This window comes from Rhamphochromis longiceps, linkage group LG12, assembly GCF_057381845.1.
Source record: "Rhamphochromis longiceps isolate RC_006_pf linkage group LG12, R_longiceps_female_GT1.1, whole genome shotgun sequence".
NCBI lineage: Eukaryota > Metazoa > Chordata > Actinopteri > Cichliformes > Cichlidae > Rhamphochromis > Rhamphochromis longiceps.
Window position 1 is genome coordinate 29,499,246 of NC_140568.1, and position 58,821 is coordinate 29,558,066.

The following is a 58,821-nucleotide window of genomic DNA, read 5'->3' on the forward strand; positions in this document are numbered from 1 at the left end:
ACAGTGGGGCAAAAAAGTATTTAGTCAGCCACCGATTGCGCAAGTTCCCCCACTTAAAATGATGACAGATGTCAGTAATTTGCACCAGAGGTACACTTCAACTGTGAGAGACAGAATGTGAAAAAAAATCCATGAATCCACATGGTAGGATTTGTAAAGAATTTATTCGTAAATCAGGGTGGAAAATAAGTATTTGGTCACCTCAAACATGGAAAATCTCTGGCTCTCACAGACCTGTAACGTCTTCTGTAAGAAGCGTTTCTGTCCCCCACTCGTTACCTGTATGAATGGCACCTGTTTGAACTCATCATCTGTATAAAAGACACCTGTCCACAGCCTCAAACAGTCAGACTCCAAACTCCGCCATGGCCAAGACCAAAGAGCTTTCGAAGGACACCAGGAAAAGTATTGTAGACCTGCACCAGACTGGGAAGAGTGAATCTACAATAGGCAAGCAGCTTGGTGTGAAAAAATCAACTGTGGGAGCAATCATCAGAAAATGGAAGACATACAAGACCACTGATAATCTCCCTCGATCTGGGGCTCCACGCAAGATCTCATCCCGTGGGGTCAAAATGATCATGAGAACGGTGAGCAAAGATCCCAGAACCACACGGGGGGACCTGGTGAATGACCTGCAGAGAGCTGGGACCAAAGTAACAAAGGTCACCATCAGTAACACACTACAACGGCAGGGAATCAAATCCCGCAGTGCCAGACGTGTTCCGCTGCTGAAGCCAGTGCATGTCCAGGCCCGTCTGAAGTTTGCCAGAGAGCACATGGATGATACAGCAGAGGATTGGGAGAATGTCATGTGGTCAGATGAAACCAAAGTAGAACTTTTTGGCATAAACTCAACTCGTCGTGTTTGGAGGAAGAAGAATACTGAGTTGCATCCCAAGAACACCATACCTACTGTGAAGCATGGGGGTGGAAGCATCATGCTATGGGGCTGTTTTTCTGCCAAGGGGACAGGACGACTGATCCGTGTTAAGGACAGAATGAATGGGGCCATGTATCGTGAGATTTTGAGCCAAAACCTCCTTCCATCAGTGAGAACTTTGAAGATGAAACGAGGCTGGGTCTTCCAACATGACAATGATCCAAAACACACCGCCCGGGCAACAAAGGAGTGGCTCCGTAAGAAGCATTTGAAAGTCCTGGAGTGGCCTAGCCAGTCTCCAGACCTCAACCCCATAGAAAATCTGTGGCGGGAGTTGAAAGTCCTTGTTGCTCGGCGACAGCCCCAAAACATCACTGCTCTCGAGAAGATCTGCATGGAGGAATGGGCCAAAATACCAGCTACTGTGTGTGCAAACCTGGTAAAGACCTATAGTAAACGTTTGACCTCTGTTATTGCCAACAAAGGTTATGTTATAAAGTATTGAGTTGTATTTTTGTTATTGACCAAATACTTATTTTCCACCCTGATTTACGAATAAATTCTTTACAAATCCTACCATGTGGATTCATGGATTTTTTTTTTTTCACATTCTGTCTCTCACAGTTGAAGTGTACCTCTGGTGCAAATTACTGACCTCTGTCATCATTTTAAGTGGGGGAACTTGCACAATCGGTAGCTGACTAAATACTTTTTTGCCCCACTGTACCATGAAGGTTGGTGGAGTGACCACATCCCAAACAATCTTGCACTCGCTCAATAAACCTAAAAATGTATTGATTTCTTCTTCTATTGATATTGATTTCGTAACCCCTGCCCCCACCTGTGCATGGGGACAGTACGCTGTACTGTAAAAGTGTAAGTTGAGGATAACTGGATGACTGGCGCTTTGAATTTGTATGGCGTATCCACAAATTTAATTATTATGCATATACCGTAATATGGTATATTTTCATTCTTGGTGGTTGGACTTTTCTTTTTTTTTTTTTTTTAACTTTGTAAACTTTTGCTGTACCTGTAGCTGAGGGCATGTACGGTTACATGAAACCCAACTGTGGGTGTGTTACGCCCTCTAGTGGTGTAATTGTGCATTGGAATGCCGTGCTGAATGCTTATAATAATAATAATAATAATAATAATGGATTGGATTTATATAGCGCTTTTCAAGGCACCCAAAGCGCTTTATAACAGGTCAGCTCTCTGACCCACGAGGTTGTGTTCTGTTAACATTTAAAGAAAGCACTCACTAAAGTCTTTTCCCATTTACTATAAACAAACAAACCAAAAAGAATTCTCAACGTCTCACAGAATTTCAACTCCTATCTTTTTCAGCTTATCTCTTTAGAGATCACCACAAGGGAATTATCTGCCTCCAGCTCATCCTATCCATAACATCTTCTTCCTTTGCACCAATCTTCTGCATGTCCTTCTTGACTACATCCATGAATTTCCTCTGTGGTCTTCTGTTTTTCCAAGTGCCTAGCAGCTCCATCATTAACATGATTCATCCACTATCCCTCCTCCACACATGTCCAAACCTTGCCTCTCTAACTTTGTCTCTAAAACGTTTGACCCGAGCTGTTCCTCTGATGTACTTAATTAACAGAACAACATGTTAGTAATTAGGGTTGATAAACTATTATTAGCCTAAATAAATTACAGAAATAAATAATCTGATACTTTTGTCTTTGTACGTGTGACAGAGTAGGCTGTATGAGCTGACCAGTTGAGCAGTAGTAGAGTAAATGAAATATAGGAGTTTCAGCTGGAGCCTCATAGAAGGTCCCTACAAGAGACAGCTGAGGTGAGCTGAGCACACCTGCAGCCAACACAAGGTGCACACAAACACAGTGAGTGAGAAAAAACAGGTGAACTAAAACTGTGTCAGCTGCAGCCACAAGGACGATTGGGCACAGGACATGTCTGACTTCCTCGCTCTATTGGTTCACATTAAACAACCACATGATCAGATCAAATTTCAACATAAAGTGTAAAGTAGGTGTGAATCTTGATATCGGGTGTGTCTCTGTATCTTGGGCAGCACTGCAGCACAACGCTTTCTGTAGTTCAAACATTACACAGAGCTCAACAGAAACTGTTAATGTTTAACCTCTTCATTTGTTTGAAATATTGCAGTAGTTTAACAGCTATCAGAGCTGTGTGTGTGTGTGTTCAAGTGACTCTTTCAGTCATTGATCAATGGTCTTTGATCAGTGGTTATTGATAAATGGCCATGACAATTTGCATGTCAATGATCAAGAAACTGACCTCACAGCCCATTGTTTGTCAGTGGTGCTAATTTCAGTCATTATGCAAATGTACTCTAAACCTGCAACCCTGAATAAAACAATTATATCAAAATATATGGGATGTATGGATGTTTTTAACTGTGAAGCATTAAAGTTATTCCGGTGGTCTTAAATTAAAAAGATGAAATTTGATGTGATAGCAGGTGCCCTTTAAGAAGTTTTCCAAAATTATAACTCTCCAAAATGGTCACAGGTCCAGCTGGTATGCAAAACCCCGCTACCCTGTATTTTAGTACACTCCTTCCCATTTCTCCTATCTTCTTAACTCCCACCTAACAGTACATGTAACTGCCATGTTAGGCATCTCACACCACTTGGCTCATGCTATAAAAAAGATGCAGGATCAGACCTGAAGTGACCCACATCCAGAGGGACCAGGATGATGCTTTCCTTTGTCTTTGTTTTTGCGCTGGTGAGTTGTTTTCCTTCATATTCTTGTCTACGTTCACGCTTTTGTTGAGTCACTTCACCAATGAGAGGGAATGGTGTTTAAAGCTAGTGTGTCATCAGGAGCACGAAGTGAAGGTGAAGTGAAAATCAAAGATAAAACAGAGTTACTAAATTTTTAAGCTGTTCAGTAATATTGTTGTTATTATATTATGTGCTCAAATAAGCTTATCTCTCCTTTTTCTATTCTTTTCTTTTTTTTTTTGCAGGATGGTCAAAGTGAAGATTGGCTTAAATAACCAAGTACCATTTTTGAAACAAGTTAAAGTTTTTTTAAAACAATTTTTTAGGATCCCCCCAAAATCTTGAACGGGATATTGATCCTAAACAACAGTTTACCTTCAAAGAAGGTGATCAACCCCATGATATTATGCTGATAAAACTGAATAGGGTTTGTGAGCACAACTCCAGATTTTAGTATGCTCTAGAATAGCCCCAACATACCAGATGATTGAGACTATGCTGTAGAATTTGGGTTTAACTGTCATTTCTTTCTGTTTTCCATAAAAAAAAAGTTTCACATTTCAGCCACACTCCCACTTCATAGAGCACATAGTGTGATATCAAGCTGACCCATTGTTAAATGAGCACTGACAAATCTGTAGAACAAGGCACCTTCATTTATGTGAACTAAGTAAAACTCAAGATCATAGTATGTGCTAGAATTCTGTTTTGTCGGATCACGTTCAGTTTTGATGATACACTTGCAGAGACATTGTTTCAGCAACCTTAGTGTGTAGGGTCTTGACATTTATTTCCATCCAGATTTACACTGATTTTTCTCCCAGTTGTGTATCTCGATAGTGAGTCTGTGTGTTTTCACACAAAGCACATCCCAAGATTCTCAGTGAGGTTAACGCCTGGGTCATGTGCTCCCTTAACTGCTCATTTACAATTCAGTTAAGGGCAGTCAAACACTTCACTGTCCAGTCTTAAATAATTTTTACTATGAGCCTAAACAAAAGTGGTAAATAATCCAATACTTATGTCTTTGTACATGTCACAGAGTAGGCTGTATGAGCCGACCAGCTGCAGAGTAAAAGAGATAAAATAGTTTCAGCTGCAGCCACAAGGAAGATTGGGGGCACAGGATGTGTCTGACTTCCTCGCTCTAGTGTCTTACATCATACAACCACATTATCAGGTCAAAATTTAATATAACTGTGAGGGTTAATATTGGCTGTGTTTTTTGTATCTGCAGAAAACTGACTAGATTGCTGTTAACAATGTAACACTGTCAAAAGTGTTCATTAAAAACTGTTTACTACATACTCAAGTAAAGTACAGATACCTGAATGGTCTACTTAAGTACTGTAACAAAATATTTTTACTTCATTGTAAAGCAAGTAAATCTGGTGATGATTTGTTGGCTAAAACACTTCAGCCATTCTAAATCTTTCTGAAAGTGACGAGGGCACAGGTGACGTGAGAGGAGGTGGAGAAGGAAAGTTAATGCTGCCACCTCTGACACACTGAGCCACAGCTTCACACACTTCTCACACTCAGTCACACATCCATTAATTTTCTCATGTAGGCTGAAACAACAAACAAATTCATCACTCATAACAAAGTTATTGAGAACATCAGGGGGGTAGAGAGAAATAATTACAGCTCTGCGATGGTGTAAACATAAAATCACACAGCTGCTCAGAGCCGACCTCATGATGCCCAGTAAAAGATCTGAGGTTATTATGTCCGTGCGATATCAAACTGTAATCTAGTAAAAGAAATACACTGTATATGTATGCAGTGCATATTACTGTTGTAACATTAACAATAGGTGAATTCATCATTCCATACACAATAATGTGAGGACTGTGCCGCTAATGTTATTTCATAAATATGAACCCATCTCTTGAGTGCATTTTCTGTAATTTCTCTGGTTACAATTTGTTGCTCTTGTGCCACAATAAGAGGAAAATGATAGAGGTTCATGTATTGTGTTGTGTTTCATGTTCAATGAAATCCAGTTTACATTTGAAAACGCACAGAATAGTTTGTAGGAAAGAGTAAGTCAGTGTCGATGAATACAGTGAAATCCCAAAAATGGTGTAAAAGAAAAGTAATTATTAAAATACTCAAAAAACAAAGTACTGCAAAAATGAAAACAGAAATTAAAAAAATAATAAATAACTTATTTTTATAAAAAGGTGCTTTTAACACTTTAAATCCAAAAAAATTCAGACATCCAAGCAACGTCCCTGATATATGGTATGTACATTTATATATGAATTCCTCACTTGCCCTTTTGGTGGTCTTTATCCTTCAAGCTCGGGTCCTCAACCAGAGGCCTGGGAGTTAAAAGATCCTACACAGTATTTCAGCTGTTCCTAGGCCTGCTATTACCAGTTTTCTTTTACCTTGAATAGTGGTTCTGATGCTCACAGTCCTCAGCCTCCTTCCTTCTGCTTAGCTTACAGTCTCAGGATGCTGGATTTGGGGTGAAACCCTCCATGCAAAGTAAGGAGCTTTCTTGTCTTGATGTCAGCGGGTTCTGTCTGCTCCCAGATATTTGACAATCTTCACATCATAGGTGTTAATCAACTTAATCAACCTGTTCGTCCCTTTCAGCTGACTCCTCTGGACTTGCCTTACTCTCATCTGGAGGCGCACCTGCAGGTAGTTGACAAGGAGCAGAGGACTGTAGTTGCGATAGATATGGCGCTTCCAGTAGGCAGCTGGAAGATGTGGTCCCAGTGGTAATGGGAGCATTAGGAGCGGTAACCAAATTGGAAGAGTGGCTCCAGCAGATTCCAGTTTGAACATCAGGTCCCTGTCCAGAAGAATGCAATCCTAGGAACAGCCAAGATACTGACAGGACCCTCAGGCTCTGTTAGAGCTCTAGTATCACACACATACTACTCCCCACTGGGTGAAAATAAGATATATATAAATATAATAATAAAATAATTTTGTTTATCAAATGACCATAGATAAACAGAAAGTACATAACAGAGTCAGGATCTTAACAGTGGTACTGGGATGTAGGGATTTCCCAGTATTGTAAACCTTTATATGTTGTGTTGCACATCTATTCCTGGGTTTAAGGTTTATGCTTATATCACATTAAGGTTTTTAATGAAGGCGAAATCATCAGTTGTTTCACGGTGTGGTGGCATGCAGAGAGGATAGGTTGACACCTTATCTTCCCCTTCTGTTTGTGTGTGCATGTTAAATGCTTTGCTTCGTGCTCGGGTTGTTTAAACTGATTACTGAACTATGCAATTAAATTAAATGACATTTTCGCTCTTCATGTGCAATGACTAAAGCACCGAGTGGAGGGACTATTTGACCTGTCCACTGGGGGCGCTGTCTGCCCTTGTAATATCTATGTTGTCTGAGCAATGACGTATGATTTCTAGTGTTAACGATGGATTCCGAAATAACTGATTGGTGGAGAAATGCATACTGACTGTTTTTTGGCTGTGTCTGCTGCAAACGCTGCTACTGAACTGCCTAATTTCCACAAAGGAAGTTTGAATGAAATAAATGTGACAACAGAAACTAAGAATGATGAAGCTGCGATTGCAACATGAGGCTTTAGAAAAAGAAAGTGGAAGGTTGTAAAAGGAGCTTAAAATGCAAATGAATGCAATCAAATATCTGATACCTGCAATGCTTATGCAACAAAGTGAAAAAAGTCAGTAGTTGAAAACTGTCATCCAGCTGTCTGATACTGCCTTAATGATTTTGCTGTGCAGATTCAGTCTCTGCTTTAGCGGCTCTGGAGTGTATTGTTTACATATTCACCCAGCAAGTGAAAGATCCCCCGACACACTTTTAAATGGAAAGCTTAAATGAAAATTAATTTGATAAAAGTCAACTAACAGAATAAGTAATAATATTATGGTGAATGATGAAACGTTTCTCCATCCAGATGAACAGAATCAACATTTTGGGAATATTATGAATCGTATGTGGCCTTTTGTTTTGTGCAGATGTTCTGCTCTGTGTAGAAACTTACTATATAGCTATATTAGCTCGTGATGTTAGATGTGTTATCACTGTAATTTTCATAATGCTACAGTCACCATTCCAAGTATTCCTGAAACACCATGGCCTTCAGCTTCTGTGCTCCTGGCTGGTTCAAAGGTTCAGGAGTGGATTAAAGAACTGAAACATAAAACCTGGAAACTGTCATTTATTATATATATAATAATTCCCCACTCGCCCCTGTGGGCGGTCTATCCTTCAAGCTCGGGTCCTCGGGACCTGTTCAGTATCTTAGCTGTATACTGTATATTCAAAAGGCTACTGAGTAGTCTTCACTTTATCATCAAACATTAAGTTCACAAGTTTTCTCGTTACAACAATTACTGTTTTTGAATAGACTGGGTTTTAAAAACATGTTTTACACATTTTAACTATAACTTTTGCACGTAGTTCAACAGAAAGTCCAATAAGAAGCAATACACAATAACGGAAAACAGTATCAGCTTGATCGCATTTGGTTACAAAGGATTTGGTTAAGCATATGTATAAGTATCTCTTCATGATTCTGAATATACAAAATACTATGGATATGTTGATATGGGTTCCAAAGCAACTAAAGGAATATTGTATATACATTCTCATACATTGGGCTATTAAGCTGTTTAAGCAGCTCCATTTAACTTTGACCTAAAATACAATATAAAACTATAGCAGGCAACTCCAATATAAAATAAAAGGTAAGCCTATAATTTGGGCTTACCTCTACTAAAGTAATTGTACATGTGGAGGATACTATGACACATATAGTAAAATAATTGAACTAACACTAATAGAAATGAATAAATAAACAGCTAAAAGAAATACATACATGAGCAAAAGCAGTCTATAGAACATTTATAGAGCTCATGTTGGAAAACCCGAGTGTGTTTGGCTCAACACTATTCAGATCAGAATTTTGACTGTAAAAGCTGCCAGACAGTACAGCATTAAAAAATTAATTAACAAATAATTACATTTGGAGGATGACTTCAGTAGCATGTTGTCATATATACCATAATTCTAAGTGTTTTATTTTTATATAAGTGGATAGTGTTTAATTGACCCAGATCTCTAGCAGGATTTTCCAGGGAGACAGTGGGAAACTAAGTTTCTCCACCCAATGTGATATAAAGAACTAACTTTTAATTTAAGCCCAAATCAAATCATCATTCATCATATATTGCAATAAATATACTCTAAGTTACATGGAAAAAGCACAAGGCTGCTAAACTATTTTATTTTGAAGTGCAGAGTTTAAGGTGATATAAATTTAAAAAGGCCTGTCTTAAAAGTTTGAAAAATTCTTTAAAAAATGAAACGAATCCCACAAGTTTAGTTTGAGGTAAAAAGGGGCTCCAAACTGGTTCTTCTAGTTCAGGAGGTCAGAGGTGCAGCTGGTATGCAAAAACCTGTTCAGTATTTTAAATACACTCCTTCCCATTTCTCCAATCCTCTGCATGTCCCACCCTAACGGTACATTTGACTGCCATATTAGGCATCTCACACCACTTGGTTCATGCTATAAAAAAGACACAGGATCAGACTTTTGGTCACCTGAAGTGATCCACATCCAGAGGGACCAGGATGATGCTTTCCTTTGTCTTTGTTTTTGTGCTCGCTGGTGAGTTGTTTTCCTTCATATTCTTGTCTACGTTCACGTTTTTAAAAGGAAGAAATTATTTAGCACGAGTGCACTTTTCACCCTTCTCTCCCTCCTCGTGTCAGGTTGTGCATCAGGAGACATTGAGAAGAGGATTGTTGGGGGAGTATCCTGTAATGAGGACAGGCAGTATCATGTCCAGATAGACTCTGTTCAGGGGGGCATGACCTGCGGAGGCGCTCTGATTAACACCCGCTGGGTCATCACGGCTTCTCATTGTGCCGAATGGTAAGAAACTGCAGCTTTTGTTGAGTCACTTCACCAATGAGAGGGAATGGTGTTTAAAGCTAGTGTGTCATCAGGAGCACGAAGTGAAGGTGAAGTGAAAATCAAAGATAAAACAGAGTGACTAAATTTTTAAGCTGTTCAGTAATATTGTTGTTATTATATTATGTACTGAAATAAACAAAGCAATTTCTTTTTTTTTGCAGGTTGGTCAAAGTGAAGATTGGCTTAAACAACCAAGTACCATTATTGAAAAAAATGACAGGTTTTTTTAAGAAGCTTTTTAAAGGATCCCCCAAAAATCTTGAGCAGAACATTGATCCTAAACAACAGTTTACCTTCAAAGACGGTGATCAACCCCATGATATTATGCTGATAAAACTGAATGAGGATGTGAATCCTAAACTTCCCACTATCAGGCTTCCTCCTGCTGAAGGGTGTCAAAAACCAAATATGAATGATCCTGTTCAGATTGGAGGATGGGGTTTCAAGACAGCTGATGTGAAAAGTAAGGAAACCCTCAGACACTAGATCCAGTTTTTGGAAATAGAAATAAGTTTAATAATGCTTTATCTTATTTCCTCAGAGACCAACAACCCCAAGAATTTAAAGTGCACTATGACTGAGATAGTTCAGTGTGGAGAGAATGATAAACCTGATAGTAAATACTTTAGTGATGAGTCTACCACCATGTGTGCTCATAAACCTGGCGTGGAGTCCTGTTTTGTAAGCAAACTGTTTGATATATTAACCCCGAGTTGGTTTTAATATTAAACTTTAAACACTGACATTTAAAACGATCTAACCTCTGAACTCTGTCTGAATGTCTTCCAGGGTGATGCTGGTACAGCTGTGGAGTACAACAGCATTTTACATGGAATAATTGTCAGTAACCCTGTTGATAAGTGTGCAAATCCTATTGTAATGCTGAATATTTGTCGCTACAGACAGTGGATTGCTGACACCATGCTGAACAATCCATGAGTAAACCACAGAGGAAATACGTTTCCCTTAAAAATGTCATTTCTCATTTTTCCTAATTTATTCTGAGAGTTTAAAATAAACTGGAAAAGATCAGAGACCTGAGAAGCTGAAGCCAAGTATGGTTGCAATATAAACAGCTTGGCACTGTTTTCATCTATGAATAAAAATGATGTGGTTACCTGAAGTTCATGTCTTATCTGATGTCTGTTTGAGGCATTTGAATATCAGATGTTTGTTTTCCATAAAAATGTGATCACTTTCAAATTTCATGCACCCTTTTACTTCATATGAGACGTTCTGTAATGTCAGGCTGACCCACGGTTGATTGAGTGCCGGCAGAATAAATCATCTCCTTCATTTATGTTAAATGAGCACAACTCCAGATTATAGTATGTGCCAGAATACCCCCAACATACAAGATGATTGAGACTATGCTGTAGAATTTGGGTTTAACTGTAGTTTCTATTAAAAATACACTTTCTCATTTTAGAATATAAAGTACCTGAAGTGTAACACAATAAAAATATTTCTGCACAAAACCGAACATTACAATAAAGCCTGATTCTCCGTTTGAATAAGATTTATCAATTTAAATTCAATCAATTTATTTATAAGCACATTTAAAAACACAGGTTGACCAAAGTGCTGTACACAGTAAAAAACGTAAAAAGTAGAACAAACACAGACAGAGAATAAAACACGAACTCAGTCGCAATTAAAAGCTAAAAAGTAAAAATGTGTTTTCAGATGTGTTTTAAAAATGTCGAGTGTCGGAGAGATCCTAATATGAAGGGGCAGACTGTTCCAAAGTTTGGCCCAACAATCACAAAGGCCCGGTCTCCTCTGTTTTTTAGCCTAGAAGCAACATCAGCTGACCTGAGGGTTTTATTTGGAGTATTTTTAGTTAAAAGGTCAGAGAGGTATGACGGAGCTAATCCATTCAGAGACTTAAACACAAGCAATAACATCTTAAAATCAATTCTACAACGTTCTGGAAGCCAGTGCCACTTAGTGGCCATCTGTCTTTGAGACATGTTTTATTTTTTCAAGGACTGGATATGCAGTCAGCTCACCCTGGATACTGATTACAAAGCTTGAGAGGAAATCATCTGTCAACAAGCTTCCTCAATTTACTGAGACGGTACAATGATCATTTTTTATTTATTTTCCAAAAAATAATTAAATTACAGACAGACTGAAAGTCCATGCTGCTTAAAAATTTACAGTTCAAGGTGAACCCCACAAAGGTTCGTCTCACATCTGCTAAAAAAACATCACGATGATCCCTGAGACTTTTGGGAAACTATTCTGCGGACTGACGAAGAAAGCTGAACTTTTTGGAAGGTTTGAGCCCTGTTAGTTAGTGTAAAACTGGCACTGCATAAAACTGAGATCATATTAACAGTCAAACGCGGTGGTGGTAGTGTGATAGTCTGGGTCTGCTTTGCTGCTTCAGGATGACCTGCTGTGATTGATGGCACCATGAATGTTGATCTCTACTAGAAAATCCTGAAGGAGAATGTCCGGCCATCAGTTTGTCACTTGAAGCTCAAGCACTCTTAGGTTACGCAGCAAGTCCACCTCTGAATGGCTTAAAAAATAAATAAAAGGAAGGTTTCAGAGTGGCCTAATCAAAGTCCGGAGTTAAATCAGATTTAGATGTTTTGGCATGATTTTAAAAGGGCCGCTCATGGTTGAAAACCCTCCAGTGTGGCTGAGGCAATTTTCCAAAGAAGAGCGGGCCACAATTCCTCCCTCTCCCCCAGAGACGAGAAAGACTCATAGTCAGTTAAACCAAATGCTTGATTGCTTTACTCAGGCAATCTTTGTCTTGTCCTGAAATTTCTTTGATGATCTAAAACATATGAGTATGACAAATGTGCAAAAAAATAAAAATAAAAATAAAAATCAATCAATCGTGAAGCAGGTAAATACTTTGTTGCAGCACTGTATTAATATATTTTGGTCTTCTTGTGATGTGTGATGATGGCTGTGGTGTTCTCGTGTTAAATAAAAGGGGTAGGCCTTGATGGTTCCTGGCCTGTAAAATAGGAGTACCATTACTTTTCAAACAGAGGGATAGATCTTCAAAATATTTAAGCTTGAGAAAATTAAATTTTCTCAATTGTAAGAAATATATGTTTAAAATGACGGAAAGCTCTGGTATCTCATTGCCCAGATTGTTCTGAAAATAGAAAAATAAAAAAAAAATTAACTGACAGAATGTCTTTTGTTTTCTGTGAAAACACTGTAAAGCAAATTTAAAGGGGAGATTTAGTGGAATGTTCATCGCAGGGTGTTTAGCCAATGTAAAAATGTAGTTTGATCTCTTGGTTTGTGAGTCTTTTCCACAGCATGTCTTCTATCCTGTCTTCCTTCTCTCACCCCAACCGGTTGCAGCAGATGGCCCCGCCTCTCCCTGAGCCTGGTTCTGCTGGAGGTTTCTTCCTGTTAAAAGGGAGTTTTTCCTTCCCACTGTTGCCAAAGTGGTTGCTCATAGGGAGTCATATGATTGTTGGGTTTTTTCTCTGTATATATTATTGTAGGGTCTACCTTACAATATAGAGCGCCTTGAGGCGACTGTTGTTGTGATTTGGCGCTGGATAAATAAAATTGAACTGAATTGAGCTTCAGTTGTTTTGTGTGTATATTGTATGAGTGTAGACATGTTCATAGATAAACATTCATATTTTGGGATTATATGTTGAACTCTGAACACTGATTTACAAGTTATGGAATCTGAAATAAGGGAGTAGGAACAAGTCAGTGTAAACTTCATCCTACTCCTTTTCGAGCATAAACATTGTGTAGAGATACTGTGACAACTTGATGTCTATACTTTTGTCTGTTCTTTTTTCTCTTATTTTAGTTATCTTGACATCCTCAAAATAAAACTATTCTATTCGAAAAAAAACCCCAAAACATAAATTAAATAGTAGAGAGTAAAAAACCCAGCAACTTTCTGTCATTAAATTGTTTATTAAATTGTTATTTACGTTGGTGCAGTATGCATGGCTGTGGGGAGGATCCTTCCCAAAACTGCAAAACCTATGAAAATACAGCTAAAACACCCCAATTATTTTTTTCTTCCAGATTGTCAGATCTTGGGCCTTATGCTTCACACCTGTTTTACAGAGACTGCACATTGTATTGTCAAGTTTTCGATCTGACTTAGTCCAGTAATCACATAAAGTCAGGGACAATAAGCTCTAACAAGACATCATTTATAGATTCAACGCTGTTCCTCAGATAAACATGCAGACACATACAAAAAAGTTTCATATGATTTAATGATATGAACCTATTATCATTACAGCACTCTTTATAAGCATTTGCAAGACTTGTTCTTCAGGCAGCATCCATCTGCCAGGTCTTTGCACAAAAGCACATCGGCTCTTCTGTAACACACACACAGAAATACAAATGTGCATACTGTCACTCATTGAGGTCCAGTGGTGAGTTCTCTGGTTTCATCTCTCAGAAAGGTGAGAAAAGAGTCAAGTGCAGACACTCCTGTGCATGGCGTTACAGTTAAATGTGTCACACAAACTGTTGGACGAGGTCTGGGTCAGGGCCGCTGCACACCCGTTCAGGTGAGGAACGCTGTCACCCTGTGGCTCGGGGCGGGATCAAATAATCTTCACTATGGGGAAGTACTTATGAGCTGAGAAGTCAAACTCTGGGAGCACCTGAGGATAAAGAAATGTATAGCTGCATTAAGAGAAGCACAATGCAACCAATATGTACACAGTTAGTACTTTTTAAAAAATCAACTACTCCTATTTAAATTATCAAATGCATTTGTTTGATTCTTTTGGTTTGTAGCTTAAAAGATCTACGTTGTATTAACTGTAAATGCAGACACAAACACAAACAATAATACAAGTAATGTGAGTAATGTGTTACCTTGGTTTCCTTCTTATGACCTCCAGCCAGTAGTTTCATAACTACAATATTAGGTTTGGCCACCTTCAGTATACGGTTCACCTGTTATCAAAGAGTAATGAGTGGTTATAGAACAAGACAAGAAAAAGTGCAGATAAGATATCATTGTATAAAATTGAAAACCACCCCAAGATAATTACATACACCATTGCTTTTATGCATCGCAGCCACATTATAGAGCAGTGTGTTCAATCCAAGGGACAGTCACTGGAGCTAATGATGCTAACGTGTCGATATTCGGACACAGGCAGCTGGAGCAGATCAGTATCTTTAAGGCCTCACCGTCACTACTTTGAATCTATAAACTGGCCTTCTGCACTGTGTGTGTGCTGCTGGTGCCTTTTGGAGCATCTGTGATGAATTATGTGACTAAAATTATGGCTTACTGGGTGATAAAATCCATCTAGGAAGCTTGTGTTTCAGTTTTGTTGATTGACAGAGCAGTATTTTATCAATTTACTCATTTGTTCATATGGGCATCTATCTAGCTAGTAATAGCTAAACGTAGGGCTTCATGCATGCATCCAAATAAGGTTTGGCTCGAATGCAAGATTAGTGCTACACATCTGGGCTCAGCACTCTCTTGTAAAAGAGAGTCTTAATCTCAAGAGTTTTACTTCCTAACTAAACAAATGCTAATGAACATAAACCGCTGTATTTATTTCACAGTATTTTGACTTTCTGACCTCCGGATCGGGACTGGGCACATTTTCAAGGATGAGCTTCGCCTGCTGAAAGTGTTTGCTAGCTGCCAGATAGAGGTCTGCAGAGCCTGGTGGAGGATTGTATTTCTTCAGATCAGACATCTCCTGAAATAGGCAAGAAGAGGAGAAACATTTTAAAAAGAAAGTGGAATATTTAAAAAAAGAAAAGATGAATTAGGCCCATAAAAAGACACAGTACCTTGAACTGGATGTAGTGCACAGGTGGAGGGGTGACCACACTGTTGAAGGGGGCGAAGCGATGCTCATAGCGAACCTGCTCGCTGTCCAGTTCAAACTGAGGCTTACGCACCTTCCCATCCATATCCAGAGCTACCATCGTCTGAAGAGAAAGGCCGGGAAGGGGCATGTTACACTTTGTTGTGCCAAAAGTGGCCTAATAAAGGCCATTATTTTTATGCCTACCTTGTACATGCCAGCACACATGTTCTGGTATGCTTGACTCATGGTAATCTCCTTGCTGAGAGGGCGAACTGAAGAAAATCAGAAACAATAACTTCAGTGCTCTTTGAAGAAATATCGACAGGATGATGCCACTTCTACAATGAAGTGGTCATTTCTGATCAGACTTCAGTTTGTATGTTGTGGTTATCCGCTTCACATAAAAGCAACACAACAAAATGTACCTTTCTTCTTCTTCTTGGTCTTTTTGCTGCTGCGCCCTTTCAGCTGCTCCTCTAGAATCCGCTCTTCTGCCATCTGAGAGGAGTCAGCTCTGCTTAGAGTGGACATCAGCCATGCATAAAGGAACTCTGACAGGTACCTACAACCAAAACAAACACATGCTCATTTACAGCAAACCTGCACCCAGGTTATGTGGGAGAGAGAGTTCAGCTTCTACCAGTAATTCACAGAGGCATGCAATCTTACCAGTAAATGTAATAGTATTCATGCATGCTGTAAAGCTCCAGCTCAAAGCCACTCAGCAGGTACTGAATCATGATCCTCAGGTTATGATAGAGGATCCAGGTCCCAAGACAGGCTAGATGCTGTCGTTGAGGCTCCAGTTTCATCAGTAAGCTATGCAGAGCTGCATCCACCTTCTCAGCCTGTACAGCACAAAGAAAGAGTTCTGAGGTTGCTTGATGAATTTAGAGAAACTGCCTGTAGCACGAACTGCAAAGACAGCTAATTTGGATGAACGTAGCTGCAGCTCACTTCATCTTGCAGTGTGGCAAACTCTTCAAGAATGTGTCCCAGCTTGTCTCTCTGTCGAGCACGGTTGTGTCCGTGGATCTGGATGAGGCTGCAGAAAGGCTATGGGGAAAACACTCAGTTCAGTTCATATTACGCCAGTTCAGTCAAAAACAGTCAGCTCAAAGCCCTTCATATTGTAAAGACTCGATAATATTAGAAAGAAACCCTAACAATCAGACGACTCGTTATGAGCAACCACTTGGCAACAGTGGGAAGGAAAAACTCCCTTTTAACAGGAAGAAACCTCCAGCAGAACCATGCTCAGGGAGAGGGCAGCTATCTCCTGCAGCAGGTTGGGGGTGAGTGGCAAGAGAAAATGAATACATGCAACAGTCATAAACATAATCCATTATAGGGATGAACGTTTGTGATGTTTATATTTTATTACACATAAGTCTATGTCTACTTTCATACGATTTACCTCTAAGTCAGCTACTGGGAGTCAAATATAATAAACGATGACTTAGATATAGAGACTTTGAGCCACAGCAATAACATACCCTGGAGCAGTGTGTAACAAAAGAGTCAATGTAGTCCTTCGCTTGGTGATTGTTGAAGAGACAACACCTGGACAGACAGAGGCACATCAACACATGTGACAAGGTCAATCTGAGCCAAACAAAGGGACATTTGTTCTGTAGCTTAGCTTCTGAATTGTCTATTTGAGGTTTACAACCAGAACTCACACACTGCAGTGCGTTCAGAGTAAGTGTATCCAGTAGCTTAACTGCAGGCCAAGGGGTTTTTAAAATGATCACTGTTGATATCTAATCACTTGTTATCATTTATTATACAATATCAGTGTGTTCAATGTTTCCACTGATGATCAGATGTTAAATACGTGGTTACGATATTTGACTAGTTTATAAAGGATATTGTTATTAAGTGTTTTAAATCCGATCATATCTCATTTCTCACTGTGTTTCATTTCAGCCTACAGTAATATCATTATTGTGTCATATATATCCTGATATTTTTCTGTTGCACCAACTATCCTCTGACAGTAGAAAGGTTAAAGTAATCAATACAGGTAAAAGCATATTGTAAACCTCAAATCACAGCTAAGCTAGTGACAAAACAACAGACCGACTAATCTCATTTAGTATTTAAAATAAACACAACTTACTTGTATGAGAGGACTGGTGGGCTGACAAAGTACCTCAGAGCATCTTTAATCATGTCTTGCATCAGGTGGGTGCCAAACACTTTTTTATTATCTATCAGGAATGTAGTCTGGATTGATGGGAAAAAAAATGAAATGTAGTTTCATTTTACTTTTTTATTAAATACTCCATAGTATCTATGGAGTATTTATATCTATCCAAGTATTTTTCATATTTGCATAGGTCGTATCTACACGGATCACCAAAATAAAACCACAGGTACATTTGAAAGATTTAGGAAAGCAAGTACTCATCTACCTGAAGAAGAGATCTGGAGAGCACACAGGGAGACTGCTCACTGAATTCACAGAAGAAGTCCTGGTAAAAACATCAGCAACAACAAAACACAATCCTTAAGTTATCATAGGAGAAACTTTATAATTAGAGCCCGAGCACGAAACGTGCGAAGGCTGTTTGTTATTATTATTTTGTCCAATGAATTGCCTTTTTGAAAGTCTTAACATAGTCATAAATTCATGAAATTTGGCAAACGGTGAAAAATAAGATATTTTATTGGTTTGGAACAGCTGTAGACATGAAACTTGGTACACACGTGTAACATACAAAGATGGACAAAAATGTCCAGGGGCCCATCACCCCAAACCCAACAGGAAGGGGTGATGTCGTGGCGACATGCCACATTTTGATCATTCGCCACGAAACTGCTGTAACTCAAAAACGGATTGAACAAACTCTACCAGACTTGACAGGCATGATGATAGTTTGGCTCTGAACAGATTGATATACCATTTGTCAGCGATAGTTTGAGCGCTGCCTAGTTGGAACAGGAAATGCGCAGTAGCTTATAATCATTATCAAATCTAGATTAAATTTTAATAGGTGGTTCCAGTGTGACATACTGTTAACTAGGATACTTCGTCGCCACCTAGTGGGCACAGGAGGTGTTGGGCATGGCTCGATGGTGCCAGAGTGCGCGGGCTCTCTCAGTGCTGCTTGCAGCTTTAATTTCAATTCATATTTCCAACTGGACACACAAATCCCCTTTGGGGTTGTCTCAGGGAGGGCATCTGGTGCATAACTGAAACAGCCTAGTTTTTTAGAAGAAACTTTCTAATGTCCTGAAAAGCTTGTTTATAATAAAACTTAATAAAAAACGAATGCATCAAGACAAACCTCAGGAAATGTATTTACCAGTATGCCATGTAGGTTGGTAGTGTTGATCACGTCACAAACAGTCTTAATGCGCTCTATAAGCTTGCTGAAATACGCCACCATGTCCTCCCTCTTAATGATTTTGGCGTAGCGAGGAAAGGTGGGTGGCAGCAATCTCTGGTTGACTAAAGGCTCAAATCCCATCATGATGGGGTGGTCTGCAGCAATCACAGGGAACAAAACTAATCACAACATAAATTAGAGACATGAACACAGGTCACATATGAAAAAAAAATGTAACTGAATCATCTTTAAGGACTTGCCAAACCAAAGTAAATGAAAAGAAGTTGATTTTTTCAGTTCTGTGTGAGGAAAACTGTTAGTGTAGACAAGTTACATCCAGTGTGGACTTTAGGTTGCCATTACGATGACTTAACTGGACAACTGGAGCCTCAGAATGATTATTTTATGCTCAAATTCTTTAATTACCCATTTTTGAACATATCTTTTGCAGCTGTAGCTGAGCTGTTGGCTTGCAAATTGCAAAAAAAGGCTTAACTTGTACTCCTCCACTTAACAGATTAAACGTGAATGTGCGTGCTACCTCCTTTAGTGGTGTCATTTTGTGACTGGATGCCATGCTGAATGCTGGAATGAATGGGGGATAACAGGTCAGCTGCCTGTGCCACGAGCTTCTGGGCCTCGCTCACTGAGCTGGTCTGATAAAGACACAAAACAAAACACTTACTAACAAGCCCCCTTATCAACAAAAGTATATATAGTTTGTAAATATCACAGTTATATATCTAAACATCAGGGTTTTTCTAACACATCAAAATTTCATCCTCAGAAGAAAATCATCAGGATTGTTAAAAAACAAACTTCCTCCATTAGTCTTTGTTTTGTTTTTAAGATATTTTGCTTCATCTACTCATATTTTTGTTCAGAAATAAAGGAAAAATGTTAGATAAGGTAACTCATTACCTCAGCTACATGTGTAGTCACAAGAAAAACTCTGTTTATATGTAATGCATACAGTAAACAGAATCAGTCTCTATCTGCTGCTGGGCTTTTGTCGATATGTGCATTACCTCTTTCTTGGTAAAGGCGATCAGTGCAGTCAGTAGAAGGCGTGTGAACTTTATTCTATTGAATAGTGCCAGACACTGTTGATGCTGAAAAAAACAAAGCATGGGAGAACATTGCAGAGCTATTAATACACCTGTTTTTTTTTTAAAGACTGCTCAGAAAAGTCCATTTTTGGGTCTCCTTGTTTTTTCCCTTCCTTTCTTTATATAACTATATAACTGAAAGAGCTGGAAATTCCAGAGCTGAGTCTTTAAAAGGTCATGTGAGTCCCACACTCTTTATTGACAGAGAGATATAGCCGGTAGTGAGATATGACTCAAAAGGTATAAATTACAAAGAAACAGCTAAACAGAGATAATTTGTTCCTGGAGTTAAAGAAAATGCCTCTAGAAAAAAAACTGTTGCAAAAACTCAACAAAAATGCGTGAATGATTTCACTTACCTCCCGCTCAACCTCCGGGTTTCGCTGCTCACCTTGTCGACTGCGCGTACTCTGACGGAGCACAAAATAACCCAGAAACATCGCATGTCAGAAAAGCTTTTGCATTATCAGTGCTTCATTGAAATGGCAATGGCCTTTACTTAAAGCAACAAGAATAATTACCTTAACTTTCCTCTGTAATTCATCTTCTACATCTTTCAGCATACCTGAAGGGATTAATACGTCATGAGAGATGAATGATTACAGTGTCTGCCTGTAATTGCTTTAGCTGTCTACACTGTAGTTGGTGCTGCAGACTAAAGCCCAAACCCAATGTGTACACACTGCTTCATAAACTTGGATGTGTGTTTATGCTAAAACCACGAGGGCCTACTGTCAAAGTATCAAGTGTTCTTTGGCAGAGATTTTTAAACCTTGTTGCACGTCTACATTTCTGCAGATGCTGCCTGAGGGCATTACCCACAAAAAGTCCCAAACACACAATCCTAGGCCTCAAACTGACTTACTCAACGTGTGATCCTGTGCACTCGAATGGTATCATTTAGGTTGTTAAGAGTTTCATTTTTATGCTTTAGGTTGGAGTTTGATATTGAGCCTTACTCAGTTATGACTGGAAGTCTTCATACCTGTCACCCGCAGATCTGTGACATTATTAGCCATCTTAAAGCCATAGGTCATGGCCTGGAAATCCTCCTGCATAAAGAAATATAAGATAAAAATCACCATTCAGACATATGACAGTTTTATAAATGGGCTACTACGAGAACAACTTTTCAAACAAATAGATTTAAACAACACACATTTGCAATCAAACTAAAGCTCTTTGGGTCCTGAAATGCTACACTGAGCTCCATCTTTCAGATATCTCAATTTTTACACACAACTTACTCACAGCTTTTTCTTTCCCACCTGGGTTTTTTTGTGTTGGTCCATGATTTTAACCTGCTATCTGTTCTGACTTTATGTCCACATTGAAACGTGCAGTACCACAGTAACCAAACATTTACTGACTGACAGCAGAAAACTGCTCACCTCTTCAAACACAGCAGCCTTGTTGACCTTTTCCCGGGAAATGTCACACACCTTCAGCAAGCCCAGGGCAAAAGCTTTGAGGGCTGGCTCCTCAATCAGGTCAGGGTTGTGAACATAGAGGCAGGTAAACACAGTCTGAGCCAGTGAGTGGCCCTCCAACCATGTTATCTATATATACACACACATTAGAAAACACAAACATGCATACATAAATATGTCTTGATCAGTGAGTCCGCAGTTTGAGTCATCGCTGGCTCGACCTGTATCAGTAATCTCGCCAAAGCTTATTGTGTTTCTCAAATTTTACAATCTACTAAAGACAAAAATGGCATAAAAACATTAAAACAGCTACAAATACAGAATATAGATTAAGCTTTTCCAATCCAGTCACATTTCAGAAAATCTGCAGTACAAAGGAATTACAGGGAGCAGCACATTACTTGAACATAACTTTCAAAATTTTGCCTTATAATAAGCAAAAGCTAATTCACCAAACAGCAGAAACAGGTGTCGATGATCCCGATGAGTTCAGGAAGACTGAGGTCTTTGACCTTGATGGCACCCTCCTGGAACAAAGAAAGAGCAAAATAAGGTGGTTAAATGTGTTTTATATACACAAACAAATGAAACTAAGCTCTGAAAAATTACATCTAGGATTACATTACATCTCTGTCTGTATACTGTTTTCATTCCATGAAAAAGAGATCAGTACCTTAATAGCTTGCTCAAAGTTGAGCACTTTCCTGTTGACCTGGTTTCCGATCATTCCCGCATCCATCTTAGGATCCATCATCTCTATAGCTGACATGGCTTCAAACAAGCCAAACCTGCAGCAGAAGTAAAACATTTTTGACCTCTGTAACATTTTGCTGTGTTCACTACATAAAAACATAAAAGCACTGACAATATTTATGGACCGATCCAAAAATGAATGCAAATATCAACCCAATTAAATTCAAAGTCACTTGTGGCAAAAACATTAGAAGCTTTCATTATAATTACTCCGCGCAGTCAATGTTTTGAACTATGACTTTGGGACATGAAAACTATTTTAATTGAGGATCTGTGCAGCAGTAAGATGAAAAGGTCGTTTCTAATTTGAGGGACTCAAAAAAGCACTTTGGTGTACTCACAGCTTGTCATGAAGCAACTCTCCAAGGTTCAAATCTGCATGAATAAAGGATGACAACAAGGAAGGAGGAACACGTCAGTCCCTTTTTTTTAACTGCACACACACACACACACACACACACACACACACACACACACACACACACACACACACACACACAGTCCTTACCTTTGCAGGCGCTTTTGAATTCATGTGTAATATCAACCCAGTTGGCGTTGTTCTTCATCTTTTCTGGGATACCCAGCCCCCAGCCAGTGTCATCATCATCAACTGCTGATTTCATCACCATGGTGACAGCTTAAGGCACATAGATAAACATTACATTAAATTAACCATTACATGCCAATGTAAAGCATTTTGCTAAGTCATCCATCCAACTGCCTAGCCAACTTAAAAGTTCAGGGAGGCAGTGAGGGGGCCAGCAGCCTCTGTGTTTCTGTGTCTCTGTGTTGGCATCACAGCGCTAACACAGAGATGCAAACAACCATGAACTCTACTTGCACAACTACACTTAATGCCAATTTAGAATCAGCAATTAACATACGGTTTGTGGGAGGACACCAGAGCACCCACAGGAACCCCACAAAGACACATGGAGGATATGAAAAAACAAACAAACAAACACACACACACACACATAAAGCTCCAAATCTGCAATGTCTCCACACTTTCCTTTACTGAAAAGAAAGATTTATTTTCCTATATAAAAACATTTTTTCTCATTTTTGTATTTATTTATTATTTTAATAAGAGATATAGCCATGCTTGCACCTGATGAATTCTAGCTCAAAGTTAGTACTAGGTCCTTGTTATAATTAGCTCAGCTAATGGCATAAGAGTTACACTTGATTAAGAGGTTTCTTATCTTATTAGGTTTTCCTTGCTGAAGTGAAATCATATTTTCCTCAGGTCATAGGCTAACAAAATTCTAATTCTTGAGACAATGTAACTTCAATATCCCTAGGATTAGTGGGGTTAGGTTAGCTGGTGTTTGGTGTTTAGTGTGATTGTGAGTGTGAATGGCTGTCCATCTCTCTGTGACAACCCTGCAACAGACTGGTGAGCTGTCCAGGGTGTACTCTGCCTCTTACCCTATGGTAGCTGGGATGGGTTCCAGCCCCCCACAACCATGATAAGGAGGGGAAGCAAACGGATGGATGGATCGTCAGGACGTATTTCCACTAACTACATGAGCAAAATCATCCACGTAAAGGATTCAGGTTCATGAGACACAGCCTAGGGCATGTCATTAATATAGATGGAAAAAAGTAATGAACCTAAAATAGATCGTGTTATACCATAAATAACATTTCCAAGGGGTGACCTTTAAGAATCATTATTTAATTCTACATAATATTTTCTTTCCAATAAAAGTCTTGAACCACCTCAGATATTTACATAGATTTCCTGTGTGGATTAGAGAAAATCCGAAGTAAATTAAAAATTGTTTTAAAGTCATTAAATATGTACACTGTACAATCATTCCACAGTGGAAAAAGAAGAGTTCAAAGAAGTCATCAAAAGCCCAAAATTACCATGACATTCATGCCCATAACGAATGTATGTAAACTTCTGACCAAAACTATATTGGCTCTATATTGCTTGTAGAGTAGAATAATCTACAGTTTCAAAAGACTTCTGAAGATAGTGTATATTATACTGTATATTAAATATAATTTTATTACTGAGCTATGAAAGGTTAGTATGAGTAAAGTACCTTGGCCTAATAATAAAAAACATAAACATTTAAAACGTCATCATGCAGTGTAACAGTTGTAACACAGCTCAAAGTTAACGTACAGTAAGAAAGTGAATGTGATCCAACGTAATAATATAATTCATTGATCAGTCATAAAGCTTGTTTTTTGCTTCTCAGCATTAAAACCGCAATGCATTATTATTTTTCAACTGGAAATGTGTCAATTTATGTATGTTCTTAAAAGCTTTCACGCATTTTTGTTTACATTAGATCTTGACTCACTGAAGTTTGACGAGGCTGATCTAAGCTAACAACAGAAGATTAACATGTGAGCTGACTTGAGAAGCTTGTTATGGCCTAAAATGGTGTAAACTGCACTCCAGAGTGCCCTGGAAAGTTTCAGCCGTCAACACTAATGAACTGATGTGGGTCAGGGAGAGTTGAAACCATTTTTAAATGATTGGTTCATTCACCTGTAACATATATAACGTTTAGAGGACATATAAGAGGCAACACTGGTAATCACTTGTATAGATGCCTGAATAAAAAGCCTATCAGATATCGATATTACCCGATTAAATGATCAATGAGATAAGTAGTAGTAACTGTTTGTCTCCTAACATATACCTTTTTGAAACTAATAACATGGATGTCAAAAGGTCACCTAAGTTTACACAGTCCTCAAAAGCGTACTAAAACTCTTAGGCAAGATACATAATTTTAAAAGACACGAGATGGTGTGAGGTAGCTATCACCAATCGTCACATTAGCTAGCTTTACCGTGTGCAAACAAGCTAATGTTGCCGACACTGGGTGTTCTCTGTGAACAAAAGCTGCTTATGGATGTTTTAACAGGTTAATCCATTCCACTCAGGCATATAAAACACGAAGACTGTTACTTAGAAATTATACTTTCGCTGTAAATCAGCACGTACCTTACTATATTGTATTAACCATGTAGCTAATCAAAGATCCCCCCGAAGACTGTAAAAATTGGCGCACATGAATGACGTCATCAGCAGCAGCGATTGGAAATGTAGTCCTGTGAACTAGTGATGTGACGTTCTGTATCGAGGCTTCGAAGCGTGTGTCGAGTAATGGAGGGGGCGTTTCCGCGAAGCGCGTATCGAGGCTTGCTTCATTTATGGGAGGAGCTGAAAATGATGACGTCCGAAGCCTCGCTGCCCGGCTGTACCACGTGACTGGTTCAGGAAGCGGTTCGAACTTTGCCGCAAATAATCATTTTCCATACTGCCAGCATAAATATACACAGTATACTGCCATCACTACAATATAGATGTTTTACACACTCCTTTTGTTGTTGACATTTACAGGCTGTGTGCAAAATGCCACACTCTTCAAATTCATGCCAACTAATATTTTTACGTCCAGTAGGTGTCCTGCTAGAGCAAATGAAGCTTCAAGAAGCTTCGCGTTGGGGTGAACCAATTGGATGAAAAGCTTCAGTGCTTCATGAGGCTTCATCTGCCCATCACTACTGTGAACGCCAAGCCTAACGGAACGCTTATGGCTTAAAACCAGACCAGTGATGATATAAAACGATTTTTGAGTTTTAAGGATTCAGTGAGCTAATTTACGATGTTCATATCGTAGCATTAAATGCCGCTTACACCACGCGCAAAGACGTAACCACTCTCGCGGTGCTCACTAACTGCCCCCTCTAGTTGTGTCTGTTCTCATCTCATCATCATCAGGGCGTTTCAACGCTCAGGAGCACAGTAGCTGTCGCCTCTTATCTCGCAACTACTCCTCCACCCTAAACGGGACAGCTCCTTTTTCATACAGGTTTGTACAGCTTCTCTTTTGTGTTGCTATTCTAAAGAACCACTGCTTCAGCTAACATCTACTGTGTGCTGTTTTTGTTAGCATATTCTTCAGTTAGCTAGCCTGCTGGCGCAGACAGCCAGTCTTAATGAGTGACTAGCCCAGCAGGTGCAGCTGCCACCAGCTTCAGCTAGGTTGTCTGACTTAGCATCTTGTAAACATGTACCGTACAGAGGCTTGCCTAGCTGTTTGCCTTTTCACCAATAACCCGCTAACATGACAACCCCCATGAGCTGGTGCAATGAGAGCAATGACCCTGGTTTCTTAAAGGATTTTGGATCGGGGATTGTGAAGTAGCTCTATAGGGTTATTTCGACTTGTTTACAGCAGTCTTGTGTAAGCTGACCTCTATAACATGTCAGGTTTCATAACTGCTTGAGCAAATTTTAAACGTGTACATGGTCTGACCTCCAGTTTCATCTTTGCTCTTCTTTAGCCCGTTTGTAACAAAGGCGTGACCATAGATTGTGCTGTCACTCTTAGATAAGGCTCTATCCTTTTGGTAAAACGGGTGATGGGCATGTAAGCTTTGCAAAAGTCTCGTTAAGGAGTAAAGGTGTTTTTTACTTATTTACCTTCAATTCTAAAGTAATGAAGTGTTTTAGTGTGGACATTTCTAGCACATTATAACGTTATTACAAAACTCCCTTGTGTTTAAAAACAATGGAGTAAATGGCATTAGGCACCAGTGATGACCACGCTCTAACACATGTTTGTGACCCATCTTATCTCAGCCCATAAATGCTTCTGTTTTGAAAGTGCAGCACACTAACTCGTCCAGTCTTCTTGGATTCACCTGCTCATCCGTTTCGGTTAATGATACCGCACGAAGTTGACTTGTTTAACGTGCTTTCAAACCTTGTGCTCACATTACCTTGACTGCGACTGTTTTGTGTGGATATCTGAGATGAGTTGAACAGCTCCTTTTGTTTTGTGTGAAATCAGTTGAGAGGTAATGTGTCCCCCAGGTGGTCCCAGCATGCACTGCGGGGCAGATACACAGAGGACAGGTTTTTAGTCTGCTGCGGAGCAGCTACATATTTGCAGACTAATGGCTTCTCTGCTCAGTGTGTCCCCTAAGTTGACAGCTTCTTGTCTGTGGGGTGACTTCACGAGGCATGCGTACACTGTAGCCAGGGACACTTAACTTTTCTGTGAAATGGTTTGGCATAGTAGCAAGCCTGGCTGCAACAGAGGGAGTCCAGTGGGGTAAAGGTTGACATGCTTGTTTCTAAAATGGTGTTGAAAACCTCTTCCTCTTCATATCTAATCTACATGTTCTTTCACTTGCAGATGACTTGAAATGTTGATGTAGTAAAAATGAACAAGCCCAAAATGGCCACAGAGAAGGGGTGAGTTGATTTGCATTCAGAAAGCAAATAAAAATGTCATTACAGATGTGAACAAAAACAGGCATGGGGTTTGTGATGTTTGTGCATGTGTTTCTGATTGAAAGCTGCTCTGTCACTGCCATCTGTTCACACTCACACTCTCGTGCCCTCTCTCTCTGTCTCAGTGAGCCTTTAGTGTTATGATGCACTTCCACTTTTGTTCTGTTTTACCTTGTTAAGACTGTTCGCAGAAGGGTTTGACCCTGCTTTTCTTCTTGTGCAACAGAGCTGAGACTGGTAGATAATTAGCAGACCTTGCTTGAAACAGCCATTTGATATGTCAAGACTGAAAATAACAGCTGTCCTTAATGCTGAGGCAATATACTTTGAAAAACCTTCGGTGTATTTTGGCTTTCCAAAGTCTTTTTTTGTGTGTGTGTCTGTGTTCGTTATAGTGATTAATGTAGTATGTTAATTTAGGCTTTCTATTTTTTGTTCTGTGTTTTCCTTTTTCTGTTTATACTCTATTCTTCTCTCACTCCTGACATTTTTTGCTATTCTGTATTTAGCATACACTTTCTCTGTCTCTCTCCTTTCTTGTCTCTCTGTCTTTATAAGGACATATAAGACATTTTTGCTCCCCTGGGTAGAATCAGGGTCTTGATTCTCTGTCCAGTATTTGCCGTTGCTGTACCAACAACGGACCTCTAACCTCGAGTTTCCAGCTGAGTGCTACTGCGCTAAGATTATAAGAGGAGGACGGATCAGTGCTCCAGAAATGAAGTGAAACACAAAGAGACAGCTTTGTTGAAAAGCTTTAATAAATGAATTTTAGAGTCATATAGTCATAGACTGCCAGTTTGTAATCACCGGCACTGCTAAAAGTAACATGGAAAAGGCTGTTTTTATTGGATGCTTTCTAAAAGTGGGCAAAGACACACTTGACTCAGTGTGAGTATATGAGGTCACTGCACATATTAGATCATGCTTTACATTTGTTTTCCGGTGCCAACTGCACATTGTGATTAATAACATTAGCCTTTTCCCATAATTGAGTTGATCATCCTGTGTGTGTGTTTTTTGTTGTTTTGTTGTTGTTGTTGTTTGTTGATTTTTTTTTTTAAACATACGACTGAATTATCCTGTTGGATGCATTGTTCTAAAAGTAAAAACAGATTTTATTTGTTACAAGGGTTCCCAGTAACTCCAGGATAGTGATGCTCCTGGGCCAACTGGAAAGGATGAATGGTGAGGCCATGGTCAGGGATGTTGAAACAGCAAGACAGGTCACTACAAAGATCCTTCATCTCATACAGACACAGGGTAAGAATGTGTGTAAACATGCACAGTGATACATGTAATCTCCTGAACTCCGGTATAGTTTTGTTATCTTGAGCCAAGTGCAATCTCAGTGAGCAGTCCTGGCCTTGAATTGCATTGCTGGCAGTGGAAACAGCTGCAAAATATTCAGGCACTGTAACAAGTTATAAAACAGCATTTCCTTGCAATTTGCAAAGTGATTCGTTTGGATTGTGTAAGCAAGTATTCGACGTTATTGATCAGAGGTTTTTGATCACCTCCATATTTTTGCTACAAATGTTCCCTTGGACTCGCGATAAGATGCTTAGAATTAGGAGGTCAAAGGTTCCTGTGGAATCACTTTTTTTAAAACTCCCAGTAATTATCTGGAAGATCCTCAGTATATCTGTTGGACATGTATGAACGTGTACAGACAAGTACATGTCTGTAAACTGCATCTTTAGTTGTTGGAATAGTGACGCAACCACAAAGTAGTATATTTAGTTCCAGGATGCAAGTCTTGCTAATGGGCAGTTGTTTGTGCAACTGTTTTAAAGCTCGTGTTTAAAATGAATGAGGATACAACCCTAACCTTTATTTTAATGGTCATGTATGTATAGACGCACCAGTCATAACTGATACAATCATTTCTTTCAATTCTAGAAAAAGTTTGGCCTCAAATATGAAGTTTAAACAGCATTTAAGATGTATTTGAATGTATTTATAATGTGCATGCACCCACATTTATAAGACTAACAGCTTAATTGAAGGTGCTAACACAATAAGTGTCTCTGGCTGATCCCACAAAATGAGCCCAATGCCAAAGCACAATATGACTACAGTTAGCTGAGAAATCTTTATTACAATAACCATGGATGGGAATGATAATGAGTAGATATGCCTAATGTGTCAGAGGGCACAGTTTTAGAGTGTGTTCAAACACATCTGGTCTTTGTACAGATGGAGGGTTTGCAGCAAAATGATTAAGTTATCAGCAGAAGCTGTTGGAACTGTTTGGATTTAATCTTAAGACTTAATTGGTTTCTGTTGGTTCTTGCTGTAAATCAATCAGTTTCTGAACATTTAATTTCTATTAAATGTACATCATTTTTAAGTTTGTACCATTCGAAGTCTTTCAGTGGAACTATAATGACCAAGTGGAAGAGTTGGTTGTTATTGTTTTAAGACTTAAAGGCAAAGATCTGTGTGAAAGCTTTAAAGAACTCTTATTTGTATTTCAGTCAAATGCAGCAGAATCAGAGTTATTGTCCATTTATTAAGTACATTTCTTCCTCTCAAACCCATCTGTACATTTCACAAATGCCTTGATGCCTAGCTTCAGGTTGTGGGGAAAATTCCCAAATTCGTAGAAAACTTAAAGTGTGGTTGTTGTGTAAATTGAGATGCAGTAGTTCGTTGACAGTCAAGATGTGACCCCCATTCTCTGATTACTCCTTGAAAGGAAAATGGAGACGAAGATCTCATAACAGAAGAAGGTGGCACACCAGGTGTCGGACACACTGATACATGAGTGCGTCTCTGTTAGCAAGGAGCTAATTACAAAAACGAAAAACAAACAGCATTGTTCTGCTGCTGTAACAATTAAAAATTAAAGGACTTGCTTAATTAACAAACTCACAGAGGCTTTTGATCCTGTGTTTACAACATTTAGTATTTGAAACTCGTACCTCTAACCTTTACAAAGGTAAAGTTATAAACCTTTAAAAAAAACCCACAATCTTCAAATAATGCTATCTTGCAAAAAAATCAATTTTTGCAAGATTTTTGTTTGTTTTTACTTATAATAACATAATAATAACAATATTAGTAGTAGTATAATTATATAATACTACTACTACTAATAATAATTATAATAAACTAATGTTGTCCTGTAGCACAGTTTTAAGTTACTGGTTTTCAGTGCTTGTCAGTCCCCTCCTCCTTTGAGAAATTCTGCTGAATCATGACATGATGTGATTTCCAGCTACTTCTTCTCTCTTACTTTTCTTAAATTTCACCTTTCGTCTTTCCGTAACTTGTTGCTTCCTCCTTCAAAGCAAAGTCCTAGCTAATCTATCATGAATGATGGGCACAGTGGAAAGGCTTGTCTGTGACTCTATCAATCATGCAATATCAGCTGTTCCTCTCTCACCTGTTGCTTGGCTGTCCGTGACACCATGCCTGCAGTCTCAACTTGAAATGTGTATGAGTGTGACGTCGGTTTGAGGGAAGCGCCGAGGTCTGTAACCCTGCATGCAGTAACTATACACCCCAGGATGGACTTTGCTGTACTCTTGTCTCAAGTTCAGGGTCTCAGGAGCTTAAGAGGCAGTCAAGAAATACCATGAGAAAGAACAAGGGAATGTCAGGTGCTGTAAGGGCAGACAAAATGTCATCTCTTGAAATAATTTTAAAAGGGAAAAGGAAGATAATTACTCCACATACTGTAGCTTTGGACATTTGGTTTACTGCAAAATGAATGAAATTTTGAATTTTCTCCGTATTGCATGGATCCTGTGGGAATTGTAGTGTCTGTTTTCATTTGGTGGTAATGTATCATCCACCCCCTCTGCATAAACAGAGTTGTCTTATGCTGATGTCTATAGGAGCTGTCTGTGGATTAGTTTCAGGTATCAAGGCAGAAGAGGGGCTGATTACCAGCTTCAGAGAGCCCTGACTGAGAGGGCAGAGTTAGAGGTACGGTTGAAAAGTAGGAGGCTTGGACTGACTAATTGAGGAGTTAGTGAAAAGCCTTGATTTTCAATCTTTGACAACACATGATTTGAGGTGTCAAAGAGTTAAACTTTTTGAATCAGTTTTGAATTGAGGAAGCCTCAATGGGATCTTTTGGAAAATAGACACTGTTTCACGTAAAGCTTCTTAACTTTTTATCCTCAAATGGAGTACCGCTACACCAGGAGACACCATCAATCTGTGGTTTCCTTGGACACACCAGGTACAGTTCAGAACACCTTGAGTAAAATTTAATGTGTGTGTGTGTGTGTGTGTGTGTGTGTGTGTGTGTGTGTATATATATATATATATATATATATACACACACACACACACACACACACACACGTATATTACTTTGAGTGGGTAGAGTGAGAGTTGCGGTATATTGCATTTCAGTTCATGTGTGATAATTTTTCACTGTCAGCTGTTACAGCCTAAAAATTACAGTTGAAATGAATGGTGATTGTTCAGTCTCGAAGTTCAGTTACCCTTGTGTGGCCCTTCATTACTCTTTAGTGGGGTTGGTGTTGAAGTGCTTTAAAAGGTCTGGCATAGCAGAAACAAGAGGTTACTGCTTTACTTCCCAGAGCACTTGTATATGTGAATGGGTCCTCAGATATGCAAAGTATTTGGCATGTATGTATCACATTTTGAGATACAATTTCAAGACATTTATTTCTATATTTGTAATCATCTACAATTTCTGCTGTTAGTTTACAGAGAGCATTTTGCAAAGGCGAATACTTGTACTTGATTATCCCTTTGTATTCAGGACAGGACCAATACGGTCCTTTTTAGAGGTCAGGAATCTGTCAGCTCCTAAATAATAGGACAAACATAGGGTATGGATTTAAAGAGGTGGGAAGATGAAGAAAGAGTAGGGGTTGTTGCAAGACCTTGTCACCCTTTTCAGCTGTTCTTGAGCAGGTCAGTATATAAACAAAGACTGGTTGAGGACATGGTTGTAAAATGTGCCTTAAAGATGCAGTTTGTACTCACTGAGAGTTGCAGGAGTTTTCTAACTGTGAGTAAACTAGATGTTTTTACATACTCCAGTATAAATTACATTGTGATTTCCAAAAAAATCAAAAATTGCAGTGCAAATCTGTTAGCCTTCACTTTTGTGTTCATGTTGACTTTGCTGTGCATTACAGAGAAGAGTGGAAAAGAGGTCATGTCCAAAGGCTCCAGCGGCATGGAAGTCATCCTGGCTTCACTGGAGGTCAGTTCACAAACAACACTTGAGTTCTTATGCATTTCAATTGTTACTGACTTGTTGAAGAGAGCTTTTTGTCAATCTAAGTGAACAATAATGTTTAAGAAATTTATTATAAAATAATTTAAAAATACATTACTGTCATACAGTCATGTATATAATATAGTTCTAAGGATTTACATATCAGAACACATCATTAAAAAAGTTGCTTTGTTATTTTGCAAAAACAAAAAATCATAATGCAGAAGCACTGTGTGAAAAACTAAGTAAATCCCATGATTCAGGAGCTTATAGAACCACCTTTAGCAGCAATAACTAAGTAATTGTTTTCTGTATGAATTTATCTGTCTCCCACGTTGTTGTGGAGGAATTTTGGTTCACTCTTCTTCACAACATTGGTTTGGGTCATTGAGGTTTGTTTGCATTCGTTTATGCATAGCTCTCTTTAGGGCCTGCCACAGCAGTTCAGTCAAATTGAGGTCTCAACTTTGGACCATTACAGCACTTTGACTCTTTTCTTTTTCAGCTATTCTGTTGTAGATTTGCTGTTATGCTTGGGATTAATGTCCTGTTGCATGATCCAGTTTGGGCCAGCTTTAGCTGTCAGAGAGATGGCCTTACATTTGACTCTAGAATCCTTCGTACTGGTACAGAGGAGTTCATGTTCCACGGAATGATTGCAAGGTGCTTCGGTCCTGTGGTTGCAAAACAAGTCCAAATCATCACCCCCTTCATCACCATGTTTAACAGCTGGTATGACCTGTTTGTGCTCATATGCTGTGTTTAGTTTTCACCAAACATGGTGCTGCACATTACTGCCAAACATCTCTGCTTACGTCTCATCTGTCCAAAGGACGTTGTTCCAAAAGTCTTGTGGTTTGTTCAGATGTGACTTTGCTAACCTAAGAGTGTTACTGTGTCCTTTTTTTAAGAGAAGCGGTTTTTCTCCTGGAAACCCTTCCAAACACGTTGGACTTGTTCAGTCTGTTTTCTAGCTGAACTGTTATGAACTTTAACATTTAACGTGCTAACAGAGGCCTGCAGAGACAGTTCAGATCACATTCAGATCAACTCAGATCATTTGAGCATTAGATGGTCTGACCTTGAGGTGAATCTCCTTGGACGTCCACTCCTGGGAAAAATGGCAGCTGCTTTGAATGCTTTTCATTTGTGAAAAATCTTTCTCACTGATGAATGAAGGACTTTAAATGACTTTTAATTATCTGGAAATGGCCACGTAACCCTTCCCAGAGTGATGGACAGCAACAATGTCGTTTCTAAGATGATTGCTGACATCTTTTTTAAACACACAGCTGGATACTCCAGACCAGCAAACTGCCAAAAATGTCTGTTTTTATAGAGATTCTGTGACCAAGCACCTGCCTGCTACCTATCCTCTTAATTCCTATAGATGCAGTAAGGGTGTGTGTAGTTTTTCACAACCTGACTTGCATTATGACTCAATTTTCTAGCACCTTGCTCCCTGAATTCAATTTGGAATTAGATTTCACACTTATGTAGAGTAACATCAAGGTAATTACACAAATTTCTCAGATTTACCGTGCAAATAATTTTTAACTAATGTATTATTTGTGACTGTTACAGAACAGCAGAGATGTTCAGACCACCCTGAACATCTTGTATATTCTTAGTGAGCTGCTGACTGTGGGTGAGTGGAGTTTTTTTTTTCTTCTATTTTTTGTTCACCGAGTTTGTTCATGCTCTAACAACACAATCAATTGCTAAACATGTGAACTTTTTGATTTTTGTTACCAATAAATTGTTACATGGTGTTAAATTACACTTTTTGATTGGATTAATAATTACAGTATCTAGTTCATGTGGTTCTCATGCTCTCAACCCTTTTCTGTCTCAGGCAGGGGTCGCAGGATGGGAGTGTTTGTGTCCAAAGGAGGAACAGGAATATTATTCCAGATCCTGACCTCTGCCAGCAAAGAGTTGCCTCCCAGTGAGGAGCTCATGCTACAGCTTCACTCACTCTTAGCCAAGGTTGGCCCAAAAGGTAATGTCGCAGTCCAACACACACACAGACTGGATGAGCCAGTGATTGTATTTTTGTCTTATTTTTGTTTTGCTCTGGGCATCATGCTTGTAAATGAAGAGTGTTATGTTTACATTTTGAAAAGTTTTTGCTGACACCACATGTGTAATGTTTATTTAAAACATATGTTGAAGTTGTACACCGATGATGTCCTTGTGAGTGTTCTGTTTTCACTGCCTTTGCTATCAGTGTTAAGTGGATAAGTGAAAAAACTTTAAGCCATTTGCAGAAAAACAACAACAAGCAAAACTGATAACAAGTCCTCTGTTCAGAAACAAAAATAGAGGAAAGGTACGGAAAAATCAAAAGTTTCTATTGTTTATTTACTGAGCTGGGACATTGGACCCTGTGTGTGTCCAGACAGAAAGTTTGGTGTGAAGGCCCGATTGAGTGGAGCTCTGAACGTCACCATCAGCCTGATCAAACAGAATCTACAGAATGCCAAACTCCTTCTGCCCTGCCTGCAGGTTCTCAGGGTTTATTCGGCCAACTGTAAGTCCCCGTAAACTCTCACAGTATATATTATAATCTCTAATGAAGTTCAAGCAAAGTAGTCCCAAAAAATACTACAGAGTCCCAGACAGCAGCTGATAAAAATAATTAAACTGAACTGGCTGTGTTTACTTCTAAGTTGTGCTTGATTTTGATTTCTACTGTAATAGCGGTGAATGCAATTTCTTTGGGCAAGAATGGAGTAGTGGAACTGATGTTCAAGATTATAGCACCATACAGCAAGAAGAACACCAGCCTGCTCAAGTGAGTGTCTAACTGTCAATGCTGACTCCTTTGCAGACCTGAAACAGCCACATTCATATGCCTCTGGCCATAGTTGTGTCATATTTGCTGTTGGACCCCATCTTTTTTGTTTTTAAATCAACAGGGTAGCTCTGGATGCACTTGGAGCACTTCTCAAATCCAGTGAGTAATTTATGTTTGTAGCATTAAACAGCTCAGTGGTCCTTAATTAGTGTTGTTTAATCCTTTGCCTGTACTTCACTTATTGTCTTTTCTGCTCTGGAGCACAAAGTGTAATAGATCATTCCACATAGACTTAAAGTTTAGTGTCACGTGACTTTCTCCTATATACTATATGCTTATTACTGCTTTTATTTTCATTTTCTTCTTCTGTCCCGCCACACAATTGCAAAGTGATATGTAGCAGTGGTTTCGCTTCTTGTTTCAATTCCCTTTTCAGAAACTAACGCTCGTCGTGCAGTGGACGGCAGTCATGTGCCCGCCTTGCTGGCTCTGTACCTGGATTGGCATCGCAATGACGCACGTCATCGTCACATGTTGATTCGCAAAGGGCTGCTGGTCTGCCTCAGGAATATTACCAACATCAAACTTGGGAGAAAGGCATTCATAGAGGCCGATGGCATGAGGATCCTCTACAACACATCTACTGTGAGTAAGAAAATTGCATGTGAATGACAAGAAGTTAAAGCATGCAAAACAGAACTACTTCCCACATACACAGGTTTCGGTCTGAGCTGCTCTCTGATTTTTCTGTGGCTTTGTTTCTAGGAGTGTCTGCCGGTGCGAACTCTGGATCCACTGATCAACACTTCGAGTCTCATCATGAGGAAGTGTTTTCCTAAAAACCGTCTGCCTGTGCCTACCATTAAATCAGCTTTCCACTACCAGCTGCCTCATGTACTTCCAGTTGGACCTGTGGCACAGCTGTACAGCCAGCCTCCTGGGGGTGAGAGCTCAGGACACACACACACACACACACACACACACACACACACACACACACACACACACACACAGTTCACAAGCGTGTGGCCCAGCTTATCACTGTGTATGTGCACGCCTTCCATCTATGATTATACAGTACGGGCACTTTTTTAAAATTGCTGTCCTAACTGCTAGTTTCAACACGTTATACCATACAGACGGATAAATAATACTAAATGGCTAATGACAACATTCATGACACTGCTGCACACAATGTGCCTTACAGGAACAACAAGTCACCAGCTCAGCAACAAGCCCTTAAAGAAGGGTAAGACGTACGTAACCCTCAGATTATACAGATTCACTATTTCTTTCTCATTCACCTCACATCATACTTGACTAAACTAACACATGACATGTGTTGGTAATAAAGAGCACATTGCATAGTCTTGCTTTCCCACTAGTAGACATACCGTATGTTCTTGCATTTAACTCAGCTAATTTGCTTCCTACATCATGTGCAAAGGCACATGATGAAACATTTGAGGTTCTTTTCTTTTCTCATAAGGCCCTGTCTCACCGACACGTAAAATTGTGTAAATGTTTTATGCGTTAGAAATATATTTTTTGGACCTTTTCTTAAAGCAGCCATTCAAACGGACCAAATAATTTTACTCGACGGAGTTGAAACACTTATTTCTTTGAACCAATCTCAATTTTTCCTGATGTTTCGGATCCAAATAATCAGATCTCTGGTCATTGGCAACAAGTGCATTCATAGCTCAAATCCAAAGCTGTACTGTATTCTGATGCTGATTCTGATTCTGAATATGCAACGACATTGAAATAATTAAAAAAAATATGATTTTACCTCAGACACACAGCCGAACACTACTCCGACTAACGTGGCTCTCTGAAATGATTTCTGTACTTCCTCATATATGATTCCAACTCTGCTAACAAGACTTCAAACTGCCCCACTGACATCCTGAAATGTACAAACGCGGCTGGGATACCGCTTCCACTCCTGGACCAAACCATAATACTCTCCCTGCTGCTGTGTTCTCGTGAGAATTGGATGAACCAGAATCCTCGTTTCTTTCTTCTCTTCATTAGGAAGATCAGGGCCAGCGCATCATCAGCTCAACTTTTCTTTTTTTTTCTTTTCTTGACAGTCCTTTTTTTGAGGATGATTTTTTTGTAAAAACGCAACACCTTCTGTGTTTATATATTTTACGCATCAAATTCAGATTCATAAAATTTTGAATTTTCTTTTGTTTTTACACAACACGTTCGGTGTTTAAGGGCCTTTAGTCTCAACTAAAATTTTAAATAAAAAAAGCTCTATTACATTCTTTTTTTTTTTTCCAAGTAGCACTGTTCGTATTTGTATTTTTTAAAAAGAAGGTTACCAAATACTACCTCTGTTTTTGGTTTATTGCAGAGTGTAGAATCAAACAGGAACGCTGTAAAACAGTGATATACATTAGTTATTACAGCATCGATTGGTGCTGACTCGTTTATATTCCTGAAAACATGTCGGTGAGCTCTTGAATTTTTATTTGAAGAAACGTGCTCAGAATCTCTTCTTTCTCTTGATCACCCATCTCTTGACCATGGCTGCTCACATCTTTTTGTTAACATTTCCTCTGTTCTGGGCATAGCATTACAACTCATTGACCAGAATCCTCTGGGGGGGGACTGCTGTTCTGGTCATGTGCTGGCCTCTTTCACATTTTCAGAAATAATAAGCCCCCCTCCTCTCTCTCCCCCAGCGTGGGCAAAAGACAAACAGAAATGTCAGGGGAATAATTTCTGCGTATGTGTGTTGTACCCAGTGGATGATGTGGTGGATGACAGCGACGATAATGAGGAGACGGAGGCAGAAACTGATACTGACAATGAAGAGGACGAGAAAGCTCATCGCACTTTGGTAATACCAAATACTTGCATGCATATGGGACATTTCACATGACAACAGTACACTAACATGTGGTACACTTGTTCACTATGGCAAGCATATTGCCTCTATGTGATATTAGATTCACAATTCAACTTTGATATCACTGGAAATTATAATATCATCATTAGTTTTGTGAAACACAAAATCTTACATTTTCATGAGTCATACCTAGTCATTGATATCGGAACTTTCCTAAATTTCCAGTAGAGGGCAGTCATAATTTACCAGCCATTTTTGAGTGCTGAAATCACTTTGTCACCCATATCTGGTGAACCTCATAAGAACTAGATTGGAGCTGTCTTGACAGAGCAAATACAAATGTATAACAGGCAATTTGAAGTTTTTCTTCCTTTGTTTCCTGTCAATCAGAACGATGACATAGAGACTGACCTGAACAAGCTGCATCCCACAAAGAGCCCTGGTCGTCCATTCGAGGAATTGAGAGTATATGAGAGATTCTTTCTGGAACTATCTGAAGACTTTCAGGTCAGTATTTTCTACACGGCTCCATGGTCCTCATAGTTCTTTAAGACCTTGACTCTGTGCTTGCATGGTGTTGATATTGCATGATGGGTAGGTGCCTAAAACTTTGCATATGTGTCCGTGTGTCAGTCTGTTTATCACATTGCAAGAGTTCAACAAAATTGTGTTATTTATTATATTTGTGGTGTCGACTGAACATGTAATATTTACTAAAAATCCTACTGGCTGACAGGCAGCAGTCTGGTCTAGACATTCTTCAATGCATGAGCTGTTAACTACAATATATTGTTCCTGCAGGGGTATAACTTTGAAGGCTCAAAAGGTGCCTCTTCTACTCCTTCATCAGGATCCCTTTCTTCATCATCATCCTCAGCTCGATCCACTCGTCCAATCATAGTGCCCACAGCTCAAGCCCTGTCCCCAGAGCACATGGCGACACCAGCCTCTCAGGAGATCTGGAACTCTATCAAAGGACAACACACACAGCCACCTGCCTCTGCCACCTCTCGAACCCCCGCTGCTTCTCTAGCATCTCTAGAACTGGACACGATCCACCTCACCAAGGACCATGACAAAAAAGAGGAGACTCACATTCCTACCCCAGATGGGCATACAACCTTATCCTCCTCCATGCATTCTCCTCAAGGCCAGATGATAGAACAGGGACTACCGCATGCACTGGATTGTGTCTCTCTAGAAGACAAGGGGGCTCTGAATGTAGAGGACGGTTTAAAGGGAGTGAAACAAGAGGGATCCCCAGTCAGTGCTACAAGACACATACAGTCACCTCTGCTGTTGGGGGATATCGCTACACGTCGCGTGGGAGGAGGAGGTTCAGATTGTGGATCAGAGGGTGCTGAAGATGAGGGAGGGGAAGGAGCGGTTCTGGAGGTGCCTGACACAGCCCTCCTCCTCCCGCTGCATGACCCTGACCTATACGTGGAGATGGTGAAGGGGACACGTTCTGTCCCACAGTACGCTGAAGTGGCTTACCCAGACTACTTTGGCCATGTAGCCCCAACTTTTAAGGAGCCCCATCTGGAAAGAGTTTATGGTGTACAGAGGTGAGAGGTCATCCTTATTAATAAGCAATTGAAGAATATTTATCCTTTTAGTCTGTTAGCAGTTTCTTTTTGGGTGTTACGCTGCAGATCTAAGATATTCCAGGACATTGAGAGGTTGATTCACCCGAATGATATCCTGGATAAAGTGGTTTATGACTTGGACATTCCCAGGTGAGCCTTAGAGCTTTTTATCAATTAGGGTTAAACTCATGTAAAATGATGAATTTTGTTTCCATTATTGAGCATTTGCAGTTAAGTGGTACTAACAAAAGCTACTTTTCTCCTTATAATTAGAGTTGTGCCATTTACTGTATATTAATTTTTATGTTTCAGTTGCCCTGTTATTGAAGACAGTGGTGAATCACTGAAGTTTAACTCTCAGTTTGAGTCTGGTAACCTCAGAAAGGCAATTCAAGTTAGAAAGTAAGTACTTAATACTCAATGGAGTATACAGTGTTACAGACACCACTCTGTGGTAAGCTGTGTGTGACTTCACCAATGTTAAATGCCTAAAATGGTCTAGATGAGTTTTCTTTATGGTTGATGATGTTTGGGCTCATATTTAGAGTTTATTCTGTGGTATCTCTTCAGGTATGAGTATGACCTTGTGTTGAATTCAGACATCAACAGTAATCACTACCACCAGTGGTTTTACTTAGAAGTGAGTGGGATGCGTGTTGGGACCACCTACCGTTTCAACATCATTAACTGTGAGAAGTCAAACAGCCAGTTCAACTACGGTGAGAAGAATAACAGTCCAACCTACAGAACTTTTATTTATTCATTTGTTGTAAAGATTTTTATACAGCAGAAATGGAATTAGACTGTATTAAAGGCACAGCAAAAAAAATTTGACTGTAATTTGCTTGAGAATTTGCACAGCACAGTTTGACTTATTTTGTGTTTGGGCTTTCTCCCTGTTTGTGTAGGCATGCAGGTGCTGATGTACTCTGTGCAGGAGGCAATCAGTGGCAGACCTCGCTGGGTTAGAACGGGAACAGACATCTGTTACTACAAGTAGGTGCAATCATATTGTAGTGAAATGGGCAAAATTGAGCAGAAAATCAAATGCTCTAAAGCAAGAGTAGACTTGCTGCTTTTATTAGATGCACTTTTTCTTGTTATTGCAGTCACATAGCACACTGCAGATTGGTGGAGTTAGGCATGTAGACGACCAAACTGAGCATCAGAATCAGGATGAAAAGTGACTCTCTGAACATGGCATAGTTGTTGGTACAAGACAGGCTGGTCTGAGTAGTTAAGAAACTGCTGATCTACTAGGATTTTCACACACAGCTGTCTCTAACCCAAAAAAGATATATATATATATATATATATATATATATATATATATATATATATATATCCAGTGAGCAGTATTTTTCTCGGTGTAAATGCCGTGATACCACAGGTCAAAGGGCAGTGGCCACACTGCTTCAGTGTGATGGGAGGGTAAAATTACCTCAAATAGCCATTTGTTACAACTACGGTGTGCAGAAGAGCATCTGTGAAAGCACAACATGTTGAACCTTGGGCCAAGATGGGCCACAGCAAGATAAGACCACATGTGGAGCCACTTGCTAAGAACAGGAAACAGAGGCTCAAATTTGTATGGTCTCGCCAAAATTAGACAATGTTAGATTGGAAAAACTTTGCCTGATCTGTTTCAGTTTCTGCTGCGACATTCGGAGGGTAGGCTCAGAATTTGGCATAACCAACATAAAAGCATGAATCTGTCTGGGCTTATATCAACTGCTCAGGCTTGTGGTTTGTGGTGTAAAGGTGTAGGAGTTGAGGATTTCTTAGGCACACTTTGGGCCCTTTGGAGAATAATTAAAGTATTGTTGTTTGTCCATAGCTTTATGATCATCTTCTGATGGCTACCTTTGAAAGGATAACGCACATAAAGCTTTAATAGTCTATAACAAGTGAACATGACAATGAGTTCACTGCCCTCAAATGACCTCAACAGTCACAGGATTTCAGTCCAATAGAGCACCTTTGAGATGTGGTGGAATAACTGATTGACGTCATGGATGTACAGCACCCGTGTGACACCATCATGTCAATATAAACCAAAATCTCCATCATGAAGAAGTAAGGGTGGTCCAACCTGATTCTCACAAGATGTACCTAATATGGTAGCCACTGAGTGCATTTGATCATATATTTTATAGCTTCAGCGACAAAAGTTATAAGGTATATTTTCAGAGAAAACTAGGATTTACAGTGTAGTCATCGCCTCGCCCCAGAGGAGAGACCTTGCTTTGACAGTTCTAATAAATTAACAGCAGGAGCAAACCTGTTTATGACCTTTTTCTCTCATCTTAACTGTAAATTTTAGGAAAAGGGTGAAAGAAACTTAAAAGAAACTCAGGTAAATGAGAGACTAGTGTCATTCAAGAGGTGTTGGGCTAATCAAAATGAATTTAGCAGCAACTAAATGTGGACATATATCCAAGCACCAGGTGACATCCAAAGGCTTTTCTATCTCTAACAGTGTTCACAGGCCCCTGCAATGTCTTATGTCCATACCATTGAATTGAAATATATGCTGAATATTCCAATATATATATTAATCCATTCTTTAAATCAAGTGAAGCATAAATAATATTTCACAGCAGGTGTCTTCACTTCATGCAACATCTGAAATAATAAAGCTATAACTTTCTCTTTTGGTTAGTTTTCCACAGCTCACATTAGGCCAGGCATATTTATTATAAAAATAACTGCAGTGCCATCCAGTGGATTCAGGTAGTCATTCCATACTACAACTTCTAGTATAGCTTCCAGTACTTGCTCAAGTGTTTTTTGACTGTGATTCCACGTTTACTAGTTTCCTATGTATTGTCCTGCAAAGATTATGCAGAGATCTCTAATGAAGAACTAGAGTGTGTGTGTTGTTGGCGTTCAACAGATACTCACGAAGTGTTCTTGCTTCTCGTAGGAATCACTTTGCAAGGAGTTCCATCGCAGCTGGTGGTCAGAAAGGAAAATCGTATTTCACTCTGACCTTCAGCACAACCTTCAGCCATAAAGATGACGTCTGCTACTTTGCCTATCATTACCCTTATACATATTCTACGCTCAAGGTATTATTGTAGCACTAGAAGACATGTGTAACCTCAAGAATACTGAAATGGGTCTTAGGATGCGCTCGTACAGTAATTATCACTCTTCCTTTGTTGCTACATCACAAACCTGTAATCTGAACCCTGATGCAGACCACTATTAGCTCTCAGTCTACTCTCAGTCACTTATCAAGAGAATAGGTACATTACATTTTTTTGCATATGTCTAGAGCTGCTTCACGGAATTACTTCAGCTTAAACCCAATCTAAATCACTTAATTGTGATCAGCTCATTAAATAGCCAGTAGAATAATACAACCATAACATGTAAAAATAGAAACATCCAAAAGCTCTGAGGGTTCAAATGGAAGCTGTGGATGGGAGTGGGTTTAAAAGCTGCAATTTGTCATTTTGCGCAGATGCACCTGGCCAAACTGGAGGCACTGAGGACCCCTCATATCTACCTGAGACAGGACGTGCTGTGCGAAACCCTCGGGGGGAACATCTGCCCCCTTCTTACCATCACTGCCATGCCCGAGTCCAACTCAAATGATCACATCTGTCAATTTAGTGAGTAAATAAATGTAGATCCATATGGAGATTTAGTTAAAGTTATTTGGTTAAAGCTATATAGCTCTCTCTAGAGTTGGCAATAAATGTCAAGGAAGCAGTGCTGTGTGGTTTTAAATGTCAGAAAAATCTGGAGTCGATAGATTTTGCAAACTGCTGGATTCATCATTTTGTTTGCACTCAGGAACTTGTGGAAAGTATTGATATTGAAGGTTTATTCTGGTGAAACAAAGTTAGTTCAAACTTATTTGGGCTGTAGAAAGTTGAAATCATTGAATTATCCAATTAAAATTGTCAAATGCGCAACAAAATCACAATAATGGGAATCGTGTGTATGTAAAAGAAGTCCAAAGTGTTTCATTGCCAGACACTCTGATTAAATCACCTAAAACAGCCTTTCAGATACACCTAATTTGTCATCCTTAGAATGAAGATTATTCCTGACTGCTGGGAGCAGTCTGTCTAACAAAGTAAACTGAGCCTGAAAGTCCAACTTACTTGCTTTTATGAATCTCCTTGAGTATCTTGTAGCCTATTTAAGCAGATAAAACTATTTCAGAGTCTGTTAATGGGTAGATTTTTGATCCACGTGAGGTTATTTTATCACAAGTAATCTGTCATTAGTTGGTGATAATTTCTTTGGGTCCTTTAATTGAAAAACCTCCCCAGTAACTGATAGAAATGACTAGTACTACAGTAAAACAGCCTTGAGGTATCAGGGCATACTCTTATTTTCCAAATAGCTTTGCACTGCACTGATGTTGTTTTTCTGCTCTGAAAAAACTTAAAATTGAAGATTTTTTCCTTCTCATTCCATCTCCCTGTGCTCATGTTTGTGTTGCACTTTTTTTTCCTTTCTCGCTCTTCAGGGAACCGTCCATTGATCTTCCTGTCTGCCAGAGTGCACCCCGGAGAGACCAATGCCAGCTGGGTAATGAAGGGCACGCTGGAATTCTTAATGGGCACGAGCCCACTGGCAGCCAGCCTGAGGGAGGCCTACATCTTCAAGATAGTGCCCATGCTCAACCCTGATGGAGTTATAAATGGGAAGTGAGTAAAAAGAAATGGAACTAAATTAACGCACGCTCATAACTCTCAAGTATACACACCAACGACACACACTCTGCCGAGCCTGGGCCTGCACGGTGGCCACAGCTTTACGTTAACACACATCAAATCTTGTCTTGAAGGATTCTCTAGCTGTTGCTCTGTTGTGCTCCACTCTGTATCCTTCCCCTCTTCTGCCATCTCCTTTCTGCTGTAGTCATCGTTGTTCTCTGAGTGGGGAGGATTTGAATCGCCAGTGGCAGAATCCCAATCCTGAGCTCCACCCCACCATCTACCACACTAAGAGCCTGCTGCAGTACCTTGCACACATACAGAGGGCACCACTGGTATGACCTCTAATTAACTGGAATTACTCTAGGGGCGTTTTCCACTTTGCGACACAATTTTTTTTTTTTTCTCCATCCAGCTGCACATTCTGTTTGGCTGCTTAACATCTGTAAATAACTGCATTATTTTATTACACATATAGTTACCATAAACTAAACCCTGTGCTCGCCTCTCTGCTACATATAATTTTATTTACTGGTATATTGCAATGGGTGGCAACGTAAAGGCACAAAGAGGGGTGAGGCTGTTATTCTTTGCAAACTGACCAGAGAAAGTCATTATTTTATAACTCGAGTCTCAGTGTCATGGTTAAAAAAACTATTCAATGTACTTCTTTTCCGTCTATGTGTGTGCATGTGTGTGAATGCACAGGTATTTTGCGACTACCACGGTCATTCCAGGAAGAAGAATGTGTTCATGTACGGCTGCAGCGTAAAGGAGACAGTTTGGCAGTCCAATATCAGTGCTACATCGAGCGACTTGCACGAGGACCTTGGATACAGGGTGAATGCCAGCAGTACACACAAACTTCTCTTAGACTTGCCCAGTTTCTGAAAGTACAGTTAACATATCAGTGGATATTAATTGGGCTGAATTTGAATCACCATTATTAAGTTGTGCTCGTATTACTCCAGAAAAGACATGCCATCAGTCGACTTATAATTACACCAACACATAGTTAATGCTACATATTAACTATATTTAAGATGTTGATTTTAGTAAGTACATGTTTGTAATGTTACCTGTTCTGTTTGTTGACTTTCTTTAACACTGTCACCATGTCTTAATAAACATATTCAAATGGGTTTAAACTCATTTTGCAAAGACAAAAAAAACTGGTAACATCAAAATGTTTTTGTCTGCATTTGGGAATGAAACCCCCAAATTTGGGGGTTTGCATAACTATAGCTTTTATCGATTCCTGTTTTTCTTTATTTAATCATCTGCACCCCTAGCACACACACGCACACGCCTACACAAAGACATTCAGACTTCTCAAACACTTTTTATATGTTCTTCAGACCCTTCCCAAGATCCTGTCCCAAATCGCTCCAGCCTTCAGCATGGCTAGCTGCAGTTTTGTTGTGGAGCGCTCCAAAGAGGCAACCGCCCGCGTGGTTGTCTGGCGAGAGATCGGAGTGCAACGCAGCTATACAATGGAGAGCACGCTCTGCGGCTGTGATCAGGGCAAATATAAGGTATGGGTATATTTGTTTATTCAGTATGGATTGCTACCGAACACTAGTATTAAATTGGTACCGATACTAGACAAAGAGTGCTACTGTACAGTCAGTCTTTATCTAGCATAATAACAATTTAGACTTCATTTTAACAGAGCTGTAAGAGCTCTGCTCTCATGACAACACTTCTGTGCTGTCCTGTCATGTAGATGGGACAGGCTGTTCAAAACTAACTTTTGCTACATTTTATGAAAATTCACTGACTGTGAAGAAATGGTTTCATTTGAGCAGGTGCCGCCCACCTCTGGAACGAATTTCGAACACAGTGTTCTTATAATAAGCAGAGCAGTGAGTTGCACCCATGCAGAAAAATACAGTTGTTTCCCCTTCAAATTAAATCACTACTTTTAATGTTCCTATTTAATGAAAAGCTCCAGCCAACAGTTAATTTTGTGATAATTAAATAATCGCTCATAGTTATTCATACAGTTGCCTGTAGGGAGATTACTGCAGCTGTTGGCACCTGAGGCACATTACCAAACAGCCCCACCTGCTTACTCTGGTGAGGTTGGCAATGTGTAAAACTTATGATTATATTTTACATTAACACGTGTGCAATCCAGCAATAAGAGTGCAGGTAAGATCTTAACAGTACCCATACTTTGTATGGACAAATAAAAGACTTGGGCATTTTATTGTAGCTTAGAGTAATGACCCTGAAATTAAAATGTTCTTTTGAACAAGCTTGTCATTTTCTCAGAGGGAGGTGCCCCTCTGCTCCTCTGCATGCCCACCAGGTGGAGCTGCGGTGCTGTTTGTCTTTGCTTCTTCTCAGTCCTTTCTCTTTCTTCCCTTTTTGACTGTGCTGCCTCCCTTTCTTCTTTCTAACTCCATGGTGTTCCATCCCAGCTGACTTCCTTCCTATTGATTCCTGCCAATGTCAACATCTAACACTGAGTCCCACAATGCCATTTTGGCTCTGATTAAGACCCCTACTGGTTTTCATGAAAGTTTTTGTCCAGATGTGCAGGAACTAATGTCTCCTGATTTGTGGCTGCATATGTCTGTGGCCAAGTTTAGATGTTCCTCCTTCTGTTCTGCTCTGGGGGGAGGGAAAGAACATGAAGGGTTTTTTGGAGGGGTCGGGATTCGGGGTGAGCTGAAGGTTAGTGTGTCCCTGTTTGCATTTGCTTGTACGAATGAACTGTGCAGACTTTGTGTGGGTGTAGGAAGGGGTGCATATGTGTTTGAATGTGTGTCCCTGAAAATGAAATAAATGATCATGTCTCCACATGAAAAGTTTTCTTACCAAGTGCTTGGCCGCAGCGAGAATTGGGGCGTTTGAAGCTGGACAATGACTCTATCCCCAGGCTCCAGAGCAGCTTTAGAAAACCCACAGCAGTCATTTTAAACTAGATTTCACTCTGACCTTTGCAGTTATTTTTGAATATGTCAGTATATTGAAAGTACTTGCGAGTATGTGTGTGAGTTTTTAGTTTGTTTTCTGGTGAACGTATCGAGTTTAAAATCTTGGGCTCAGGAGGTACAGCGGGCTGTCCAGTCATCTCACGGTTGGTGTTTCAATCCCAACCCTCTCCACTTGCAAAAGTTCCCTGGTGTTAGACACCAAACCCCAAGTCGCCCGCTATCACAGCCGAGCACCTTGCACTGTAGCACTGCCGTCATTGGAGTGTGTTTGAGAAAGGATAATTGAGAAACACATTTTAAAGCACTTTGTAGAACCACTAAGAACTGCGCTGTGTAAGTGCAGACCATTTACCATTTAGCGTTTTCTCCAGGGTCTTCAGATCGGCACCAGAGAGCTGGAGGAGATGGGAGCTCAGTTCTGCGTGGCACTGCTGAGGCTGAAGAGGCTGACCGGGCTCCGGAACCACCAACACCTACTGGATTTGGAGAGCGATATTATTGGGACACAGTCCAAAGTGGTCAGGTTAGTATTGTGGAAAAAAGCCATGACTCTGTGCAGTCATCTGAACAAGCCACACACAGCTGTGGAATTTGGTCTTATTGAAACAATACAGCAAACAAAAACTACTCTCCTCATTAACCTTTTTCTCCTTTTTGTTTTAAGTTTTTCAGCTTTTTGTTTCTTAGCTGTTGAGTTCTTGTCCTCTTGCAACCTTCTCAAGGTATCTGAGATATTGATAATGTTTTCTGTGACCATAAATCTACCTGGAAATGATTACAGACTGCCTTCTTTTTTTATCTGCACAAATATCCTCATTACTGCTAGACACGTTCCCCCTCGGCGCTGATTCTCAACGGTGTGACTGTCATTCTGGCTCTGAAGCACTACTCAAGAAACAAATAAGATAAGATAAGATAAGATAAGATAACCTTTATTAGTCCCACACGTGGGAAATTTGTTTTGTCACAGCAGGAAGTGGACAGTGCAAAAGTTATGACGCAAAAATTAGAATACAATAAGAATAAATACAGTACACAGCTGTACAGAATAGAATAAAATAATATACTATATACAGTAGAATAAAATAGAATAAAAATATACAATAAGATAAAAATAGAATACGAATGCTATATACAACTGAGTAAAAATACAACGATGCCAGAAAAGATTATTGCACTTAGTGTTATGAAATGAAATGAAATGAAGGCCTGAATTTATGCAGGGCTGCTGTGAGCATCATTGAAATTCTACCAATGATCATGTGCGAGGAATATAATGAAAACTTTGGTCTGAGAGGGAAGTGGTCATGAATAATTGTCAGTAGCATCATTATTTCTTAAAACAGCCAGAAGATCTCTTTTGATAAAACCATTTACACCTACACAGTAGAGTTGTTAAGGGGCGCGTGAAGTAGTTGATGGTACATGTGCGTGGAACGTGGAGATTAGCTTCCCTCCATAGCTGGAATACATTTGCAACAAAGTGGGAAAGCAGTTTATTAAAGTCAGTATCACAGCGTGTCCTCATACAGCCTAAGTGTCAAAGGATGGTAAAACTGAATGTCTTTATAGTTCAGCTGTTAAGATGAACTCTAATCTTATCTGCCTTTTTATTCTATAGTTATATTCTTTATAGTTCTTGTGTCAACGTGTTCAGTTTGTTGCAGTAGTGTACAGTAACTTCATTTCTTATGCTCTCATTCCCCAGTGCAGTAAAGGAAAGGATACAACTGCAGTATCAGGCATAGGATTAAAAGAAAACTTACCACGTTTGGTATTTGTTTTGATGTTTTCATATAGAGATAGATAGATGGTTCATGTATAGATTTGCTGCTGCTCTCTATTTTACTCTGTCGTAGACTATATGAGGTGCAGTCCTTGGCTTCTCGTGCACCTCCGGACCAGTTTTCAGCGCGGCTGCTATTTTAAGATTGCTCCTTGAAAGTCTCGTTCTGTCCCTCGCGCTTGTGCGTCGGCGATGCGCGCTGGATCCTCTCCAGTGTGTCAAAATGGGAGCTGTTCAATTTGATTTTTATCTCGGGCAAACTGACAGAGTCACAGGGAGCCAAGTCTGGTGAGTGGGAAGGGTGGTGAGCGATGATTATGTTGTGGTGGCAAAAAACTTGTGCCTCTTCAGTGCGGCGTACGCCGTCACACAGTTCCACGTATTACTGTTCGGATCACCGAGTGCACCTGCTCAGGCGTCTCAGGACCTTGCAGGAAAACTCAGCCTTCAGTCTCACCCTGTGGGGTGACCTTAAACTGACGTACATCTTTAGGTTTGGAAACTGCTCGGGCATAACCGGAGACCCAGCTGTCATCACACGCCGCAATCTTTGTCGTCTCTGCACAAGTTTGAGCTCTGTGGCGAAATTCCAGATATGGAAGTGGTTAGAAGTATGGAAATAGAACTAGACTCCCAAGCAGCAGTATTAAAAATGAAAGCCTCTCTGAAAGCATCCCAGAGATGCGTGACAAGTTACCACATTTAAATCCTTTTCTAAAGAAAAATTATTTTTAACCTTTTAATCGGGCCTCATGTTGGACTGTCGGACTTTTCTCACCGAACCCAGCGGACCTGCTATAATTAGGAAATTATGACGTATCTGTCTGACAAACCAACATTAACTAAAGTTTAGAAAAAATCTAATCTACATCAGAGTTTTATGGGTTAGGAAAAAAATGCAGTTTTAACTCTAAATTTAGTGTCCACATCTAAATACAGACTCATTCAAAAACCATAGTTGCACTCAAGTTTTCGGCATCTTCATCCATATTTTAGCAAGTGACAGTGAGTCAGCACTGCTCTTCACCCTAAAAGAAGAAAAAGAAATCACCCAGTAGCTTCATGCATTATCTAATCACCTCGATTGAAATGACCAGTTCAGAAATATGAGGTCGCCACAGATTAGATTGTACTTAGTTCAACACAGCCAATAAATTATTAAGCTTGGCCAAACCCAAGCCGTGACCACCAAGGTTATCTTCATTTCTTATTTTAATACATTAGCTTCTGCTTTGTTAAAGAAGTCGAATCCAAGTGATGGCTCTATATTCCAAACCACTTAATGCTTACATCTCTTTCTCCCTGCATCTCCTTGTCTCTCTGTTACTAACCTACTCTACTCTCATATTGATATATTCATTCATCATTTATGTGTCTGATCATTAAGGGACTCCAAAAGTGTTTGTGTGGCTGTGTGTGTGTGTGGGCATTAGTACCCTCTGGGATTGGTCGCTCTCATCCTGGATTTATGGCTTTATTCGTGGGGCTTGGTATAGTACCACTTACCATTTAAGAGTTCATCACAACGATGATATTGTGGCCACTGGGATGTGTCTTCAAATAACTGGAGTGCTTAAATGGGTGGATACGAGCAATGGGGTCTGTTTTTTTTTTTTTGTGCGCATAAGAAAGGACCAGAACGATTTAGAAGGTTCTGCAGATGTGGAAGTTTATCCTTGTGTGACTGAGGGTGATTTGGGTTTTAATGAACATATATGGATTTGTATATTCAGACAGACGGTATATGGAGATGACTGCAATTTGGTGGATACACAAAATGTGTGTGTGTGTGTGTGTGTGTGTGTGTGTGTGTGTGTGTGTGTGTGTGTGTGTGTGAATTGGTTTGATATTTCTGTAATGGCCTGAAATGGTTGACACATTGCTTTCATTATTTGCTTGGACAACAAGCATTACACACGCACACATTACCTCATACACATACACGTTTGCTGTACATATACTGATGCGTAATTTCTCTGTCTCTGTCTCTCTCATCCACTCATACTCTGGCGAGCTTGGTGGGAGATCATTGTCTGAGCCCCCCTGATCGACTGTCTCCCTGGGATCACATTTCAGACCATTAACACCATTAAAAACCCACTAAAGCCACTAAAACCTCAAAGAACCAGCAAGCATTTAACCATTAAGACCGACAGAAAAAACCCAACTGCCTCATTGGTCAAAGCAGACATTTAATGTGTGTTAGCGGTCTTTACGTTTTTATGATTTGTAAATGTTATATTAATATGTATAATTGTTTTGCAGAGTTTGCGTTTGCTTCTTGTTCTGTGTTTAAGCAATTACTCTTACCGGCAGGATCTGATTATTTATGTGGCATTTAACAGTAGAAATGTGAGGAAAGAGAGCATTTCCTCATATTTAAGGTCACAAACTGCAGCAGTTTTATGAATATATCGGTCATTTAAGTCATATATCAAGCAAAAATGTTAAATCTAGATTCTCAGATCTTTTTTTGCTGCCTTTTCATTTAGAAAATTTTTTTAATCAAACTTTGAGGAAAAAAATCAATTTGTCTTTGACTAAATTTAATAGTGAATCCAAGATAATCACAAACTCCATCAGCAATAAAAATAATGACCTGTCTTACTGGTATATTATTTAAATTAAAAATTAAATCATGCCTCTGACTAAAAACATCACAAAATAAAGAAACATTTTATTTATTTATTTTTAAATGAAAGCTCCTGTTATGTTTTGATTGTGCTTTCACAATTTGAACATTGCCATTCTTCCAGTTTAACCATCATCCATGACACGCGTGGCAGTGACTCTTTATTTTGTTACCCAGCAGCCCAACTACCTATGTGATGGAGGAGGACGAGCCGTCCTTTCTGGAGGCTATAGACTACAGCGCAGAAAGTGACAATGAGGACGCGGAGCCCGAAAACGAGCACGGCAACAACGTCCACGAGAATCCCGACCACCTTGATCAACTGTCCGACTCGTACTAATCGCAGGGATCAGCGCTGCGGGGTTAATCTCATCTGTACCTGGCAGTTTGAGCTTACAAACAGCCGGTGCCTGGGCTTTTAGATGATCTAAATTTAAAGATTTCACAGGTGACATAGCAACACTTCTCACATTGACTGCTGGATAAATAGCATAGATTTAAACCTGACCCTGCTGTAAATACAAATCCAAATGCTACATAAGCACCACACAGGTGTGCGTCGACCTGATAGATTTACTCTTGTCTATGCGGCTGACGTGCTGCTCCTAACGGTACTCCACCTGCCTTTCACTTCAGATAGACTGATATAAGCTACAGTAATACAAAAAATAAAGCTTCTAATGAATGTTTTCACCTTTCACTACCAGAATTTAATCATCATGAACTGTAAGCCTTGACCTCAGACACCATATAGCCTCTGAGATTCACATATAGCTGCACAGGGCTGCAACCAGCAGGCACTTTTGACATTTAACTTGAACCCCGGTCCACTCGCTGCTCCTTTTTTATCACTTCCAAACTCACGCTGAAGCTTTCTGCCAAGGTTGTAGTTGTATAATAGAGCCAGTGGCTTCTGTAGGCTTTGAAAGCCCTCTCATCTGTGACGCTGTGTTTGATAGAAACACTTCTGCAGGTGATTTAGGGAAACTGGATCTCCTCCACTGGCCAGCACCGAGATCCAATCTGCCTGCCTTCTTATTTCCTCTTTCTAGCTTTCTTTATTGTTGCCCTGCACTTTAACTTTGTATTCATTTAGTTTGTTCAGGCCTTCTTTGCTTGTCTCTTTCTTTTCTTTGAGAAGCCAAGGTATCACTGTTGAAATGGGATGCACAGATGATCAAACAGCTGTCATATCTGAACATCATTTGAACAAGAACCAGCTCAGATGTAACCAGACTTGAGCCGTGACCTTACTTCCTTCCCTCTTTGGCAACGTGACACGTGGGCCGATCACCCATGTGCTCTCTGCCTTGCTTTATCCAAAACCGAAGCTATTCATATCACACACAAGCAGAATGTTCACGTCTTTATAAAGACAAACCTTGTACAGTATTTAAAACGTGGATGTAAACACTGCAAACTAACATCAGTGACACATTTAGGTGGAATGTATAGCATCCACATGTCGGTGTTTTCATTGTTTTTTATGAACCGTGTTAGTATAACAAAGTAGTGATGAACAAGAAAGCATGAGCTGCACAGAGAGCAGAAAACCCTTGCGCACTTTGGACAAACACAAATCACACAGAACAAAGACAAAGTGAATGCGAGTAGTGTGGAAACCTCATCTTTAGTCACCTCGTTTGTTTGAGCCCAGCCCAAAGCTCGACGGTAACACTTCTCTTTTGTCTATACTGGAATGTTTTTCCCGTCGTTGTTCTTTCCTCTTGTGTGTATATTTTGTGGAGTTGTGTAGGACAGACCCATGTGTAAAAACAGATGGTGCCGAGTATCAAATTGTTTTTTTTCCTGCTCATAGAGATGTGTTTCTGTTGTACAGGTTGATTTGTTTGTTTGTTTTTTGCTTGCTGTTTTTAAATTATTAAGTATTTTTTGTGTGATGCTTCCTGTACGTACATTTTTCTGTGTGGGTGCAGACTGTGTGTGCACATTTGCAGGAGTTTAAGTTATTCCATTATTCTGCTCAGCTAATGCTCTTAAAGTGTGTTTCTGCTTTCAATTTGATTATCCACTCTAACTCGGCTTCACTCCCCCAATAATTTTTTCGCTCCTCTCTTTCCTTCTAAACCCATTTCACTCCTCTGTTTTCTGTCCTTTGCTTCCTTTTAAGTTTTGTTTGGGAGTGGGCGTCCGGGTACACACCGGCTCACTCCTTGGCGGCCGCTTGTCGGGGCCTGGGGCCTGGGGCTCGCTCGGGCCCCCTTTGGAGGTGGGGTGCCCCCGGCCTCTCGGCCTAGGGCTCGGTCACTCAGGCGCAGCTGGGGGCCGGCGGAGCTCACGGGCGCGTCACTGCAACCCCCCCTGGCTTCTGCTCCGCGGCTGCTGAGTGAGCCCTCATCTGGGACTCTCCTCAGCTCTTACTGGAACAGTGGCGCGGCTGCCCCTCTGTTGGTCTTCCATGGTCTTTTGTGTTCTGGGGGCCTCTGGATGTCTGGAGTTTTGATCTCCTCCATACCCGCTTCACACCCTGGAGGACGGGGCTGAGGCCCCCCCACACTCCCTAGCAGATCATTACATGGAGAAACCTTTGGAATGCAAGCATGCTGATCCACACAGGTATGCACACATGGGTATTCACAGACACGGACTAAAGCTTTCTTGGCTGCTGCCTCAAAGCACACTGTGCGCTGTCTATCTTGCGTGCTGCACAATATTGTTTATTACTTAGTAAATACTGATATCTATGACTAGCTAGTTTATTGTGATGGTGCTTTGTTTTCTCTATTATTATGTTGCTCTTTGTTGTTTGCTGTCTCCTCTGTTTGTTTGTTTGTTTGTTTGTTTTTTTTTCTCCATACAGGTGACCCAGGAGTTTTTTTTTTTTTTTTTTTTTGTCTCTCTTCCCCCCCCTTCTCACCGTCTCTTCTCCCCTTTGGTTTTCTTTCTTTCTCTCCCCCTCTCTCTCTCATTCATTCCCCCTGTCCTATTTATTAAAAAAAAAAAAAAAAAAAAAAAAAAAAAAAAATGACAAAGGATGAACTGAAGCTCTGCCATCACGTAATGTCGCATACTGCTGTTTCTGATGTCATTTAGAAAAAAAAAAAAAAAAAAAAAAAAAAAAAAAAAAAAAAAAAAAAAAGTTTTGTTTGGGACATCTTAGAAACACAGCATTATTGTCGTGCGTGTGCATGTGTGTGTGTGTTTGAGGGATATCCACGTGTAATTTCAGTATAATATGCGATACGTGTCTGTCATGTTTCTGTCTCTTGCAGCTTATGTGCAATGCTGGGCTGCGTTTGTTGGGATAGTTATTCATTTTAAGTTGATTGTACTGCAGAAAATAAAAGCTAAGACTGAATACATGGGAAATAAAATGTGAATATGGTAAACTGCTGCATTTTATTTATTTCATATTTAGTTTTTTGTTCCTGAACTGTACACTTTTCACTATGATACTGACGTGTGTTTTGTGAAACTTGAGTGAGCAAGAAATTCACATAAAATCTGTCCTCATGGAAACATTTCTCTTTGAATTTAATAAAACAACTGTAATTGATCCTAAAGATATGAGAAGCAAAACACATTAAAAGAGCTTCTTTTCTTTCTGTTTTTTTTTTTTTTTTTTTAAAGGAAAAAACGTTTTCAGGCTGTGTTGACTTTCAAGCTTGTAAACTCTGGTTTTGGTGTCAATAAATCACTGCACCCGTTTCCTGTTTTGCTAGCAAAATATAAAGAAATGAGGGGTGTCAAGTCATTTGCACGGTCCTGTATCTGACAAATGATGTGGCTTGCAGTGTGGTTAACTGTCCCAGCAGATATTCCAAGAAGTCGAAGTTGCATTATTTACTTTTTTTTTTTTTAATTGACTGTGCAGGGCATCCACAGATGCTATAGATCAGCGCTGCTAACTGAGATTACTAGGCATAGTTATAGATCAGCACCCAGCCTCATGTAAATATGTTCATTTCAGGCTTCAAAAGAGGCCAAGACTTCAGAATGTCAGTCCATTAAACTGTGGTTAAGATCCTAGTTAAGCTTTTATATACAGCGGTTTTTCACTTGATGTCTTTGACAGACACTCTTCTAAATCTCAGCATTAGAGTGATTGTATATAAACAGCCCGTCCAGCTTTGGCGCCATGCACACAAATCATTTCAGTCAGCCGATGGGGGGGGGGGGGGAGTTAGCTTGTTAATAATGGATTACTGGAGAGATTCATGTTGCTTCAAATCTATTGTAAAACCAGAATCCTGTATAGTTGCTTTAGTTTAACCTGTTGACATTAATAATACTTTCTAATATGTTGGGGCCACAATTGTAGAGTAAACATCACCCTCGATATCTAAACAAATTACGGGTATTATTCTCTATCAAATACAGGGCAAAGTTTTAAAACGCTTGTCTAACTGAGTAACTTCATTTGGTCTGGACAAATCGAGGCACATTTGTTGCATTTTTTTCAAATTTGGTGAAAATTTTCACGATGATGCACTGCAAAAACCCATCAACTTGGACTCTCCTGATGTCACGGGCGGTCAGAAAGGGAGTACACGGTGACTGTCACTGAAGCTATAACTGCGTGGTTCAACTTTGTGTTTAGAGGGACAAAAAAAAAAAGAAGAGCTTGGAAAAAAGTGAACAAAATCGTAGCATTTCATGGTAAGTTCTGGTGATATGTTTCAACTGCTGATTCAACTCCGACACAGAAGAGATTATGCTACCATGGTGTCAGCCACTGGTTTGTGAACACCTGTTTTGAAGCCTCAGGTTGAGTTTTGAAGCCAGATGTGATGATCGAGGGATGGATCTTACTGTGAAACTTAATAAATCAGGAGCGGAGTTGGGACGCATTGGCTTAATCCTTTATACTGGCTGTGATTGTACTCTGGTCCCATTGGGAGTCATTGTGGGCTTACTTTGGAGATAGCCTTAAGTAGCTGCTAGAGGAAGTGCAGTCCTCGGCACTTTAGCGTTGACTCCGCTTTTCATTCCTTTTCATTTGAAATGTAAAAGAAAAGAGAGAGTTAGGAAATGATTGATGATTGAATGAGTACAGAGAGATTCTTCTCTAATATAAGAGAGTACAAGCCAAAACTAAAATCACACAGAGCAAATAGTCCAGCAGTGCGTTGTGTCCACGGCGACATGCATCTTAAAACAAAGGCTCTAGATACCATTGTAGCAGTATGGCAGGCATACACTTGATCATTCATCAGTAGGATTTCAGTGTAAATTGCCTGTTACATGTCCAACGCTGGCTCCGAAGAAACAGCTCTATGGGGTTCCCAGTGATGTCTGTTTTGCTCCCGTCCCTGCTCTGCTGGGTCTCTGATGCCTGCTGCGGCTGCTCTGCTGTGGCTCGCCTGCTGTGCTGACGCCCAATCCTGGCCTAGTCTCACTTTTATTTATTTATTTTTAGGTCAGATGTGCCTCATTGCCTTAATTGGGAGACGTGGGTAGGAAGTATCACTAGCAACAATTTTCAAAATAAAAGCATATAAGCCAAATACAAACATGCAAAGTATAAAACCAAGTTTAGTTATAGCTACACCATAAAAAAAAGATGGTTAAAATCTTTAAAGTACTTTACAACCCCATTACAGTAGTACCCCAGCAGAAGCTGCTGCCTGACTACTGGGTAGAGGCAGACACACCAACACCCCAGCCTGCATTTACCCTGTTCCCTGCATGCTCACGACTTTGCTATGTGTGCAGAAAATAATTTTAAAGTTCAGCCAATGTTAATATGAGGCCTTTGTAGTCTGACTTGGACAAATTAACTAGGTCGTCTTAGGAATGAAATTCCCTGCTTGTGTTTCTGCCTCTTCACTGCTAGGCACAGAAATACAGGCCGAATCTTGAGTACAAAAAACATAAACTTTGGAAGATATCCACTTTAGTTTTTCTAACTCATGGAAATGAGCTTGTGCTGAAGGCTAGAATCCTTTTGTCCCACAGTAATTTCTTTAAAAAGAGCTTTATTCACAAACGAGGACAGGAAGAACAATGACACGGATCTGCACTTTTAGTACTCCTGTTATCCTCAAAAAAGCAAGTTTTGTTTAATTATATGTGCTATAAGTTCATCCTTTATGCAGTCATTTATTTGTCAGAAGACTATTTTTCTTTATTCTTAGCGCCGTCATCTGTGCATTGCTCACCTCTCTGTAACGCACTGAGAAGTTTTCACATCCACAAATCCAAACAGATCAGAAAAAGGTCAGCGACTTGCTAATTCTTTAAACATCCCCTACAGGCATGCTGGAAGATATACAGCACAAAATGCTTGGTAGTGGAAAACGAACCCTGTACGTGTGTCATGTTTTCCCCTAATTATAATAATAATATCATATTTATATCTGGAAAGGAAAGAAGCAGAGGACCTTGTTCCTCTTTAGGCAGATTTACTTATGAGGATAATAAAAAAAAGATAATGTTTCTGTTCCCACACGAATTCGCCAGTCACAGTTTGGAAAGAGGAGGTTTTGAAAATCTGATGATGTAATCCTTTCTGCTCACTCAGCCTCCTGAAGCACGGCAGCCCTCAAGTCACTGCTGAGGACTAGAAAATGATCGGCAGACCCTTACAGTGGTATGTGTTTGTATAGTTTCCATCAAAGCTTCAATAAAAATAAAAAAAGTGTTGCAAATGAACCTGTGAAACATAGATGACAGAGGTCAGGTCACAAGATCACCATCAGGTCAAGTTAGCAAATCTCCGTCTGGGTTTGGTTCGGTGTGATTTATTTCTGTGCTAATAGAAATAAATCACATAAATCAATAAATCATTATCTATAAGTAGATAATGAATCACTTCTTGTGAGATTTTTTTAAATCTCTTGCTTCTGAGGAGATGAACACAGGGAGAATGGGGGGGGGGGGGCAACAAAAGCCAGTGCATGTGTTCTGAAAATCAGTAGTGTATGATACTGAATGTAAATTGGTATAACTGGACAGAAAGATGCAGGAGGGAGCAAAGTCAGAGCAAAGGGAGGGAGAGAGTGAAAAGCAGAAAGGAGGATGAGAGGAATTTGGAGAGTTGGAGGGGAATGTTAATCTGAGGAAGGCAGCATGGAGAGAAAAGCT

At 39.8% G+C, this 58,821-nt stretch overlaps 3 protein-coding genes across 8 annotated transcripts; 2 read left to right on the forward strand and 1 right to left on the reverse strand.

Annotated features, from left to right (window-relative positions):
- The first annotated feature begins 9,121 nt into the window (after positions 1-9,121).
- LOC146657546 (prostate-specific antigen-like) lies at positions 9,122-10,681 on the forward strand. Its single transcript, XM_085426988.1, has 5 exons — positions 9,122-9,250; positions 9,355-9,517; positions 9,721-10,022; positions 10,101-10,240; positions 10,349-10,681. The coding sequence occupies exons 1-5, from the start codon at positions 9,214-9,216 to the stop codon at positions 10,496-10,498; spliced, it is 792 nt and encodes a 263-aa protein (XP_085283114.1). The 5' UTR covers positions 9,122-9,213; the 3' UTR covers positions 10,499-10,681.
- Positions 10,682-13,770: 3,089 nt separating this feature from the next.
- Positions 13,771-25,376, reverse strand: naa35 (N-alpha-acetyltransferase 35, NatC auxiliary subunit). Its single transcript, XM_085425705.1, has 23 exons — positions 24,968-25,376; positions 22,502-22,630; positions 22,335-22,368; positions 21,914-22,028; positions 21,693-21,767; positions 21,202-21,369; positions 20,796-20,862; positions 20,332-20,375; positions 20,170-20,220; positions 19,730-19,813; positions 19,243-19,357; positions 18,678-18,856; positions 17,784-17,843; positions 17,489-17,595; positions 16,863-16,929; positions 16,324-16,422; positions 16,036-16,214; positions 15,792-15,928; positions 15,571-15,638; positions 15,347-15,487; positions 15,130-15,252; positions 14,405-14,485; positions 13,771-14,187 (listed from the first exon to the last, which is right to left on the reverse strand). The coding sequence occupies exons 2-23, from the start codon at positions 22,620-22,622 to the stop codon at positions 14,128-14,130; spliced, it is 2,175 nt and encodes a 724-aa protein (XP_085281831.1). The 5' UTR covers positions 22,623-22,630; positions 24,968-25,376; the 3' UTR covers positions 13,771-14,127.
- Positions 25,377-25,518: 142 nt separating this feature from the next.
- Positions 25,519-53,532, forward strand: agtpbp1 (ATP/GTP binding carboxypeptidase 1). Of its 6 annotated transcripts, XM_085425704.1 has the most exons (27): positions 25,519-25,838; positions 27,171-27,229; positions 28,401-28,531; positions 32,398-32,465; positions 34,065-34,128; positions 34,336-34,482; positions 34,882-35,013; positions 35,184-35,277; positions 35,402-35,439; positions 35,717-35,925; positions 36,046-36,223; positions 36,488-36,529; positions 38,040-38,134; positions 38,534-38,650; positions 38,945-39,711; positions 39,799-39,882; positions 40,045-40,134; positions 40,303-40,451; positions 40,641-40,728; positions 42,659-42,803; positions 43,202-43,352; positions 44,222-44,402; positions 44,617-44,746; positions 45,120-45,251; positions 45,770-45,946; positions 47,728-47,879; positions 51,952-53,532. In XM_085425704.1, the coding sequence occupies exons 2-27, from the start codon at positions 27,198-27,200 to the stop codon at positions 52,112-52,114; spliced, it is 3,756 nt and encodes a 1,251-aa protein (XP_085281830.1). In that variant the 5' UTR covers positions 25,519-25,838; positions 27,171-27,197; the 3' UTR covers positions 52,115-53,532. The 6 variants fall into 6 exon arrangements, with proteins under 6 accessions (XP_085281830.1, XP_085281824.1, XP_085281827.1 ...); XM_085425698.1 differs by lacking the exon at positions 36,488-36,529 and having other exon boundaries at positions 25,520-25,838; XM_085425701.1 differs by lacking the exon at positions 36,488-36,529 and having other exon boundaries at positions 25,520-25,838; positions 51,955-53,532.
- The last annotated feature ends 5,289 nt before the right edge of the window (positions 53,533-58,821 follow it).

What these genes read in the sequence shown, in the direction of transcription:
- LOC146657546 (XM_085426988.1), top strand. Translation starts at nt 9,214, where the DNA reads ATGATGCTTTCCTTTGTCTTTGTTTTTGTGCTCGCTG. An exon ending in CAAGACAGCTGATGTGAAAA is followed by an intron (nt 10,023 to 10,100) that starts GTAAGGAAACCC and finishes TTATTTCCTCAG; the next exon opens with AGACCAACAACCCCAAGAAT. An exon ending in CTGGCGTGGAGTCCTGTTTT is followed by an intron (nt 10,241 to 10,348) that starts GTAAGCAAACTG and finishes AATGTCTTCCAG; the next exon opens with GGTGATGCTGGTACAGCTGT.
- naa35 (XM_085425705.1), bottom strand. Translation starts at nt 22,622, where the DNA reads ATGGTGATGAAATCAGCAGTTGATGATGATGACACTGGCTGGGGGCTG. An exon ending in AGGCTGCTGTGTTTGAAGAG is followed by an intron (nt 20,863 to 21,201) that starts GTGAGCAGTTTT and finishes TTCTTTATGCAG; the next exon opens with GAGGATTTCCAGGCCATGAC. An exon ending in TGCCCAGTCCCGATCCGGAG is followed by an intron (nt 14,486 to 15,129) that starts GTCAGAAAGTCA and finishes CTTTGATAACAG; the next exon opens with GTGAACCGTATACTGAAGGT.
- agtpbp1 (XM_085425704.1), top strand. Translation starts at nt 27,198, where the DNA reads ATGAACAAGCCCAAAATGGCCACAGAGAAGGG. An exon ending in AAAATGGCCACAGAGAAGGG is followed by an intron (nt 27,230 to 28,400) that starts GTGAGTTGATTT and finishes ATTTGTTACAAG; the next exon opens with GGTTCCCAGTAACTCCAGGA. An exon ending in CAACAAGCCCTTAAAGAAGG is followed by an intron (nt 36,530 to 38,039) that starts GTAAGACGTACG and finishes TGTTGTACCCAG; the next exon opens with TGGATGATGTGGTGGATGAC.